Source organism: Ascaphus truei, chromosome 3, assembly GCF_040206685.1.
Source record: "Ascaphus truei isolate aAscTru1 chromosome 3, aAscTru1.hap1, whole genome shotgun sequence".
Classification (NCBI taxonomy): Eukaryota; Metazoa; Chordata; class Amphibia; order Anura; family Ascaphidae; genus Ascaphus; species Ascaphus truei.
Genome location: NC_134485.1, coordinates 361600444 through 361672532, shown reverse-complemented (window position 1 = coordinate 361672532; position 72089 = coordinate 361600444). Strand labels below are relative to the sequence as shown.

Below are 72089 nucleotides of genomic sequence, written 5' to 3'. Positions count from 1 at the left end.
CTATTTAGGGTTAGCCCTTCCCCCCAGGAAGTGGCTAAGCATAATCCAAGTCTGTTTGGATGTAACTGTGCTTGCTACAAGCACGCCTGTCTGGCCATTCTGTTCCTGTGCTGAAGCACTGGATCCCCAGTGCTAAACTTCTAGTTCCAGTGGCCTGCTGCTTATTCCCCTTGCAGAGGCCTTCATTCTGTCCTACCCCAGTCCTCCTTTCAGGGGCCCTTTTCCTATGCTGAAGCTGCTCCGCTCCAAGTTCCTGTTTCCCTGCCACGCTGAAGCGGCATCACTGAACTTTTCCTGCCTTCCCGTGCTGAAACGTTGGATTCCCAGCACTGTGGCTTCTAGTTCCTGCTTCCTCCAACTGGATATTGTTCCTGTGCTGAAGTCCCTGTACTGAAGCTTCATGTTCCTGTGACTCCTATCTTTTCCCTGTCATGCTGAAGCATCTTCGCTGAAGTTTTCCCGTTGCCGAATTTTGCTTGTACCTCGACCCTGCTCCTGTGCCGCCTGCCTTGACCCCAGCATGGATAACGTTAAAGCTGCTTTCTCCAACCCTGATCCAGCTATGTCTGACCACGGAATCTGCACTCCGGACCTGTCTCCATGGCCTAAGGTCGATGCATATACATCCCCACCTCAGCCCCGTGGTCCGGTCCCGGTTTGTGGAAAGCACGATCGTTACAGTATCCCCTTTTTTGTTCTATGGAGGTGTGCAGCATTCCTCTATTTGTATTCCTTTCTTTATACAATACATGTTAAAACATTATAAGATGATGAATGCTGGGAAGCATTTTTACTGTTTTTACAATTAGTTGTGTATATTTGTGTCACGATATGCTCACCACAAACTAGACGGGACCGCGAGATCAAGGTGGGGATTTGATATAACACCAACCCACAGCCGCGAGGGCGCGTCTTGATTGTAGATTGGTCGGGGCAGCCGGGTCGGGGTTGGAGAGGTACGGATCGTTGCAGGTACTTGGCCAAGGTCGGGGTTGGAGAGGTCCGGATCGTAATGGGTAAGCTGAGGTCGGTGAGCCAGGGGTGCGGAGTCCAAGAGAAAAGCCGGGTCAGTACACAGGAGGTAATTAAAGCAGAGCAGGGTAAGGTAGCGAGAGACTGAAACAAGGCAAGGCACAAGAGAGGTGAACACAGGTAACTGGAACTATGCTCAGCTACTGAGTGAATGGAGAACATGAATAAATAGGAGGGGCTCACCAATGGTAAGCTGGGAGCTAAGAGGCAGGAACCAGAAGGAGTCAGTGGCAGGAGAGGTTTCAGGTGTTAGAAGCACTTATGATTTTGTTGTGGCGGGCATGTGCCCGTGAGCAGAGACGAGCACGTAGCTGCACGTGAGCGGAGCGCGCCCGCGCAAGGAGGAGACATCCGTCGGGGTGGGTTCGCGCATGTGAGCGGAGAGAGCGGCGTCTGCCTGGCTGCGCCGACCGCAACGAAGTGCAGGAGGGGCTTCGGATTCCCCAGGGGTGAGTGTACCTCGCGCCGGTGGTGGTGCGGACTGCTGGGACCTTGTGAGGATTCGCCGTTCTTGTACTTCTGTCCCCTTAACCCTTACTCGCCCCTTTGCTCCCCATGGCACTCAAGAATGGCAACATAGCAGGGGCACTTACACGCGGCGCGCAGTTACTGGGTGGGTTCCCTCGGTTCCTGGATACAGGGCGCGGGCACGTTCCTCCGGCCGTGACGCATGCGCGGTGCTCGTTCTCTCCCCGGTCTGCAGTCTCCATCCCAAGATCCTGCCCCCGCTCTGATGTCCGGACTACCTCGCGCAGTTGTACTCAGCGCTCCGCCTCAGTACCGCTGGGTCCCGCCTCTGGTCTCCGCCCCCACACTGGCAATGGCGTCATAGCGCGCTATGATGGCGCGACCAGGTCGCCAACTTAATACGTGGGTTGCGCACGGCACGGGAACACACTCTGAAACGGTCAAAATTGGCTGGACAATAGGAAGCACCTGCATGATCCAGCAGCCTATCAGGACTCGCAGTTCCACTTCCTGTTTGCCTCCCATTGGTGGGAGGTCCTTTAAATACACTCTCAGAACTCTCCTTCCTTGCCGAGCATAACTCCTGTTTGTGTGACGCTGAACCTCACTGCTTAGAGCCTTCCTGCCTTCTTGCTGCTTGACCCTGCCTGGAACCTACTTTGTGACTTTTTCCTACGCTGACCCTGGATTGGATACAACGAATCTACTCTCTCCTGCACTAACCCTGGCTTTGGACTACGACGACTCTACCTTCTCCAACCCCGACTCTGGCTACGTACCCCAACGATCCGCTACTCTACACCCCTGGACCTGGCAAGAATCACATTAACGCTGTCTTCTATAACCCTGATCCGGCCTGCACAACTATCCTACTCTCTCGCGCCTCGTTTGTGGTGAGCTACGCGTTACAGACCTGCGGGGAGCACGCCAAGGGCGACGTGACTCCCCAGCCCTCACAATTTGTCTATGTGCAAATCTTAAGTACTGGTAAAGATGGACAAACTGTTTTTGCGAATTTCGATCCTGAGTGGATCGGCTGTTTTTTTGGTCCACGGATTTCAGTGGAACAATGTCAAAAAGGGCGATTCACGTTTTGTGGATTTTTAATTATAATTACCAATACACTCAGAGGATTTTGCAACTCGTGGACAGATTTGTAGAATCCAACCTGCGAATTGGAGTCTACAAATCCATCCGCTAGTTGTGTCCAATGGTGGATTTTGATGAATCCGCACGGATTGAAGCTGCCCAAATCCATTGCGGATTTTACACCGCAAGACGGATTTTGGGGGTAACATCAGCAAAAATCCAGGAAACGGATTTGGGCTTTTTCGCCCATCTCTATGTACTGGTAAAATAAATCTTTAAAAATAATTTGTAAGAAACCCATATATTGATATAGAATGTGTGCAGTTAAAACATTAAGTAAGAGAGAAACAGAGGTTCATATTTACTCGGCTTTATTCCATTTTATATAAAATTGCATACTTTTTAACATTTAGAGAAACAATTACGAAATAATGAACATAAAAAAAAATAAACTACAGGTAAGTAATACAACATGCAGAATCTGCGAAAATTTAAAAAAAAAAAACTATAATTTCCCTGTTTGTTTTTTATTCAAGAATTTTCATATTACTTGAATATTGTTAGCTTTAAATACTCCAAAAAAAATCAGCACTGGTTGTTACAAACACCCTCAGCACTGAAAAGGTTAAAGGAATGTCACCCTGGAGCTATAGCAGTACATTGCAGTAAATGTGCCAGAGCCTAGTGTGGGCCATTTCGAAGGTCACTTTGGATTGTAACACTAATTATTACTCATGGCTAAAGGTCATGCTCACGGGCCACCGATGTCCTTTAGCTTTATTTTCTATTTCAAGATAATGTCTTTTTCTAATTATCTGACAATTCAGTTCCGTGCCCCTGTGTGTAGACGTTCACCTTCATGTGATTTAAATATAATTGACTGGCAGGCATCCAATGCTGAAGATACAAATAAATAAACCAAAGCTCCTCGGTAATCACCAAATCAAAGCTGTGCTGTAAGTGATATGTACTGTATAAAAAGTTTCCTCTTTGCTGCTAATTACCAGAGGAAGAATGAGAGCAATGTCTGGAGAATACACCAGGAGAACAGCCTTGGAAGCCAATCACACATTAGCCCCTCCAGTACCAGAGGGGACTAAGAACATCAAGCAATGTGTGTTTATAAATTGTTTAAAATCTTCAAAAATAATAATAATTGCAAAGTGGTTGAAGAACAAAGTACAGTATATTGGAGATACCATAAAATGAAATAACCAATTGATGTAACTGCATGGGGGTTATTTTCAAGCATGGAAGATATGCATCTTCACACTAATTATTCATTTTATGATTACACTTTACACCTCTGTCAAGTGTATGAAGCTTGTTAATTAAAAATCTGCCATCCAGATACACTTACGTACACCAAACCCTACAACTTTTTTTAAGATAGAAAAACAGCAGAAGGATAACAGCCTGTGTTGCAGAAATTGATGCATCCATAATCTGTGAAGCCGAACTTGTCACTAACAGCTCCAGCTTTTGCCTCCTAAGGCATGTTCTATAGTGCCATGTGCGTGCTACGCCGTGCGTGCTACGCCATGCGCGCGCGCAGAATTTTAGTTGGCTGACGTCAGTCAGCCTTTATATACAAGGGCCGCGTGCGCGCACGGCAGGGAGAGGGGAGCCGACAGACAGCGGCGAAGATGAGGGAAATCATTTTTTCGCGCGCTGCCTGCACTCAAGTGTGTGTGTGTGTGTGTGTGTGTGTGTGTGTGTGTGTGTGTGTGTGTGTGTGTGTGTGTGTGTGTGTGTGTGTGTGTGTGTGTGTGTGTGTGTGTGTGTGTGTGTGTGTGTGTGTGTGTGTCAATGATTGCAGAACGGAAAAAAAAAAATATTTATTAAACTTTTTTTTTCTTTAAAAAATATTATCTAGGACTTCCTTTCACTCACACAACCGCTGCACACACATATACGCACACATACACACACATACACATACCTGCAGCTCCCGGCTCTATAGACAGGAAAAGCATGCGGCACGTGCACGCGCGTTCGCATAGGCATGTGCAGCCGCACGGCCGCATGCTGTATATAACAGCCCTAAATCACTCACTGAAGCAAGCAGCCCAAAATAGATGCAAAGAGCCTTGATATACTTAATCTATGACAAGCATGTACAAAATGTTTTCCTTCACCTCTCCAGTTAAGAAGCCTGTGACTCAATGCTTTGACTGGTTTTAAAACCATGTAAAATCAGACTTTCTGTAACATAGGGGATAACTAACAAATCTGGACTGGTTGACCATCATTAGTTTCTAATGATATCATTGTATCTATTATTTCAAAGTATAATATACGACTCTATGGGCCAGATACATCAAACTCTGTTAAAGTGGAGTTAATATCCCACTCCGATTTTATGAGAGTTGTTACCACAATTTTAAGTTGATATGCATCAAAATTGCAGTAATAATTTAGCGGGTGCGATATTCGTCCAAAATCGCAAAACGGGAATTAACGCAGCCATTAATAATACGTATCATGATCATATTTCTATCATAAGCTTCTGTAATTACTATTATTATTTTTTTTTTTTGTAACTTAGATTTTATTGCATTTTTCCAAACAAGTGATACAGAATACAGTATATATTACATTCATTTTTAGTGTTAATCTCCGCTATAGACAGTACCGTATGTCAGCTTGTGAGACATATCCCGGTTTTTCGGGCCCTACTCGACCGGATTGTTTTGGGTAGACTAGCAATAAAGATAATAACATAATTCATATAGTACGATTGATTCAAATTGACAAACACAAAATCATTAAAAAAAAAAAGAGAAAGAAAAAAAAAAAAGGAGGTGGGTAGGAAGGGAGTAAAGGGGTGGCGCGGCCGGAACAGGAGCATCGACTCGTGCTAGGTCTCTTCACCGCTCCTAGTAAGGTTCTTTGTGGGTTGCGTCCTCTCCAGTTTAACACCTCTGTAGGCGTTCTGTCTATTTGTCTGTGTAGTCGTCGTGAGCTGAGTTTCCACTCCTAAAGTAGAACGCACCTGCATCTATCACAGCCAGATTGTGTTCCTCTCAACCCCGGGGATATCCGTCTGCGCCAGCCAAGGCGTCCATACTTTGAGATAATTGGTGCCAGTGTCGTTAACTAGACTCGTCAACTTTTCCATCTGGCAGATAAACCACAATCAATTTCGAATCTTTGGGATACTTGGAATTTCGGGGCGTTTCCATAGTGCTGCTATCTCGCTCCGTGTGGCTATTGCAAAATGTGCTATTAGTTTATTGTTTGCTTTGGACAGGCCCGTTAAGAGGAATAGCCATGGGTCTGGGGGAATAGTGAGGTCGAAGACTCTCTGTATCCAATGTCTAATTTCTTCCCATAGTGGGGCAAGAACACAGCATATGTAACAGATCGGCCGATCCTCCGCACTGCCGGGGGCATAGTGAGGAGGATCCAGGCACGAACTTGGCTAATTTCATTGGGGTGAGGTACCACCGCATTAGGACCTTATATGCGTTCTCCTTTAGTGCGGTACATATGGAGCTTTTTGCCGTGGCCAGATATATAGCGTTCCACTCGTCATCTTCTAATGTCTCTCCCAGGTCTCTTTCCCATTGGGTTCTAAATGACGGTGGCTGCTGTCTAAAGCTCGCAGAATCAACTACTTCCTTGTACAATTGTGATGTGAGTCCCTTTGTGTCGGTCTCTGCCAGACAGAGCTTTTCGAATGATGTCAGGGGGGGTATGGGGCAAATTTGTTATAAAATGCTCGAAGCTGGGGGTACCTAAAAAATTCTGAGTGGGGTATATCTTTTTCTTCTCTGACGTGATCAAACGTTTTAATCTTGCTATTGTAACCCTCCAGATCTTTAATTCGTATATAACCTTTTTGTTTTCAAATTGATGCATCTCCCTCCAGAAGGCCAGGAGCGAACTTGGGATTGTTCCAAATTGGGGACATCGAAGAATTACTCGTTGTGAGAGAGTATTTAGTCTTATTAGCCTCCCAGATAGACAACGAGTTGGTCATTGAGGAAAGCGGCATGTCAGCAGATCGTCGTGCTGTTTTAGGTAGCCAAATCAAGTTGCGTATTTTTAAAGGAGCGCAGGCAGCACTCTCTAATTCCACCCACCGTTTTAAATGTGGACTGGATTGCCATTGAACAATTTGGCTTAATTGAGCCGCTTTGTAATATGAGAGCAGGCAGGGTACCGCTAGGCCCCCTGCTAGGACAGATCTTTTCATATTTAATTTGTTGACTCTCGGTTTTTTCCCTCCCCAGATAAATTTAGAGATTGCAGACTGAAGTGAGAGCAAATCCTTCAGTCTGAGTGGCACTGGTAACGTCTGGAAAAGGTATAGGATACGGGGGAGTAGGTTCATTTTGACGCTATGTATCCTACCTATCCAGGATATTCGTATAGAGGACCATTTATGGAGGTCAGCTATCAACGTCCGAATTAGGTTGGGGTAATTTGCATTGTAGATGTCTTTGGTGTTCTTGGCTATGTGGACTCCTAGATATTTTATGTATTTCTGTTGCCAGTGGAAGTTAAAATTCAGTTGCAATAACTTCTCTACGTGTCTAGGGAGATTGATGTTGAGGGCTTCAGATTTAGCTTGATTTATTTTAAATCCCGAAATGCTCGAGAATCTGTCCAATAAATCCAATAGGTTTGGCAAGGAGGTGAGGGGCGTTGAGATAATTAGTAGGATATCATCTGCGTACAGGGCCGCTTTATGTGTTTGAGAATATATGTTTAACCCTGAGATGTCCGGGTTGCCTCTAATTTGCGCCGCCAGTGGTTCTATACATAGAGCGAACAGGAGAGGGGATAATGGGCATCCCTGTCTCGTGCCACTCTTAATTTGAAAGGGGAGAGATGGAAAGCCCTGGTGTATTACCCTGGCGGTAGGTCCTGAGTACAGCGAGAGAATCGCTCTACTCACCTGATCCCCAAAGCCAAATGCCGCAAGCGTCTCCTTCAGGTAAGGCCAGTCTATCCTATCAAAAGCTTTATCTGCATCCAGACTTAACAGCATACTTTGTGTGTTATTTTTAGTGGCCAATTCTACCAGATCAATAAATCACCGGGTATTGTCCGCTGCCTGTCTGCCTTTAATGAATCAGACCTGATCTGGCTGTATAAGTCTGGGTAGGATTAGACATAATCTATTGGCCAATAGTTTAGCGTATATTTTAATATCAGTATTGATTAGGGATATGGGCCTATAACTTTTGCAGTCCAGTGGATCTTTACCTGGTTTATGGATTAATGATATAGACGCCTGTAACATCTCTCTGGGGATGGGGGCTCCTGCTAATATTGCATTGAACACGTGGAGCAACCTTGGGGCTAGTACTTTGGCAAATTTCTTATAGTATAGCCCCGAGAAGCCATCTGGCCCTGGGGCTTTTGAGGGTTTGAGTTCCTTAATGGCTTGTGACACCTCCTCTATAGTGAAATCAGCGCCCATGGCCTCTCTTTCTGCCTCTGTCAATCTCCCTAGTTTTAAGCTGGCTAAGAAATCTCTCAGCTTCTCGCTCGTTTTAGCGTTATGTGCCACTTTCTCTCCATTATATAGTGTTTCATAGAACGAACCAAATTCTTCTACTATTTTCTTAGGATTGGCCGTGGGGGTGCCTGATTTTAAGCGTATAGCTTGGATATTAAACTTCACTTGTCTGTCTCTTAACGCTCGAGCCAGCATAGTATCCGGCCTGTTCGCTTTTTCGTAAAATTTCCTCTTAGACCAACTCAGCGCGTTATCTGCCCTGGAGGTCAACAACATGTTTAGTTCAATTTTGGTATCTTTCAATTCTTGTAGGGTTTGCAGGTCAGGGTTACTCTTATGGAGTGATGTAAGGGAATGTAATCTCGATTGAAGCTTCATAATTTTTGAGTCCCTTTCCCGTTTTCTCCTAGCTGTGGTGCTAATTAGTATGCCCCTCAGCGTCGCTTTGTGAGCCTCCCATAATACAAACTGGGAATTTACAGAGCCTGTGTTTATGTGGAAGAATTGAACTATTTCTTCCTTTATTGTCTCATAAATCTCAGGAATTTTTAGGATTGATTCGTTGAGCTTCCAGTTCGCTCCTGGTCTGCCTGTTCGGATGTGCTCGCACCTTAGCTCTATCGGTGCATGGTCAGACCATGAAATATCATGGATCCCAGCTCGGGAGACCAGAGGAACCAGTTGGCAAGAGACAAAAAAATAATCAATTCTGCTGTAGGAGCCGTGTGGGTGGGAATAGAACGTATAGTCCCTATCAGTCGGGTGTAGTTCTCTCCATATGTCAGTCAGTTGGTTGTCTGTGAGGCCCTTGCGTAAAGAGGTCCCCACTTTTTTATGTACTGTGCCCGTATTCCCTGATCTGTCTAGATTTGGTTGCATGACCATGTTGATATCCCCTGCGAGTATTACGCCGCCCCTTGCGACGGTGCGTAGAGTCCGAAAAAAGTCTTCAAAGAAGACTGCGCCCTGCTCGCAGGGGGCATAGATTGTGGCTATTGTGATGCATTGCTCCCGTATCGTGCCCAGTAGTATAACAAAGCGTCCCTCTGTGTCTTTTTTAATAGTTTGGGCTACAAATGGGATTTTATTATGGAACAAGATGGCCACTCCACCTTTTTAAACCGGTGCGGAGGAAAGGTAGAACTGGGCAAAGTCTTTGTCTAGGAATTTAGGCGCGTTGGTCTTGCTAAAATGAGTCTCCTGTAACATTAGGACATCTGCGTGTTTTCGTTTATAGTCAGTGAAAGCTATTTTTCTCTTGGTTGGGCTATTAAAGCCCTTAACGTTATGTGATATAAGGGTTAACGCCATCACTTAATGTGTGAGAAGTGTAACAAGCTAATGTTTGATGACTCACCCTGTCCACTTTGTCCCTTGTTCAACTGGCGGACGTTTTTGGTGTTACCATCCGGCAAAGTTCTTGTGTTCCGTCTAGGTCGGCATCCTCCCCGGCCGGGTGGGGAAAGGATTGGGAGGGGTAGGGAGGGAGGAGACAGTACAAGGGAAAACACATAAGGGTAAAGCAAAATTGGAAACATAAGTTAAACCGCTTTGTAATAATGAAAAAAAATAAAAGAAAAACCAGAGCTCCCCTCGGGGTCCCCCGAGTGGGAGTCTGACGCCCAATGGGCAGGTCGGTATGCCTGACCTTCCAAAATGGCCGGCTTTCCCTTCCCGGGACCGACCCCCCTGGGACTTGTTTGAGGTCCTGATTCGTCAGGGACCTATATGAGGAACACATGTACGACATCGTGGGTGAATCCCACCGGCGCAAAACTGATAACTAACTTAACCTTAAACTGTAGCGTGATTTTTAACTTTATAACGTCTTACAGCAGTACCTAAGTTATAGTGAGTGCATATCCATATATATACATGCATATACCCAGCATTTGAATGAACCCAATTATTTAATGATTTAATGAACATATTTAACATATTTAACCCATTAACCCTTGTGACATAGTCCAAAGATGTTAGGCAGCTTTCTGCCCCATTTTAGAGCAGAAAGTGCAGGAATAGCTAAAAATGATCCGTTCCACATCTTCCCATTAACTCAGGCAGCTGGATGGAAAATCCAGACCACAGATTGCAATGGCTCTAGTTCTCCCTCACCTGCTCTTCTAATCACATGCACAGGTATTTAGAGCAGAGAGGTTTTGCATTTCACTCTCTATCCTTAGAGCCTGGAGGCTGGGGGTATCGCTGCTCCCCTGTTTCCAGTATACAGGGTTGATGGCCCTTTCGGTTGGTAAATATATAATGAGGTTCATATTCTACAGTAGAAAAACCCAGGGAGATAATAGAAATTGTTTGGTTTTGTGAATATATATATCATATCCTGGGTTGTAAGAATGTGTGCTAGACACTTATTTTACAAAATAGTTCCCTAATAGAGAGCAACAAAATATGTTTGCCAAGTATAGTCTCTTATGACGAAACCTATTGTCCATAATTGCCGTGGAAAAAGTTCATATTCGTGTCATGTGAATACTTAATGTTGTACTGAGGAGTTAGCTCAAGTATTTCAGGTAGGACGCTCACCCCAGTGAGGTCCATGGCCGCTCACCCCAGTAGGTGTGAGCTGGGGAGGGGGATATGTGACATAGTCCAAATATGTTAGGCAGCTTTCTGCCCCATTTTAGAGCAGAAAGTGCAGGAATAGCTAAAAATGATCCGTTCCACATCTTCCCATTAACTCAGGCAGCTGGATGGAAAATCCAGACCACAGATTGCAATGGCTCTAGTTCTCCCTCACCTGCTCTTCTAATCACATGCACAGGTATTTAGAGCAGAGAGGTTTTGCATTTCACTCTCTCTCCTTAGAGCCTGGAGGCTGGGGGTATCGCTGCTCCCCTGTTTCCAGTGTCGGGGTTGACGGCCCCTCCACGTATCACAGTACCAGAGGATTTGCCTGGACACCTCAAACAGATAAGACAAAACAAATGGTTACTGCTGTTGCTAAAAGACTGTGCTGTATCTTGTGACCCTAAATGAGAGAGCATTGTTTTAAGCTGGGGAACCAGTTTAGTTGGCCAGCAGCTGTTAGAGAGACTGATTCTGATGTGTAGTTAGATCCCTGAAAGGGATAGGTTTTTGCTTATATGATTTTGGTTTTATTTCTTGAAATAACAGTGTGGGAAATATTGTAACACTGAAATATGTGAACTGCTGAATGAAAGTATCTGAGTACCTCTAACCTTCACATGTTAAAGCTGCAGTACCTTACTTGGATGAAAATAAAGCAGGCAGAAGCCTGAGTTAAGCAGCATAATACTTTGCATGATCCTGTTTGTTGTATAATTAACCCTAGAAGACTGTGTCGGGAAGAACCCAGACAGACGTCAGCACTACAAAAGAGGGGCGTTTGTCACACCCTATATAACATATGAACCATAAATAACATATATAACCTATAACATATACAACAGATGCAATAGATATTCTATACCATCTAACATAACATACAGAGCCTCATTGAAACTTTATTGGGAAGGGCTCCGCGTCAGATGGTGACAAATGAATTGAATCTTTCTTTACCCCCTCTTTCGCCACCCCCCCCCCCCACTTCCTCACCCCACCCCCCTTCTTTATATCCTCCCCCCCTATTATTATTATAAACATTAGCACTATTCAAATTCCTTAATAACCCCTTTATTTACCTTAGTGGCTAACCACCCTAAAAAAATAATAGTGTTACTTACCCCAGCCTGGATGAAGGCCTTCTTCCTCATCATCAGGGGTACCCATTGTAAAAGCTAATCAGGGGACGATGCCCAACAATGAGAAAAAAACAAAAAACTAATTCATGCCCAATGACCTTGGCTGGCTGGGATCTTTGAGGGGCTTTGTGCAGGTATATCTGCGGAGCCCTGGCTCTTACCTTCTCTGCCAGCATTATATGGAGGCATCACCTTGAGCCATCACCTCCCGGCATCTCATCTCCTCCCGGCATCTCCCAATGCATGGTCCCATCATTATGGCTGCACAACGTCAAAGGGTGACACAATGCCACGACAATGGGACGTCACGTGACATCACGGCACCATGAGATTTCACATTGTCGTACCAACGCATTGCCACAGGGCGTCCTGCTGTCATGGCAATCAGTTTATTTGCCGTGGGGCTGAGCAAGGGGTCTCTGTAACAGCGGGGCTCAGTGCACAGGCACCAACGGCACCATCATCACGCTGGCCCTGCCGATGATCAATAAAATGAATAAAAGCATTTTTAAAAATCCTTTCTCGACACAACACCCCTGACCCCCAAAAAACACTCAGGTAAAATAAATCCCAGCCCGATGGCCTTCTTCCAATCCGGATCCATTGTGGATAAAGGGTGATGGATCCTCAACTTGACTCAAAGCAGTGGATCCTCCGTTGATAGAGGAGCAGTCTCCAGTGAGTAGTTCTTTCTTTTCTTCTTCTCCCAGGTGTTTCTTATAGGAAGAAGACCTATCTGATGAAAGAGGCCTTATATCAAGCAACTGGATTGGTTGATGTACCATCTAATGTATTCCCTTTTTTGGGTGTTGTGCCGTCACCTAACAGGGGGGTGACTGTGATTCCGCCCTGTTAAGGTGATGTCAAAGGACCCAAAAAAGGAAAGGTATCAGATGGTACATCAAGCAATCCAGTTGCTTGATGTGCCATGTGATGTCCTCAATGTTGGTTGAGAGGACATTGTCAACAAAACTTATGGCTGATTACATGGTACATTCACCAATAGGATTGGGGATGTACCATGTGACTGTGAAATGTGACGTCACATGCCTTATATAAGGCCGTATTATGCCTGTTTTCTATCGGATCAAATACTTTTAAAGGATTCAACAAAAATTGCTTTATTTTTGGCAGTGCAACATTGATGTATTGCACGATAAAAATAAGGCACTTTTTTGGGGCGCTAATGCCACATTTTTAGGTTACCGCGTCTTGATATAGCCAGCTCTATGTATCTAGTTTTGCCTTGATTACGTGTTGGAAGTTGGTTATTGGTCAGTTTTGGAAACATTTCTAAGGCTGTGTTTATAGTGGAGAGTGGCTGTGCTCTCCAGCGCTGATGCTTGCTGATGCTCACCTCTCGCTTACCAAGCGGCTGCTTTTCATGTTCTTGCCCATCAGACAGAGCATGTGCTCTAGTAGGCGGAGCTTGTGGGCGGAGGCGGGTCAGGAGGCGTACCTGACAGATGTCATTGTGCAGTGACGTCTCAACAGGGTGTGACGTCACAGAGCAGTGACCACGAGGAACCAGTGAGGCACAAAGAAAGTGAGGCAAAGAGCCAGGCAGCTAGCCTAGTTGTGGCATTAATATTCATCGTGTGTGTGTGTATATATATATATATATATATATATATATATATATATATATATATATATATATATATATATATGTAACGGTGTTTCCCTCGGGTCCTTCTGATCCTGACCCCTTATGTGAGAAACTGCCCCAGTTACATGTCAGTATAGTGTGGTGCACCTGCTGGCTCACAGGACTCCTGAGTCTCCCGCTTGTTGATAGTGGGGATTTGACCATGACAGGCGTATGAAGTAGTGCAGAGTTCTACTCACAGTCGGTACAGCGCCTCCATCCCTTCCAGATCCCCACGATAGCAGGGAGGAGTTTCTGGAAGAGAACTCCTAGGTGCACCTTCTCCCTGAGTAACTCCATTCACAGGCAAGAAGGGTATCTTTCTCATGGGCATCTTTATTAGCACGTTACATGGCAGACTGCCCATCATAGCGGCCGACACTTAGCCACACATTATCAGGTTGTCCATCTCTCGGAAGGTTCCTTCTCTTCTCTAATCAAGTTGTCTTTCCACCTCTCCCCTAAGGGAGACCACCAGCTGTGCCAGAGCCCTGGACACAGTGTGTAATCAGCTTGTCACTTTGCCGAGTGCCTCTCTGGCAGACAGACTTGAACTGCTGCAGACACTTCACTCAGACATAACAGAACTGGATGAACACACTCTAACTTTTGAGAGTGCTGTGCAATATATAGGCTCCAGAAAGACCCACCTCTGTGTCACTAACAGTGGACAAAGAGCATGCTGTCACTTCCTTTGCTACATATGACACATCACAGGGTTTGAGGGCAAACCTCCATGATGACTACTGCCAACCCGCCTTCTTACCAGGGATTACTGCCAGAAAGAGAGAGATATGTAACACCAATTTTATACTTGGCTACAATCTCCCCCTGGTGGAATCCAACGACCCCGCTTGGACCTAAATTTGTGGAACCTTCCATCAGAAGCAACTGCAAGACATAAACATTATACATTAATATAGGAATCCATCTTCCCGTCATGAACATAATCCCATTAGACCAATTTGGCCACAGCAGTACACTTGAACTACTCCATAGGAGAATTTAAAGCCTTAATAGTAATGCCTGGGATCAGGCTTTTTAACCTCCCTCCCATTAGCATCATGCACTGAAATACTGTAACATCTAGGCTGCCCATTCTCTGGCCTGTACTCCATTTTATGCATGTATATATTGCGCCCAACACTCCATACCCTCATAAGATAGCAGATTCTCTTCTCTATCCTGTGCTCCACATGGCTCGATTTGGACTTAAGGTAATCTTCTATAGTTTCTCGCAACCATGTGTCCTTATTATCCTCTATCTCCTGCATAAGAGGTTCAGGTACATAAGGATATTCTAGGCCATGGGACCGTTTGTATCGTGCAACTATGGCCCTCTCAGCCCGGCTGATTCTTATTAACTTTTTCTTTCCTGCCCTGCCTGGCCGTACCCACGATATTGGCTCTTCAGGGGCAATCACATCGTATAAAATAGAGGACCCCCTGGGAGTGACTAGGCCCCTCTGGATGTCATGCCACCGCCTAACTACTACTTCATGGCGTTCCTCCTTAGAGTATTCACCCACGTCCCACCAGTGGTCAACTACATCTCGTCTTATCAGTATGAATCGCGTACGATCCAGCCAGGCCTCGTACCCCGCAAACATGGGAGCCCACCACTTGGTACTCTGCTCCTCAGCCTGCTCTCTCACTGATACAGCTATTTCACTTTCCTCTGGCTCTCCCCCAGAAGAGACACCTGATGTCCCCGTGGACCTAGAGCCGACCCTATACATTTAGGCCTACCCCGCGCATTAGTATTACAATCAGTAGAACTCATTCTTGAAGACATCCCAGATGGAATCATTTCCCTCCCCGATCCCTCATCGCAGGTAAAACATTCCCCCCAATCCAGAGCTGACCCAGTCCGTTCCTCAGATGTGTCCTGGGACTCCCCAGACCACCCTTGGCTAGATAGGGACCCGGTTGACGAGGTGACAGGGGCAGGGGTTTGGGCAATGGCCGGGGGCAGAGGGAAAAGGGACGTGGGCTGGCGATGCGGTACTACGATCCGCAATTTGGCAATGACCCGGCCGGTGCCAGTGCCGGACAAATCAGTCTCACCCATCATCTGCTTCCCCAGACTCTGCAGGGTCTGCCGGTACCCTCCCATCTCTTCTTCTGAAAGCCCGGTGCGGCACTGTAGTCGCGGTGATGCTGGTCGCTTCCAGCCGGCTCCGCTGTGTCCGCCGGAAGTGACGTCATCAATCTCGCAGTGCCATCTTGGGTGGGGTCCCCCACCGGAACTTCTTCCTTCACTGCGACGTCCAGCGCCGGATGTGATGGTTCGCTCTGCAGCTCCGCTTGGGCATTGGCAGGGCTTTTCTTCTCCGCCGCCTCCATCGGAGCCTGTGGAAGGTAAGAGGTTGTCTCACCACTCCGCTGGCTTGCGAAGAGGTCCTCTTCCCCTTTACAATGGGAGTCGCCACAGCCGTGGGACTCATCCACTGCTCCGGCTGCACCAGCGCAGGTTGTCGCGGTACATCTGGGCTCACCCCCTCCACATCACAGGGAAGTGGCTTGACTTGCTTTTCAGTACCGCTCTACTGGCCCACCAGTAGGCGCATCACCACCGATGTCGGGCTTGCTTGCTCTTTGTCCGACGAGGCAGACTCGGATGCCGGCAAGGGTACTTCCGCAGGGGACCGACAGCGAGGTTCCGGGTTCTCGCTGCGGTTGCAGGCCCCAATCTCACTCTTTCCAGGTGCCACCATCATCAGGGATCCCCATTCTCCGGGATAGGCCTTCTCCTGCTTCACTCTGGGCAAGGCTCCAGCCATCAGCTTGGCTGTCTCTCCTCCCGCATCCGCGGCATGCCCCAACACAAACGACTCCACCGCCCATAGGTAGTGTATACCACACTGCGGGCATCGCGCCGTGGTACTGGCTTCTCTGCCAGGTAACCTGCATTGCATGCACAGGCACTGCAAAGATTCTTTTCCACCCGCCTGTACTACCAGGAAGCCTCCTGGGAATAGGTAAGGGTGTACAGCAATGTCCATTGCACTCTTAGTCACACTGGTTAAGGGAGACACTCGGCACAGAAGTCTCTCCTGTTCACCAGCTCCTCGCAACTGAGGGACAGAAAGCGCACCTATAGCTCCTCCCTCAGTCAGCTCTGTTCACCATTGGCAGATACAAGGACCCCTCCCCCTGGTGGATATCAGAGGAGGGTCCCACAGATTCACATGTTGACTCAGAGTCGGCTATGAGCCTGTCACAGTCCAGGAGGGCACGGCCACAGCTTTCACACCACTTCCCCAACAGGGTGGGGTTCTCTCTTTCGCGCCTCTCCCGGCCAACTGCTTGCAACAGCACGGTTTGCAAAATTTTCTTCTTCATACTGCCCACGCGGTCTCCCAGGGAAGCGGGAGCCGCCATTTTGGATTACACGGCCATTCACATTAACAGCAGGGGTTACTTGGTTAGTGATCACCGTCTGGCAATCAGATATTCCATTGTTTTCACACTCAATAGCAATGTCCTCAACACTTTCCCCCAGGGTGGCACCCTGGGCTCCTAGGCAGGACAAAAAGGCGCAGCCACTGCTTTAGCGCCACTCCACAGTAGACTAACAAAAGTCCCTTCTGTATGTGGTGCCTCCGTGGTACACACTCCACGTGCGCTCTCTCCATCAGGCGCGGGCCGCCACCTTGGACTCTCCACACCGCGCAGAACATCATTGCTTGCGGTCGCCATTTTCACTTGTGTCTTGCAATTGCACATGGTGCTCCTCTCTGCTGGACAGTCGCCATTTTGATGCAATAATGAATGCCAGTGCACCTCTCCTCTACATGTATCTCATGTGTGTCTTACTCATGTATGCTCTACCTCAGGCTAGGCTAACTTTCTCACTGTATGCTGTCACGATCCTCCAGTATGTGCTCTGTGGTAAGTAGTCTGGTTACTGGCTAGAGTACTCTGGCGTTTCCATGCAGTACTAGGGCGTCAACCTACTCTTGGCTACCTCTAGCGCAGACCCTCAGGAATTCCTGACCCATGTTAACCAGGCTATCCCCTCAGGCATCCTACGACTAGCGGCCTCAAGGTGACTAGAACAGCTATAGCCCTGTCTCCAGACCCACTTTACTCCATTCAAGGCCCTTGGGTGTACTTTGCGAGCGGGCAGTCATGCTCCTGACTACCCCTAGGTCCCGTCCCATTCCACAGCACTTCCTGGCAGCATACATCTCCTGTTTCCCAGTTAGCCCAGCAAAAGCCTGTCCTGATTATCTCAGCAGGGCCTCCAAAATGTAACAGTGTTTCCCTCAGGTCCTTCTGATCCTGACCCCTTATGTGAGAAACTGCCCCAGTTACATGTCAGTGTAGTGTGGTGCACCTGCTGGCTCACAGGACATCTGAGCCTCCCGCTTGTTGATAGTGGGGATTTCCCTATGACAGGTGTATGAGGTAGTGCAGAGTTCTACTCACAGTCGGTACAGCGCCTCCATCCCTTCCAGATCCTCACGATAGCAGGGAGGAGTTTCTGGAAGGGAACTTCTAGGTGCATATTCTCCCTGAGTAACTCCATTCACAGGCAAGAAGGGCATCTTTCTCATGGGCATCTTTATTAGCACGTTACATGGCAGACTGCCCATCATAGCGGCCGACACAGCCACACATTATCAGGTTGTCCATCTCCAGGAAGGTTCCTTCTGTTCTCTAATCAAGTTGTCTTTCCACCTCTCCCCTAAGGGAGACCACCAGCTGTGCCAGAGCCCTGGACACAGTGTGTAATCAGCTTGTCACTTTGCCACGTGCCTCTCTGGTAGACAGACTTGAACTGCTGCAGACACTTCACTCAGACATAACAGAACTGGATGAACACACTTTAACTTTTGAGAGTGCTGTGCAATATATAGGCTCCAGAAAGACCCACCTCTGTGTCACTAACAGTGGACACAGAGCATGCTGTCACTTCCTTTGCTACATATGACACATCACAGGGTTTGAGGGCAAACCTCCATGATGACTACTGGCAACCCTGCCTTCTTACCAGGGACTACTGCCAGAAAGAGAGAGAGATGTAACACCAATTTTACACATCGCTACATATAAAATGCCATTGTCAAGAAAGACCAAGAAGCAGCTATGCTCATCTTTATCACAAACATATTGTGTCCTGTTTTTATGTGTGTGTGGCGTAGTGACGATTGAGTGCAATTCGGTCACTCTGCTTGTTTGTGTGTGTTGGTGTCTGTGTCAGCCATGTGGCCTCATCCTATGTCCCTGAAGTTTCTATATAAAAAGAACATGTACATTGAACAACAAAACAGTACAATGTTCTTAAACAGAATATAAATTTTATTTTAAAGTGCAACGCAAAACTGGGTAAAAAATAAACAGTACAAACAAACCCCCCCCAGCTTGTTCCCCCGATGGGTCCGTTTGCCCCCCACCCCACAGCAGTTCGTTTGCCCCCCCCACCCCACAGCAGCAGCAGCCAGTTTGCCCCCCCACCCCCCAGCAGTAGCAGCAGCCCGTTTGCCCCCACCCCCAGCAGCAGCAGCCCGTTTACCCCCCCACCCCACAGCAGTCCGTTTGACCCCCCACCCCACAGCAGCAGCCCGTTTGCCCCCCCACCCCACAGCAGTCCATTTGCTCCCCCACCCCACAGCAGTCCGTTTGCCCCCCAGCAGCAGAAGCAGCCCGTTTGCCCCCCCCCCACCCCACAGCAGCCCATTTGCCCCTCCACCCCACAGCAGCAGCAGCCCTTTTGCCCACCCCCCAGCAGCCCGTTTGCCCCCCCACCCCTCAGCAGCAACAGCCCATTCCCCCCCTCCACCCCCAAGCAGCAGCAGCCCGTTTGCCCCCCCACCCCCACCCCACAGCAGTTCGTTTGTCCCAATAGAGTACCAATGGATCATAAATCCATAACATTTGTTTGCAAGGAGGGCACAGAAAATGGTGCAGAATTATTTTGTAAGAAAACTTTTATTTATTTTTACAGTTTCTTTTTGACAATTTGTTAGTAGTACTTTATGCAAATTGTGAAAATAACAAATCTACTTAGAACCTCAGTTTCTTATCTTTATCTCTAGTAAAATCACAAATATATCAGAATGATAAAAAAAAGATTAAAAAAAACATATTTTTCACTGAACATTGCAGGATCAGTAAAATAAAACCTTCACAGAACACCACGTGTATCAGTGCAAATGTAGTTCAGTCTGTGATAAGTCTTAAAGTCTCATGTGGATAGTCACGAATATATATCGAAAGTCCCAGGATGGTCGATTAAAAAAAAATGAGAAGGTAAACGACGAAGTTTCAGGCCTGTCTGGTCTTTTCCCAACCCCAGTAACATAATACGGAGAAAAACAAAAGTCCCACCCTGACAGTGTAATGCCCGTTGCGTATAGTCCTGCCAACATGCATTCACGTTTTACAACTCCAAGTAAGGATTGGACTTTTGTTTGCAAATTGTTATTCAGCCACAGAGGATTTTTTTAATTTAAGAAATACACAATGGATTAAAGAATAATTTTGCGCTGCACCAATCAAGGGTGGAAGAATGTAAGAGGATGTGGTGACGCACAATTGAGAGTAGTTCTGTTTTGATGTGAGATACCAAGGCAAACTATTTTGATCTCCCTGCACTGGAAACAAAATGTGTACAGCAAGACACCAAAACACACATTGAGGATATGATTGTTGTGGGCATGATCCCTCTAAAATAAGCATTTTGCCACTAAGAGAAGAAAGACATAACATATCATTTGACATAGCTTGAGGAGCAGAAGCATCACTTTATTTCATGTCTGAGGTGCCAGCAGGTGTGTTGCATACACAACATGTGTTGAAGATGTTTCAAGTTTCTAGTGATTACTTTGAAGACAATCTGCAAGGAAGTTTATCCTGGTATTTGTATCAGAAAGACTTTGTATCAAATATCAAATACCAAACTATTATACATTAAGTTGCCAAATAATAGGGCACCCAAGAATTTAATGAGTAACAACAATGAATGTGCCTTCCTGCTAGAAAGATAATATTCTGCAAAACAACGTTTTTCTAAAATTGGAAAACTCCTGCCAGAAAGACAGAGATGCTTGTGTTTATAGACACAAAACTTTAAATTTATTTATGTAGGCAAGCTAATGTATAATGCATGTTTTATAGCATTAAGCTTTATGGCAAAAGTGAGCATAAACAGTAATCATTTATCCAATCCCACAGGCAGCTTTCAAGTCACTACATTTAAAAAAGCAGAAGGCAACTGATAATTGTGTTATGCCCAAAAGCATCAACATAAGTTTTTCCACATGATAAAGCACTAGGGTTTTATATGGCATTTCTAAGGCAGCTGGATTTGTAAACAGAACTGATGGTTCTTGATACACTCCAATTGTCTAACCATAGTTCTACTGGCATTAATTTCCCATTAACTCTCAAAGGCCAATACTGATTGGGATGAAAACCACATTAGCATATTGGCCGCAGTGTAGACATACCAGAAGGTGCATCAATATTGATCATGAATGAGATTTGTATCCAGGAAACTTGTTATATGCCTTAAGCAAAAGCAGCATTATTTTCATATTGTTATATAGCATTGCATAAAGAAAAATTAAGCAGGACCTAAATGGATTTATAACACAAATAGTTTAACTCGTGCTTATTTACTAGTCTTCAGTGTTTAAGTGCCTGATGATAATGGAAATGTTTATAGTTTTCATAACATAGTTTTGTTGCAGGTTGTGTTACCATTTAGGGGACCAACATCAGAGTTCCTCAAATATTAAATTATAGTGAACGTGGGCATTTAGTTCAAAATATTCTCATTCTCTCTCTCTCTCTCTCTCTCTCTGTATGCAAACACTGTTATAGTTTTCCCAATATAAATGATCTGACTTCTTATTCCATTAGTTATTTCATTTTGATCTCTAAAGCAGAGGCACAGCTGTCCACACAGCATCACAGGGTGCTTCTTTGCATAGGATGTTCATTTAAGACTCAGAAGTGAGAGCCGCTTCATCATGGTCACAGAGACAATTCTGCAAACAACTTGGAAGGGTGATGTTTTCCCTAGGCCTCCAAGGGGAGCATTACAGTGACAAGTGCTTTAAAGCAGCATTTCATTCAAAATCCTATACAGATGTAGTAAGACTTGAGGACCTATGCTAGTAGCCTTCATGAAAAAAATCGGCGGGCCATTTAAATCGCCATTTGTTTTAGCGTTACTATCACGGTATTCAGAAAGCCTCGATTACCTGTGATAGTAAAATTCCCAAAACAGGCGAGTAGCCAGTGGCGTGATGATCTCCTGTCATGGGAGACCAGGTTTCTTAACACCTTTTTATTACCGGGATGGTAAAATAAATGATCATTTATTTCACGAAAAGACAGACACACAATGTAACACAATTTACAAGGTTAACACACTTACTGGGAATGGGGATAAAGAATAAATCCGTTTCTGGAATGAAATTCGCCAAGATTACCTTTTAAGAGCACTTTCCAATGACCGGTAGTTACTCACAAAAGTCCTGGAACTGTTTTTGGCATGCAATGCCAGACGCGACCGCTACGTTCTCAAAAGCGGGACTTAGAAACTTTTCTGGGTTCAAAATCTTTGAAGCTGGCTCGTGTCTATTCAGTCCAGAGCATCTTTGAATTTGCCACTGTTGGTTTGGCGCTTGGAATCTCTGTTACTGATTGGCTGCAAGCTTTCTTAAGGCTTTCATTCACTAACCTGGGCAGCTTATCAGAGCTTGGGAATTCGCCTGCTAGCCAATCACCGATTTGCCAGGTTGTAAAGAAGGGAGGGCACCTTTTCTCAGGTTATAAAGGGGCATGTGCCAACCTGGCACCTCTGCCTCTTTGCATACCGAGCCCACCCGCTGCCCAGGCTCCACAGAGTCTGGGTTCTAGCAAATGGTTGCCGGATAGCCTTGTGCTAGCCTAGGATGTGGGTACTCAAGCAGAATAGCAGTACCCCTCCTGTTCTAACATCTTGGCATCCCTGAGGCTTTCAAGTACAGACTCCGCACAGACACAGAAGCACCAAGCTTGGTTGCCATCTGGGCTGGCCGGAATCCATGACTAAGAAAATCCTTCAGTTCATATACAGGTTATCAATATATATATATACACATTAAACTATAACCATTTAATAAAAAATATTGTGTCCTGTTTTCTGTGTGATAAAAGGTATGAGTTTCTATTCTGGTGTCAGGGATGGAATGAGTGTATATATTCCCTACATTCACTAGCCTCATTCTTGGCACACATTAGAAAAATCACTTAAAACTTTTAGACACTGTGATCATGCTCAGCTTTATAACTTAGCAGGAGCATCCCCTGAACCCCTACACTAGGTTCAGTGTACCTGGGTATATATCTGTGTATCTCTGCCATATTGGGAAACCCCTGCTATACCAGGGAATCCGTGAATAGCTGCAGATATAGTTTAACCCTTCATACCCATTTACCTTGTCTGGATAATGCTGCAGTAGGGATCCTGGCGGTGAGTCGGAAGTCGGAGTTCAGAGTCGGAGTTGGCGGAATCTCACTCAATTCCCGGATACAACTTTTGGGGTGTCCCATAACTTTGGAACCCTGATACATAGACACATTCTGTAAAGACTTTCTCCGACAAACCCACCCTGAAACTTACAGCCTAGAAATCTCCCGATCCCAGCACCCCAGTAAAGGCAAAAGACAGAAATCTTTAATGTCGCAAAATTAGTATACTGTCCCAGTAATACATTTTCGACATCTGGGTCCCAGAGCTGACACTAAGACCCTAACACACAGTCAGGGTTAACCAAGTGGGCTTAACCTTTATTGATGAGCCTGGTTTACCCCTTCACCATCACATCGCCTCTCTGAAAAGGCTTTACCCAGTGATTTCTTTCATCTGCAGAGAGAGCTGCTCAGAGAGACCCAACTAACCCTGCACACATCTCGCCCCAAATTAATATTTTTTTTTTAATAAAAAAATGTAATACTAGTGTAGATGAGCAGGTGGTCTCCGGAGTAGACGTGATCTGTGTGTTTGGAGTGGTGCTCAAAAAGTGCTGGTACTGTATTTAAAGGAAGGGAGCATGAACTGGGTAATCCACAAATAAATGATTAGTACTGAGCCTTAAGAGGGCATAAGGTACCCTGAAGGTTGGGGTGGGTTGCCCAAAGACAGCCCCCCCTTCCTCATTGGGTTAGCCCCAGGTATAGTACTCACTGTAGTTTTCTTCTTCCTTCCCCAGTCTCCCATCCAGAGCGTGCAGCTGTAGTAGAATATGTATCCAAAGCCAGGGTGTGCAGCGCACACCAGTAATGAAAGAGCAGGTCTTGCAAAAAATGAGTCCTTTATTGACAATTCATAGTGATTTTTTTTTTTTTTGCTGCTGTCCCACATCACTATGAATTGTCAATAAAGGACTCATTTTTTGCAAGACCTGCTCTTTCATTACTGCTGTGCGCTGCACACCCTGGCTTTGGTCTCCGGAGTAGAACCACATTGATTTCAGGTCCGGGACCCCTGCTTCCCGAGATACAGGCCCCGTTATTATGACGCTGATCTTCAAGGTGAATGGTGTTGGATTGCGGGTGATGACGTTGCGTTACGAGAGATTGCAGATACAACGGGATTCGGAGGTTGAAGAGTTCTAAAGGTAAGTAAAATATTGAATGTATGTAAATGTCTTTTTTCAGTTTTTTTCATTGTATTTATTTATTTTTATATCTGTGATTGTCCATTGACTGATAATGTATTAATTTGTGCCCAGGGTACAGATAAAAACAGTTATAGCCAATGCATTTTTTGGCAAATGCACGTTTTGAATTGATTGTAATTTTTTCTATTTGTTTTTATTGTTTGGATTCAATTGCTTAGACTTTGGATGGCTTGATTTTAGTACATTTTAAGATTTGTTAGCATTTTAAATTAATTATTTGTTTTGTTAAATAACAATAACACCCGAGGACCCCATGACACCCACGGGGACCACCTGAGGACCCCCTGACACTGCAGGGACCACCTGAGGACACCTGCGGCCTCTGGTAATAATCCTGTGGGGGTAGAGAAGTGGGTATTTGTGCTTATTGTGGGTAGCGGGGGTGGGTGAAGGGGGTATTTGGCCTTTGGTAGGTAATGGGAGGGGTTAACTCCTTCATTACCTTAGCTGTTAGCCGGTAAGGTAATGAAGTTGCCTGTTAATGCATTTTTATTGCATGGGATTCATGCGGGGGGTTTCCAGTGCTGATATTAATGGATATCAGCTCCGGAGACCCCCGGCATCACTCCAATGTAGGAAAAATGCATTTTTTGAGGGAGTTGGGAGAAACTCGCCATTCTAGAGCCGCGATTAGCCTCGATAACCTAATCGCAGCTACTAGAATTGCACGAGTTTCAGAACCTGCCGATAAGTGGCTCACCCGGCGATTCATTCTTTTATCACCCACTTATCGAGGCTTACTGAATAGCAGTAGGCATTTTGACCGATAAGTGCTCAATAAGTGGCTTATGAACATTTACAGCATAGGCCCCTTAGGGTTTTTTGGTGCCAAACTGCACCGCAGCCGCTTGCAATCATGGTCTCAAAAACAGTATGCGACCCAGAAGGATTAACTCTGCGGGGTCTCTGCTTCTGAATGGGACCTGCAGCAATAATCCTCCTGGGCCAACAAGACACGGATGCTAACCAATTTAGATGAACTGAGAAGCTATCCCGTGTGCTGTACCAAGCAGAAAATTATGAATTCAGCCCCCTTGATTACGTAGATGACGAATATGGTCCTAAAAAAAAGAATATTATAAGCCAAAACCAAAACCACTAATCCAAGGTATAAAAAATGAGTAATGGTATTAGTACATAATAACCACTAGTATGGGTACTATCCTCTTGAAGACAGGTGGTAGATGGTACAAGCCCACCTACAATCAGTCTCATTGGCAGGTTCCCCTGAATAATAAGCAATACTCTCTTTTTCACGTATTAATTATGACAATTTGAATCAAGGTGAACGTTTAGCTTTGAAATCTTTACAAACTAATTACTCATTGGTCATAAAGAGTGCGGACAAGGGTGGTGCTGTGGTGGTACAGAGCAGAGACAGTTATGTTAAAGAGGCTTTACGCCAACTTGATGATGGCTTGTCCTACCTTGTGTTACCCGCCGATCCCACTCCGCACTTTTTAGAAGCCCTTATTGAACTGGTTGACTCAGGTGTCATTATGGAAGTTCTTTCCAGTGATGAGGTTAAATATATTGTTCCTTCACAGCCTATTATTCCTGTCTTCCACCATCTCCCAAAGATCCATAAGACATTGGTCGACCCTCCTGGTCGGCCAATTGTCTCTAGTATTGGATCTTTGGGAGATGGTCTGTCAAGATATGTCAATAATTTTCTTCAACCCTTTGTTAGGAAATTACCCTCCTTTATATTGGATTCTGGTGATCTTCTTAGTCAAATTAAATGTGTCACTTGGGATAATCATTATCTGTGGGTAGCACTTGATGTTACATCTCTTTATTCAGTTATACAACATGATCATGGAATGGCAGCTGTTCGCCAATTTATTGAGATACCAGAAATTTCAATCTTTCAGTCGGCATTTATTTTGTACGCTATTTTCTTTCTTCTCACACTTAATTTTTTCACCATTGATTACAAGTTTTATTTACAGTTAATTGGCACTGCTATGGGCACGAGCTTTGCTCCGTCTTATCCAAATCTCTTTATGGGGTGGTGGGAAGCACTATTTATATTTTCTAGCACTAACACATTTCGTAATAATATTGTTTTTTATAAAAGATTTGTGGATGACTTAATTATTATTTGGAAAGGGGATGTCACTATACTTCACGCTTTTGTTTCTCACCTTAATAATAATAAATATAATCTTAGATTCACACTCAATTTTCATTCACATGACATTGAATTTCTGGATCTACAATTGTTTGTGGACATTGATAAATTGATTCAAACGGATGTATATAGGAAATTAAATTCAATAAATACTTTTCTTAGGGTGGACAGCTGCCATCCATCTCATGTGATTAGAGCTATTCCTAAAGGACAGTTCCTCAGACTGAGAAGGAACTGCTCTACACCTAGTGGTTTTCTTTCTCAGTCTGAGGATCTTGGTAAACGGTTCTCAGATAGAGGTTATTCTCAATCCAACATTAAGGTTGCTTTTGATATTGCCCTCAATACAGAGAGGGCGCCATTGTTGCCCACTCAGGATATGGGTGATTCTCGCCTTGGTACTCATACAGAGAAATATGTGAACAAGCACGGTACAAATAGATCTGCAAAATCCAATAATAAATGTCCATTATTTATCTTAAGGTTTAATAAACAAAGTGGGAAAATTAAATCCATTATTTCCAAACATTGGAACGTTTTATCTATTGACCCTGTGCTTAAAAAGTATACTGATTCTGGTCCTGCATTTGTGTATCGTAGGGCGAGAACCATCGGTTCGTATGTTTCTCCAAGTGACCTAACTACTTCTAGGATGGATAAATCTTTTATCATCAGGGGTTCTTTCAAATGTGGTTCCTGTAGCATTTGTAAACATATGAAGCCAGCCAAAAGTTTTTTCAGGATAATTTGCCGCAGTCACATGATGACGACAATAGTCATATTAAGGAATTTTATATTAATAATTTCATAAATTGTAAAAGTCAATTTGTTGTACATCTCATAACATGTGGCTGCGGCAAAAGATATGTGGGAAGAACGATTAGAGCTCTTAAAGTCAGGATATTAGAGCATTTAAGACTTATAAGATTGAAAGACACTAATCATCCTGTTTCTAAGCACTTCTCCGAATGTGGTCAGGGAGGTACCAGGAATTTCTCCTTCCTGGGCATTGAATTAATTAATAATAGGCCTAGAGGAGGTGATCGTATCAATTTATTGAACCGTAGGGAGGCGTATTGGATTTTTATTCTCCAAACGCGCTTCCCTATGGGTTTGAATATTGATTGGCAATTAGCCCATTTTCTGTAAGATAAATATTATTCTTTCATTTTTTCATTTTCTCTATAGTTATTAAAAATTTGGTTTATCAATTTATTATTATTTGGTTATATTATACACTTGATTCCCCTTCTTTTTGCTTATATTATATTCCTTTGTGTTCACTTTACATATATATATTTATGGGTATTATCCTTTATTTTATGTGTATTATTATTATTATTATTATTCCCCTGTTATTTCACTCCAAATCAGTTTTGTTTTCGTTCCTTATTTCAATTATTGGTTGTTTTATTTTTAATTATTCTAATCCTTTTGTATTATACATTTTAATATATTTTGTGGTTATATGCATTTTTAAACATATTTTTTTCAGATCGCTTTTTGATTAGTTGAAGAGATTCAGTGGTCTGCTCATTGTTTTTGTCCTTTGATATGTATTTTTGTCCCATGATGGTTGCCGTATTATTGCCCTTACTTGTATTGCTTCAATTCCCTGCAGGGAATATTTTGCCCTCAGACGGCGCCGTGTCGTTCTGCGCATGCGCGGTGACGCGCATTGCATCATGACGTCATTGTTTGTCTGTTTTGGGTATGTATTTGCCAGCTTATAATACTATCAGAATCACTGTGTTATCCTATGCATTGCCTTTACTAATAATACACCACACTGCCTACATGGACAGTTTTGCCCTTAGACGGTGCCGGATTGTTCTGCGCATGCGCGATGACGCGCATTGCGTCATGACGTCATCGTGCTTCCGTTTTTGGCGTGAATCTGCTTGCAGGTAAGAGGGTATTTAATGGATGTTATTACACTATGTTTTATCCTTGAAAAAGAACGCTGTGACGTTCGAAACGCGTTGGATGGGTCTTTTGTCACATTAAAGTGCCCTTTTATTCTATTTTTGATTCTGGGTCCTTCCTGCTCCGTTTTTGCTTGTGTGCTTTGTCTCTCCATTTATTCCTGTTCACACCTGAGCTGAACTAGGAGACAGAGCAGAGATTCCTGAGTCGCACAATTGGGGAGACTGACCAGAGGAACTGCTGTCTTGAGCTGCAGAAGGACTGGACTGTATGCTGATAGCAAGACAAGGGGACCAGAGCTCAAAACCTGGACAGACATTGCTGTAGCACACAAAGGTGCTTACCCAGGAGAGCAGAGAGGACTTCCCCTACAGCTTCAGGAGAACAGATAAGACTTTCTTTTGGAACTATAAATGTAATATATCTGTATATATGTTTATATTTTGGGGCAGTTAAATAGCTTAGCTAACCAACCCGGTCAGAGAGGGCTGAGCTACATGTGTAGATAGTCTCCAAAGCAGAGATAGATTTTTTGTTTGGCTTATTTTCATATATTTTTGCTGTGTTTAAAGCGACAGGCACATAAAGCCTTGTTTTAATTTCACCTTAAAACAGTCTCCATTGTGTACCTCTGCACATGTCCTCCTACACTCAATCTCCAGCAACACACACTTTCCCCCTAACTTGGGGTGAGCAAAGGCCCTGTGCCGGTTCGGGGACTCCCCGGCTCCCTCAACAGTTCTCCCCTCTCCTGTCGGGTGGGATTTGGATCCCGGTGCTGACAGGAAAAAGGAGTACGGAGAACAGAGCCCGCGAAGGCACAAATCCAATGAAACCGCCTTGCCCCAAGGCCAGTCCTGCTTGCACTTAGCATTAAATTAACCCAGGCATAAACATTCTGAAAATCCAATAATGAGATATACTTTTAAAATACCAACACAACCTCCACACTGTGGAAATAGTTTGCACAGGATAAGACTTACTAATGTGATAAGAGAAGAGGGAAATACAGGCACTCTGTAAACACAATGAGAAAGTTCTTAGCAGCCAGTGCTCTGTAGCATGAAGGGTATCCTAATCCCAATGTCAGTAGTAAAAATAAGGAGTGATACTTAAGCAGCGAACACCAAAAGGCTTACTTTGATCTAGAGCCAGCCAAAGCTAACGTCTATGCAAAGTTCAAATTGGAGATCCTCGCCCGCCAAATATAAACAATTGCCAGCATATTTTTCTAATTGTGTGTCAATTACACTTGTCATATTAAGTACAAAAATCGGACTGTCAATGCAAAAATTAGAATAACCTCAAAATTATTACTAATTGTTAGGAGCCAGGGTCTGATTGCATGCCATTTTACTGAAATAACAGAAACAGACCAAGCTTTTGCACATTGCATGGAAAAACCCTGCCACCTACTGCTGAAAAGCTATCTCTGTGACTGTTCTGCTCATGGTGAACTATCTCTATTCAAATCCATTGTAAATAAGTTATTATTTCCTAAATATGCCACCAAATATGTTATCTGCAATATTACCTAACATTGCAAATATATTTACTATAAATACAATAAGATTACAAGAAGATGTACACAGCCTTAACATATATTCTGCATTTCTAGAAGTATTTATGATTTTCCTGCTACAAGTGATTGTACTTTTTTTTGTTTAACGTAAACATTTATAAGAAAGTTCCTTGAATAGAAGAACTGGAAAAAAAAAGGGGGGTGGGTGGGGGGGACTCCGAATACGTTGATTTCTTGGTGACCTTTATAAGTAATTTTACCTGCACATGCCTCACAAACCAAAAACTGGGATTGTCAGATATTTAGGACAGGGACTTATACTACATTCAAAATGGTATATACAGTACAAATGAATTATCATTTCAAATAAATAAAAAGGCTGAACATGTGCTCACCTCCATTCTTAAGCTTAGAGGCACGCACGTGACTTTTAAAACAACAATTAATGGCACCGCAGAATGATATGGACCTCTGGTGGCCCAACTCTTTAGTGCTTAATGTTCTACAGTAGTTCCTTAAATACTGTAAGTATTGGGAAGAACCAAGTATGTATACTATTCTTTGAGAGAGATTCTCTGTCTAGACCAGGGCTGCTCAGCTGCAGTCCTCAGTTGGTTACTCCCTCTCCTGGGCTCTGTCCTTACTAAAGACGATGTTAGGGAGATGCACATCTCCTCAGGTAACAAATCTGAAGAACTAGTTAAAACCTATGTGAGAGTTGGAAAGTTATTAGAACACAGCATTCATAATTAACCTGGGCAAGACAACATTCTTTAAAGAGTTTTAAATAAACTTTAATACTGTAATTAAAGAGCTGTTAACCATAATCAGGATATGAGCCAGGTAACTAATTTATCCAATCGAATCCCAATTTCGAAAACATTATTAAGCAGTGACTCAAGAAAGTATACTGTAGGTCACTCAGCATAATCTCTGTAGGTATAATGGTTCAATTAGAGGTAAAATTATGACGCTTTGGCCAAAGGGTTTAACTAAATAACCAAGAAAATATTATTATTGAAGTATTTAAACGTTATACTTATTACTGTACCATATATGTATTGTCAATTGGATGTAGCATTGGGCAACCCTGTCTTTTGTTGTATACATTTGCCATGCTCAGTAGCACTCCTTTTGACATAAATATATATATGATGTGGTGGCTGTTGGAGTTTGAGCTAACGGGGAATGTCTGTGTTAATTTAATTCTAACTGGCAACAGTTGTTTGGGGGTAAGTGGCCCCTCCTCACAGATCTCACCCCTCCCCACCTTTTTAACTTGGGAGGTTCTAGCATTTTGCTGAATGGACAGGACTCACTGTGGTTGTTTTCCCTCATACAGAAGTAAAAGGAAAGGTTCACTGTTTAGTGTTAGGACTTGCAAATTTGGTTATTCCTTGACGTTGGTATGCAGGTTGGTATGACGCTTTGGCCAAAGGGTTTAACAAAATAACCAAGAAAATATTATTATTGAAGTATTTAAACTTTATACATATTACCATATAATGTATGTTTTGTCAATTGGATGTAGCATTGGGTTCCCCTGTCTTTTGTTGTATCCAAGGGACAGTTCCTCAGACTGAGGAGAAATTGTTCTACCAATGAGGACTTTCTCACTCAGTCTGGGGAATTTAAAGAACGCTTCCTTTGTAAGAGGTTACAATCATGAGCTTCTTGAACAGACATTGGAGGAAGTTAAAAACATAGATAGGAAATCACTTCTTTCAAAAATAGAAACCAGAATGGTGGACAGAAAGGTTCATAAGATGAAAAAAACATTGTTAAGGCCTTAGACCGTAGAGAAGCCTACTAGATTTTCACCTTGAGGACTCGTTATCCAGAAGGAATAAATATAGAATGGAACATCAGTCATATTTTGAAGTGATTTAAATATATTCATAGATTTTTTTGTGATTAACCTGGGCAAGACAACATTATTTAACGAGTTTTTTCTTCTATGGGCTGAGAGTATACAGTATATACACATTGTATGTCTAAACCTATTGTCAACTAGAGGGTTAAGTTATGCGTTTATATGGAGTGATTAACACTGTTTCATGCCAGTATTAATGTTGGTCATGATTAGAATGATTCATGCATGGATCTTTGTATTTATTTAACATTTATACTTAATTGTATATTCTGGGTGTGGATGGATTAAGACTACTTCAATTAATGACTTATGTCTCAAGGGACTAATTGGATATATACTTTTCCAGTGTTTCAAATATTTATATATATCATTTTTTGTATGCTCATGTTTTAATGACGAGAATTTCACTTAAATGGTTGTATATTGTTAAGCTTAACCACACACACACACACACACACATATATAGTTGTGTGAAAAAGAATGTACACCCTCTTTTAATTCTATGGTTTTACATATCAGGACATAATAACAATCATCTGTTCCTTAGCAGGTCTTAAAATTATGTAAATACAACCTCAGATGAACAACAACACATGACATATTACACCATATCATGATTTATTTAACAAAAATAAAGCCAAAATGGAGAATCTGTGTGTGAAAAACTAAGTACACCCTTACTGCTTCCATAGGAATTAAGATGCTAAGTAGCAGACAGGTGCTGCTAATCAAAAGCCCTTGTTTAATTGATCATCGGGAAATGTTACCACCTCTATAAAAGCCGAAGTTTGGGCAGTTTGCTGGTCTGGAGCATGCAGGTGTGTGTTAACATAATGCTAAGGAGGAAAGACATCAGCAATGATCTTAGAGAAGCAATTGTTGCTGCACATCAATCTGGGAAGGGTTATAAGGCCATTTCCAAACAATTTAAAGTCCATCATTCTACAGTGAGAAATATTATTCAAAAGTGGAAAACATTCAAGACACTTGCCAATTTTCCCAGGAGTGGACGTCCCAGCAAATTCACCCCAAGGTCAGACTGTGCAATGCTCAGAGAAATTGCAAAAAACCCAAGACTTACATCTCAGACTTTACAGGCCTCAGTTAGCATGTTAAATGTTAAAGTTCATGACTGTACAATTAGAAAGAGACTGAACAAGTATGGTTTGTGTGGAAGGGTTGCCAGGAGAAAGTCTCTTCTCTCTAAAAAGAACATGGCAGCACGGCTTAGGTTTGCAAAGTTGCATCTGAACAAACCACAAGACTTCTGGAACAATGTCCTTTAGACAGACGAGACCAAAGTGGAGATGTTTGGCCATAATGCACAGTGCCACGTTTGGTGAACACCAAACATAGCATATCAGCACAAACACCTGATACCAACTGTCAAGCACGGTGATGGAGGGGTGATGATTTGGGCTTGTTTTGCAGCCACAAGACCTGGGAACCTTGCAGTCATTGAGTCGTCCATGAACTCCTCTGTATACCAACGTATTCTAGAGTATTCTAGAGTCAAATGTGAGGCCATCTGTCCGACAGCTAAAGCTTGGCCGAAATTGGGTCATGATCCCAAGCACATCAGCAAATCTACAACAGAATGGCTGAAAAATAAAAGAATCAAGGTGTTGCAATGGCCCAGTCAAAGTCCAGACCTCAACCCGATTGAAATGCTGTGGCGGGATCTTAAGAGAGCTGTGCATAACCAAATGCCCACAAACCTCAATGAACTGAAAATTCCTCTACAACGATGTGAGAGACTGAAAGTCATACAGAAAACAATTACTTCAAGTTATTGCTACTAAAGGTGGTTCTACAAGCTATTGTATCATAAGGTATACTTAGTCTTTCCCAGATGGCTTCTCCATTTTGGCTTTTTGTTAAATAAATCATGACACGGTGTAATATGTCATGTATTGTTGTTCATCTGAGGTTGTATTTACCTAAAAGACCTGCTAAGGAACAGATGATTGTTATTATGTCCTGATATGTAAAACCATAGCATTCAAAGAGGGGATAGATAGATAGATAGATAGATAGATAGATAGATAGATAGATAGATAGATAGATAGATAGATAGATAGATAGATAGATAGATAGATACTTTTTATGGAACAGAGATTCGAGTAGTCTTGACAATTTTGTGGGGCTGTTTATCATTCCACCACTTTGTCCAATTTTCTTTATATTCCTTTTTTCTGATTTTTTTGACATGCATGTTATACAATGTTTTATTATATAGTTATGAGTTATGATTTATAATCTAGTAATATGTAGATTTATACATACAGTATATGAATAGATGGAATAGTTGTGGATTTGAGATTGGATAGTTTGTTATGAATCAATTGGGAAATCTAGACAATTAATATTCAAAGATCAATTGATAATCTATTAATATTCTTTTTCATTATTATATATGTACAGTGATTGGATTCCAATTGAGTAGAGCCATTTGTGTCTGAGGAGGGGGTTGTTTATGTTTTAATTTAAGTTTATATGCTACTAGTTATATGTTTAGTAATATTTTATGTGTTTTTTCTTTTTTCTATTTTATACGTGTTAGTATTTGGATATAGCAGTCCAGAGAGAGGTTGTATTTGTGTCCCGGCTGGTTGATTGGTCTCCGTAGTTACGGGTGACGTCAGAGGGGGTTCCCTCACGTATGTGCACGTTGCCTGCGTGCAGCTGATTCGGCATCCAGGTGGTGCATTCTCGGCTGTGGCGGGCAGCACAGGTGCACGGGGCACCATGATGTCTTCGCGCGTGCGCACCTGTGGCTTGTGCATGCACCGTCTGTGGTTGTGTCGCTGCATGGGGCATGATGTCGTCATAGTTTCGGCACGAGATCTCCAATCAGCTGTGATTTAAAAGACTGCTTGGCATCCTATGTAGGGACTCCTTGGTAGAGTGCATATATGCACGAAACGCGTAGGAGTGTTGCACGTCTGTTTTTTTAATGAATTGATTTTTTATTTCATTGACCTTGCTCTCTGTTTGCTGTGCACTGTACAATCTTTTTGGATATTCCTAATAAAGTTGAAGCCTGACTGGTTACCCCTGAAAACTGTGGGTCCCTGGTAGCTAAAAAGCACCATAAGTCTGGGACACTGCGTATGTGACATAAATATTTCCTGTATTGTAATAAACGTGGGATTTCGGAAGTGGGAGTTTCAAGAGGGATATTTGGGTAAAAATGCATCCAGAACTTGTGAGGGGGTGGGGGAACAAAGTTACCAGTAGTCCCATAATTCTACCTGACAAGCAGGCAGGCTCTGCGGGTACGCAAAGTGAATTACACCGGGGCTACAAAGTTTCTCCCAGAATCCTGTTTTTTTCGTCCCAAGTATCCCAGTCCCATTTTCCCCATATGTATTATGCTCCCATAAGTTTAATATGGTTTATAAGTGTATATTCCTCTCTATACAGACAGTCCTGGCAATCTAAACAGGAGCCGGGATGTCTGCATAGAGATTGGGGATCAAAGAGGAGAAGGAAAGTCGAGAGGTGTTGAACAGTTTGGTGAGCAGGGAAGGGCGGAGTACTAGGTCCGGAGAACAAGGGCTCCCCGAGGGGGAAGACACTTAGTCTGCCGGACCTGGTGGAGCCTGCCCAGCGGGATGCAATGGGCTGGCTGGAGGAAGCTGCTGCTCGTAGGCACTGTTCCCATTGGTCAGTTCACATTTCCCACTCGCCTGGCTTTTCGAGCCAGCTTGCCACACTCCCTCCTCCGACTTAGACAGCCAAACGATCCCCTATTCTGATTGGCTGGTAGAGCTAGGATCCGTCCTCTATTCGCCAGTCTCCTTTCCATGTTAAACATACAGTAGGACAGCGAGATCTATGTAAGGAGACAGCACGATCAGAGAACCAGACGATCTTGAGGCCTGGGTCGGTGAGGCGCTGGCAACCGGCTTCGTTTTGAGCCGAAAAAGCCTGCCAAGCTGAGACCAAGTTTTAAAGTCGCGGCCAAGTTCTGAGCAGAGAACGAAGCGGGGAAAGCACTACAGCTCTCCCGAAAAAAGTACCGTGTGTTCCTGGACATGAGTCGGACAGGGTAAGCCTTCCTGAAGCGGGCACCCTGCACCTATTCAAGGCTAGATATTCAACCCAGAGCCCCAGTTACGGTGTTTTACCTGTATTTTGTGTATCATTTGTATGTCTCTGGGTTTTACCCGAATAAACCTCATTTTATTACACTACCTTGTTCTGCCTAGTGAATTGATCCCGAAAAGTAAAAAGTATTAAAAGCACTGGTATCCCTTGACAGCCATGGACATGTGACATGATGGACATAGCATCAGCATATAACCAAGGCTGTGGAAGAGGTGGGACTTAGGAGAGAGGAGCCTTTAAGAGGGTTGGCGGGGCACCTGTGAGGGAGATCTACACAAGTCTGGGTGACATCAGGCTCGATCGAGTGTGAACCAGGGCCAGTCTGTGTTCTGCTAAGATAGAGCAGGCATTGACTGGAGGCAGAGCAGGATATCATGCCGAGAGGATCAGCAGATAATTACCAGGAAGCAGCATGGAGGACTGAACACCATCGGAGGAGACCCTCAACTGCCACAAATAAAAACAGTATCGAAATACTTTGCGAAGAACAGGTCTGCTACACTCAGTTGCATTAACGAGCTCCAACAATGTGCTAGCACCATCACAAAGGCCTAGATACCCAGGATTGGGTGGCCGCATCCTCACTAACACTGACATACACCTGCATCGCATTTAAAGGGAATGTTATGTTTATGTGCTATAATATGAATGTAGTTATCATTTGTTAAGGGTCACAAGGTTCCCAAGTATCAATAATTATATATAAACTTGGTTATATTACTGCCCTTGCAGTTGTCTCCCGCTCTCTGATCTCACGCCACGTGTGGCATATCATCCACAGATAAGGACTGCGACCCCCCACCTCAGCAACTGGTATGAGTCTGGGGGTTAGGAATTAGAGGGGTTACATTGGAGACACTGCTGAGATTTTTAGGTATTTGTGGTAATTGGTATGATACACACAATACTTTCCCCTAATTATACAGTCCGACATGGGCACGTTTAATGAATTACCCAGCAGTGAGTTTTGACTGAGCAAAGCCATAGAAGTTGCTGGAACGCTCGCCCTAAGGCGCCCGTGCCAAAACATCAATGATGGTGATGTGTGTGGCTATTTTAAGTGAGTGGTGCGCCGGGACAGCCTGGATTGTAATAAAGCACTAATCTTAACAGTCCCAGATAAGGCCGATGATGTGAATTTTAATGCAGTACTAAGAGTGGCCTCTTAGTGGGGACAGGCCCACATACATGGAAAAATGTTGTGTTACAATACTAAGACTGCATATATCCTATATATGTGTGATGAAGATATCAATATTGCTAGAATGCCTAACTGTATTGCGGGGAGGGATCATGTGGGATATCACTGTTGGTTGTAACACTGCAGCTAACTCTAGCAATGTTGAAAATCACACTATAGTAAACAAGGCCCAAGAGTTCCTAGCTAAAGAGGGAACCATCATGGAAGAATTTCGTAATAATACTTACCCTGAGGTACCTATTTCCTCTATGGGAAAGGCCCCAGCTTCCCCCAAAATGCTCATTACTGCCATGGGACAGTTAGTAAAGAAATCCATGCAATCCCAATGGGGAGATAAATATTATAGGAGATTACGGATCTTCTCAGGTGAAAGCCGACCCCCTCAAGTGAAGATAATTTTGAAAGTTGGATAGAACAGGCCACACACATGGTGCAGAAATGGTGGGGACCGGACAAAGATAAGAAAGTACAGATTGCAGAAGCCTAAAGGGGACCGCATTAGCATAAACTATTTCACTACAGATAATTGATCCTGGACTGCCTGCAGTTACAGTTCCCCTGTCTCCCTCACTTGGGATTCCTTCTGGAGCACCTGCAACCTTATCCATCCCATTTCTGCTGCGGGTTTCTGCTCCCCATTCTTATAGCGTGATAAATTCAACCTGGTAAGTTGATATCCCTGCTTTTCACCTACGTCTGGGCATACGGGGAGGGGGAGGGGGTATATTTAATTAGTTCCTCTATTTCCTGTCTTCTTCTTGAACATAATCTGTTGCAGACAGCTAAACATAACACCAACCAAATACTCATAATGAATAAACATGTCAGTGTCAGTTAACCCCACTCAAATCAAATCTCTGTTGTTTCAACAGAATTGTAAGTTTCTGGGTGAATCTAGCCAACTACGCCAAATGTAATGCAATGATTCTGGATTCAGCCAATATCTTGCACACATTGAGTCAGCAAACAGTCTTAAAGATGTAATAAAAAAGGGGTTTTACATAGCTTTGGTTATGTTCTCAGTTACAGCTTGCACAGCTAAACAGCATACAAAAGGAAAACACTCCAAACACCCGGGAAAGCCCCAACCCGGGAAAGCCCCAATAAGTCTAGTCTGATCCCAAGAGAGCAATGGGAATTCTTGGCCAGGGCACCTGCATGGTCCATGGGGAAGCTTCTGGCACTATCCACAGCCTTTTGTTAGGCTTCCTCCAATCAGTGCTAAGTGTTGTAGCAAAATGCATACTTAAACTGATGAGTCACACTTCCTTTGTAGTAAACAACTCTATATATGGTAATAAACATGGGACAGCGAGAGAGCTCTTCTTACCCAAGGCACATGCCATGGTACAATTAAGCTGATGAGTGGTACTTTCCCATACAGTCACACTTCCTTTGCAGTAAACAACTCTATATGTGGCAGCAAACATGTGACAGAGAGAGTTTTGCTTACACAATGTACGTTATGGCATATTTAAGCTATTGGAAACTATAAAGGCAGGGAATCATTAAGGAAGGTGCAGAGAGGATACTAACTGAGAGCAAGAGGAAACAGCAGAGGATGATCCCAGTCAGGGCAGGAGCTGCAGAATTCCCAGTGGAGGTGTAGATAAACTGCAGACCAGGCATGTCAGGATGAACCTGACATACACTCTCTTTTGGTTTTAGCAGGGTACTATTGGTGTTTCATAATAAACTCTCCCCAAATACGCATAATACCCCCCCCCCCCAAATACATATTTCCCCTACACTTGTCAGGGTGATTTCTTTGGCCGGAGTGGATCCCAGTGGCAGGAACAGCAGAGAGTGTGGTCGGGGGTAGGCGGCAGATAGCATGGTCAGGGTCACAAGCAGAGGTTGGAGGCAGATGGCAGATAGCGTTATCGGGGTCACAAGCAGAGGTCGGAGGCAGGCAGCAGATAGTGTGGTCAGGGTCACAAGCAAAGGTCAGCAACGAGAATACAGCAACAGGACTGGGACTCGGGAACAGGGCAAAAGTAAATAGCAAAAGCAGCAGGAGCAGTGAATACAGGAACCTAGCAGGTGCTGGAAGAACCAGTATAAACAGGCAAGGGAGGAACAGTAAAGGGAAGTTTAGATAAGTCTGGCTGGAGGCATGGGACAGGTTCAAAGGTGTCAGGTTTCAGAGTCTGGAAGCAAGAGCAGCAGCAGTCGCGGTGGATGTTCATGGGTACTGCAGGCTTGAACCTGACATTACTCCCCCCTGCCATGAGCATTCTCCAGACGATCTTTCCTAGTTTGTCCGGATATCTCTGGTGGAGAGCCCTGACCAGTCATGGAGCTTGTACGAAACTTTTGGGTTCCCAGGACCTCTCCTCTGGGCCATAGCCCCCCCCCCCCCCCCCCCCCAGTGGACCAGGTACTGGAGTCTTCCTTGGTGTAATCTGGAGTCCAAAATACTTTCTCCGTCCAGGAAATGGATTCTCCCGGAATCGCTTCAGAAGGGAAATGTGAAAAAACGGGTGTATTTTAATGGCCTCTGGGAGTTCTAATCTAAAGGATACTGAATTTATCATTGCAGAAATGCCGAATGGCCAATGTATTTTTGTCCCAATTTAATGGTTGGAACCTTTAATCGTAAATTTCTCGTTGAAAGACAGACCTTATCCCAACGTGAAAATCAGAGGAGGGTCTGCAGTGTTGGTCTGCTGCTTTTTTGTACCATACTTGAGCCTCCCGAAGTGTCCCTTTGAGGGTCTCCTGGACGTCTCGCAGAATCTCAAGTTTCTATGTAACTGCCAGAATGGGACCCGAAGATGGAAAACGAGGAATAAAGGTAGGATGAAATCCAAAATTTGTGAAGAATGGACTCTGTGTCGAATAATGTGAGTTGTTGTACGAAAACTCAGCTACTGTAGAGGTAGAAATTCAATCCAGTCATCCTGGAGATGGCAAACAAAACAGCGTAAGTATTGTTCCAATGTCTGGTTCTTTCGGTCTGGCCATTTGATAGTGGATGATAGCCAGACGATAAATTTAAACGGATTCCTAGAGAGGAAGAGAAAGTTCTCCAAAATATTGAAGTGACTTGCACCTACAGTATATCAGATTTGATCTCATCTGGAGCCCCGTTAAGCCGGAATACCTCTTTCAAGATCAATTTGGCTGTCTGGTCTGCTGAAGGGAGATTCTGTGCAGCAATGAAATGAGCAATTTTTGTAAATCGATCGACTACTGCAAGAATGGTATTATGTCCACTTGATCTGGGTAGGTCAACAATAAAATCCATTGATATGGACCCCCACGGACGAGTATGTATCGGAAGAGGCTGCAGCAAAGCCACAGGGGATGCTCGATGAGTCTTGGTCCTAGCACAGGTCTCACAGGAGAGGACATAGTCTTTAACATCCTGTGCTAATTTAGGTCACCAAAAAGAGCGGGACAACAGTTCCTGTGTCTTGAGGACACCTGGGTGACCAGCGGTTGGGAGTTGTGCACTAATTGGAGCACTTCTAATCTTACCCCCTTAGGGATGAACAGACGGTCCTTACAGTTCCACAGACCATCACATAGAAATAGTTCAGCTTCCGGTGGAGGTTTATTAAGAAAAGAGTCGTTTGAGTAGTCTACCTTAAATCATGCGAGGAGGTCGGCGGAAAACGTAATGCTCAGAACATTTTTCTTTGGTAGAATAGTTTCTTCTTGCTCTTTATCTGAACTAGAATTAGGCAATAACTGTGACAAGATGTGGAACTGAAATCTTGCAAAGAGTAGAGTCCACCTGGCTTGTCTCTTTGCGGATCAAATTAATTCTAAGTTCCTGTGATCCATAAAGACGATAACCAGGTGATTGTCTCTCTCAAGTAAATGTCTCCTCTCTGAGAATGCAGCATTTATAGCCAAAATGTCCTTGTTTATGAGTCATAATGTCTTTCAGCTGTTGACATTTGGTACGAATAGAAAGCGCTTGAATGAAGGAACATCTTGGGTCCAATTGCTGGTTCACTTCGTTGACTCATTCAGAAAGCGGAAACCAGCACACACCGTCAGGAAATAGTTTATTTTACTGTGGGAGCTGGAAACTCAAATTCACCACACTTTCATGGCCAATTTGCCACTTGTGGCGATTGGCGATAGGGTTGCCCACCTCGGCTCTATATATTGAATGATTTAATACGGTTGAGAAAACTATATCTACAGAAATTAAGAATATTTTATTTTGTTTAAAATGCCCATTTTTTTCTGTTTTCTTCTCAGTGTAGAGAGATTAGTTCTAAAATTGTACAGAAAGTACAGCCTATTATTTGCAGTGGTGTTTGGCAATAAGCCCAGACAATTGGCTATACGCCCAGATTATTGCCAGGGTCTTTAGGCAATGTCAGAAATTAGTCGTTTATTAGAAAGCTCACAGACAGTATCTGTAGAATTTTTGAAAGAACCACACAGTTTTTCTATGTGGAAATAATTATTTATTTTAAGGATGATTTGACATCTTTTATATTATATATGTCCCCAATTAAAGTTCTGTTAGGACACTACTCATAGACCAGTGGTTCCGTGAGCACCCCTCAGGGGTTCTGCGGCTGCCGGGGGGGTGGGGGAGGGAGAGCTGGGACAACTCTCCCATGCTGTTCCAGGTCAGACAGCGGGGCGACATTCCCACACAGCAGTGACCCGGCATCAGCAACAAGAGCAGCCACCCGGTCACTGCTATACTTCATCTCTCTGCCTGTTCCTGTCCCGCGCCGCTGACAAGAGGGGGAGAGAGGAATTTGAGAGGGCAGGCGCTCACATTCACAGAGGAGGGTAGGTGGGATTGGTGTGTGTGTGTAAGTGGGAGTGTGTGTGTGTGTATAAGTGGGAGTGTGTATAAGTTGGAGAGTGAGCGCGTATAGGTGGGAGAGTGTGTGGAAGTCTGTGTGTGTGTATACGTGGGAGAGTGTGTGTACTGTATGTGTCTGTGTATAAGTGGGAGTGTGTGTGTGTATAAGTTTTTAGAGAGATGGGGCAACAGAAGGGGGGGAGAAAGACAGAGGGTGACGGGGGAGGGGGAGAGACGGGGATGATAGAGATGGGGGGGGGCAAGGGTTGAGGTTCCCCAGAATTTCAGAATCGAATTCTGGAGTTCTCTAACCAAAATAAGGTTGAAAACCACTGCTATAGACACGTAAACTAGTATAATGGGTTAAAATGTTGCGGACATTGTTGGCTATTGTCAAAGGACAGATTCCTCTATTGGCAGCTATCCAATGCCAGGACACTGCTGAGGGGAGTGAAATATGTTCTTATGTTAAAAAAAATACAAAGGTTCTATGAAAAATAGTTGGAAAGGTAATTTAATATTATGAAGGGAGTAGCGATTATAAATTAGTTATTTTTGGTGGGGGGATGATTAATTAAGATTAGTGAAATAAGGTATGGTTAGGCAAATTGAGACGGTATTATTCCAATGTTTAGGAAATATATCAATACTATCGATACTGTAAAAAGTTTTTACCACAGAATTCAAGCTATTAAATAGACAGTCATTCTCAACCATAGTGTGTGTGTTTGTATACACACACACAAACACACACACACACACACACACACTTGTGTGAAAAAGAAAGTACACCCTCTTTGAATTCTATGGTTTTACATATCAGGACATAATAACAATTATCTGTTCCTTAGCAGGTCTTAAAATTAGGTAAATACAACCTCAGATGAACAACAACACATGACATATTACACCGTGTCATGATTTATTGAACAAAAATAAAGCCAAAATGGAGAAGCCATGTGTGAAAAACTAAGTATACCCTTACTGCTTCCATAGGAATTAAGATGCCAAGTAGCAGACAGGTGCTGCTAATTAAATGCCCTTGATTAATTGATCATCAGCAAGTGTGACCACCTCTATAAAAGCCGAAATTTTAGCAGTTTGCTGGTCTGGAGCATTCAGGTGTGTGTTAGCACAATGCCAAGGAGGAAAGACATCAGCAATAATCTTAGAGAAGCAATTGTTGCTACCAATCAATCTGGGGAGGGTCATAAGGCCATTTCCATTTCTGCTAAGGAACAGTTGATTGTTATTATGTCCTGATATGTAAAACCATAGAATTCAAAGAGGGTGTACTTTCTTTGTCACACAACTGTATCTCTTGGTGAGCAGGTGATCCGGGCAGCCCTATTGGCTGTGTCTGCCCAGGTAATCGGCAGCCCCTAGGGCTGCTGGGAACTGTAGTTCCCTTGCGGAGCCTCTCTGTGATGGCCGTCCTCGTACTGTACTGCGCATGCTTGAGATGTCTCAAAATGGCAGTGCCCTGCATGTTCGGGCCGCCGCGGATCACCGGGGCTCCATATACCTTCACGCGGCCTTCACTTCTGGTCCCCCTTCATCTACACCGAATCCGCCCGCTTGCGCAGCGGCACCCAACGCCTGCAGGTCCGCCGTGCCTCCCAGGACAAACCACTGTAAAGAGAGTAAAGGCTGCACTCCACCAATAAAATAATAATGCATACAATTTACCGGTGCTGCTGGTTCAAGGAAGTACCTGCCATGAAATCCAAAGTACACTTAGGAAAAAGAAGGGATCCAGCGCTCCCCGGATTTCTGAATAAAGAAAATTTATTGTGCCACACAACGTTTCCACCTACAGGTCTTTATCAAGTGACTAGGCATACACAAATGAGGATCTACCCAGTATATATATATCCTCTAAAATTACCAATAAACAGGTGAAAAAGAAATGAAAATTACCCCCAGCTGACCCCAATCTGCCTCCCATGATCAGTCCTATGTTCATACAGTGCCCAAACAGTTCGTGGTAGTCTGCTTCCGGTTCCTTGATCTTCTTCCGGTTTTGCGTTCCAGTGACGTCATTATCCTCTTCTGCGCATGCGCCGTCCATGCTTGCGTTCCAGCGTTGTCTCCCTCTCTCCGTCGGTCAGGTCTGACGTCTGCCAACACGTTCTGATTGGCTCTCTCCTCCTCGTCATCCTGTGGGTGGTGTTTACTCATCTTGTGAGTCACACGTCTTCCCTCTTTCTGCGCCGTGGTTTTGGGAGATTCTTCTGTGTCCTCCGTCGTCATGGTGATCTTGCTCCGATCCTTAATATGTTAATCTCTTGTTGTAGTGGGCATTCTTCTATGGCTAGTAGTGAAATGTCTATCCTTTAATACACATAGAAAAAATCATAGTATGTGATCATGGGTGGCATTATGTAGTGTGAACAAGTGCAAAAAGTGATATTAAGTGCAAAAAACAACATTTAATAAAAACTTTTGGAGTGCTTGCCAATCTGTTCTGTTACTTACTCACATTAAAGGCTTTTCACCAACAGCAGCCATGCCACCTAAGAAACATTTTATCTCCTATTAAGAAAGCAGTTAAATGATATATAGTCATTAAGCTCTTTTGGATGTACTGTATCTAAAGTGTATGTCCAGTATGACTCACGCTGTAATAAAAGTGTATTAATATCAATGCCTGTGACTACAAAGAAAATAGTGTATACGTATGGACTAAACAAGATAAACGCACCAGGTTCACAAACAAAGGAAAGGCAAAAAAGATTCAAAAAAGAGGAGAAGATCTTTCCAGTGACCAAGAGGCCAGTTCATCTGTTGATGAGACACCGGGACAGACACCAGGACCATCCAATTCTTCTTCTTTTTTAGGCGGAGGAAGAGGGACGGGAACAAAGGCAAAGGAAAAAAGACAAGGAGGGGGAGACACAAACCCACGGACACCACCCATCTTGAGACCCCGGCAATAAGTAGTGTGCATAGCCTTGTTATTAATCTTTCTGACTACTCACTGTCCAATACAGAATTAGAAGTTCTGTCTAGAGGTCCCTAATTTGTACCCACCACTACAGCTAATAGATTTGATTTAGAGGTGGAACTTTATAAGATGGAAAGAAAACTTAATCTCAAATCTTTTTTCCTTAACAGGACACCGGCCATGCAACAGCAGCAGTCACTAGCAGCCATACCAGGTTTGACTAAAGAAACGGTATGTAAGCTAAAATCTAATTTTGTACCACCTGTTAAGAATTCAGCAGTACAAGCTTATATGAACTTGGTAAAACATGATGTTAATGCATATTTTAAGAAAAGGCATCATATACATTACAACCTTAACATTAGTCAAAAAAAGTGTTTAAAACAATTGGCCGACAACACAAAAATTATCTTAAAAAGAGCAGACAAAGGAGGGGCACTAGTTTTTTAAAACTATGCACAGTACAGGAGAGAAGCCCATAGACAATTAGCAGATACTAACTGTTATATTAAATTAACACACGACCCAACAAACTCATATCAAGAAGAAATAAAACAAATTTTACAACTATGTTTGGGTAACACATGGCTTACTGAAAAAGAGATTGAATTTTTAACAATGGAGCACCCACGCCGTCCAGCACTATATCTTTTACCAAAGATACATAAGAGTCTACACAACCCCCCAGGTAGACCGATCATATCGGCTACAAATTCCATCAACCACCCATTGTCGATATTTGTAGATACATTTTTATAGCCATTAGTGTTTAAGATCATATATCAGAGACACATTTGATTTTCTGAACAAAATAAGATTTATTGAGCTCAATGATAGAGACATATTTCTGGTGACCATGGATGTCACCAGTCTCTATACGATCATCCCTCACACAGAAGGCTTAAATGTGGTCAGAGAAAAATTAGAAAGGCATCACAAAAAAGGCCCACCAACTGACTATATCATGCTCCTGTTACATTTTATTTTACACAAGAATTATTTCAAATTTGAGACAAATTTTTATTTGCAAACAACAGGTACCGCCATGGGTAGCAATGTATCACCGTCATATGCGAATTTATACATGACCCATTTTGAGGAACAATACATCTATGGCACACAATTTTTTAGTAAGATGCTCTTTTATTGTCGCTATATAGACGACCTCTTTTTCATCTGGGAGGGAACTGAAAACGAACTAATTGAGTTTTTCACATACTTGGCAGAACTATCTACGCCAGTTAAGTTTACTAAAAATTGGAGTAAATCACAGATATCATACTTAGATGTTTAATCATGTATAAGGGACATGAAGTGCATACAGACCTATTCCGGAAACTCACTGATAGGAATTCCACACTACATGGGTCTAGTTTTCATCCAGACTCATTAAAAAGAATGTTACCCTACTCACAAAAAATAAGGGCGGGAAAAATAGTTGACAGACCCTCACACTTCGCCAGAACCATAAAGGAGATAAAAACAAGGTTCATAGAAAGAGGACATACAGCTTCCATAGTGGAAAAATCATTGGAAAAAGAACCACTAGAGAAAAACAAGCCAGTTGAAAATGAGGAAAAAATTATCTTTGTCAGTAAATACACAACTGCAAGTAGATTTGTAAAACAAACCATACAAAAACATTGGAAAATTCTTCAAGCAGATCTGACATTAGGCCAAATATGTAAAGAAACACCTAGATTTGCCTATCAAAGAGGAGAAAATATCAAGGATATTCTTATCAAAGCAGACAAACAGGAACATTACGTGGGTACACCCTTTCTTAGTGACCCAAAACCAGGCTGCTATAAGTGTTTTAATTGCTCGGTATGCAATAGCCTAATGACAGGCAATGTATTTTGTCACCCAAGAAGTGGTGCAAAATTCAAAATTAATAAACGCATCACCTGTACTACCACTCAGGTAATATATATCATCAAATACCCTTGTGGTCTCTTATATGTGGGTAAAACTAATAGGAGTCTGAAAACCAGATTCATTGAACATAAAAGAAGGACTAATAATAAATCAGAGAACACTGTTTTTATTGATCATTGTATAGAGTACAAACACCCAGTTTCTTCCCTCCGTTTAATGGGGATAGAGCACATAAAAAGAAAAGCCACAGCCATTGATATTAATACACTTTTATTACAGCGTGAGTCATACTGGACATACACTTTAGATACAGTACAACCAAAAGGGCTTAATGACTATATATCATTTAACTGCTTTCTTAATAGGAGATAAAATGTTTCTTAGGTGACATGGCTGCTGTTGGTGAAAAGCCTTTAATGTGAGTAAGTAACAGAACAGATTGGCAAACACTCCAAAAGTTTTTATTAAATGTTGTTTTTTGCACTTGTTCACACTACATAATGCCACCCCTGATCACATACTATTATTTTTTCTATGTGTATTAATGGATAGACATTTCACTACTAGCCATAGAAAAATGCCCACTACAAACAAGAGATTAACATATGAAGGATCGCAGCAAGATCACCATGACGACGGAGGACACAGAAGAATCTCCCAAAACCACGGCGCAAAAAGAGGGAAGATGAGTAAACACCACCCACAGGATGACGAGGAGAGAGCCAATCGGAACGTGTTGGCAGACGTCAGACCTGACCGACGGAGAGAGGGAGACAACGCTGGAACGCAAGCATGGACGGCGCATGCGCAGAAGAGGATAATGACGTCACTGGAACGCAAAACCGGAAGAAGATCAAGGAACCGGAAGCAGACTACCACGAACTGTTTGGGCACTGTATGAACATAGGACTGATCATGGGAGGCGGATTGGGGTCAGCTGGGTGTAATTTTCACTTGTTTTTCACCTGTTTATTGGTAATTTTAGAGGATATATATATATATACTGGGTAGATCCTCATTTGTGTATGCCTAGTCACTTGATAAAGACCTGTAGGTGGAAACGTAGTGTGGCACAATAAATTTTCTTTATTCAGAAATCCGTGGAGCGCTGGATCCCTTCTTTTTCCCAGGACAAACCAGCAGCTCCACCGCACATGGCGGAGGTAAGCGGGACCAAGAGGGGGTGGGGCGAGGGGGAAGCCCAAAGGGAGACCTGGCCACATTTACATTAAATAATACACTATGGTGGTTGCGCTTTTTTGTTTTGTTTTTTAGTTTCTTATCACCTGATACAGAGATCCAGCTGAGCCTTCCTAAAGAAGCAGCACCTGAATTGAAAAACATTGGACTTTGTGTGTTTTCCACTTGGTTTTTCTTGCTATATATCCTTGTTATAATTTCCTTAGTGTGACATTTACACATAGTATCAATGTCCTAATTTTGAGCACTTTGTTTTAGCACAATCCAGTTATTACCTATCCCTTTTGTATGTATTTGGAGGTGGGATTTTTTTGGTATGTATTTGGGGGGTTGGCAGGTTTTTTGTATTGAGGGGTGCAAGGTTTTTCGGTATGTATTTTGTGGGGGGGATTGTGTATGTGGGGCCAGGGGGGAATGAGTGTGAGGAGGGGGGATTGTGAGTGAGTTGGATAATTCATTGATGAAGGGGGGGGGGGAGAGCGAGAGAAGAGAGGGGGATGTAAGAGAGGGGGTGAGTAAGAGAGGGGGTAAGGCTGATATTATAGTGCGCGTGATGGCGCTCGCGTGATGTGAACAATAGTCCGATTCCCTATGAGGCCACCCATAGTGCACGCGATCGCGCAACAGTTTTTAAAAAAAGACAAACTATTTTGTATTTCTGCGCGGTGGACACGTCACGTGAGCGAGTCAGCCAACGAGGGCGAACCAGCCTGGTGACGCTTCCGCCACGCCTCCCCAATCGCTGGAAACTGAGTTCACCCATCGCTCAGGTGAGAGGCACGCGCATGACCCCATTATAATTTCAGCCTAAGGCTGTAGCCAGGGTGCAAACGAGCGGGCTGGCGCTCGAGCACCGTGATGTCAGGTGCTCAGGCGATTCCTGGCCAACTAGTTGCGCGTGCATGGGGACGTGTTGGGGGGCATGGCTATGTCACATAGCTGGTTCGCCTTCATTGGGAGAACCGCTCACGTGACGCACCAGCAAGTGGGCAAATCAAATTGATTTTTCTAGCTAAGCAGCTGAGCGCCATGCACTCATGGATGCGAGCACACATGCTGGTCAAACACATTGTCGGAATGTGTTTGATCGCGCTGAGTGCTCGCTCTCAGCCTTGATGAGCCCTAAGAGTAAGGGGATAGAAGAGGGGAGAGAAATACATGGGAAGAGGGGGGGAAATAAAGAGGGCTTGCAACGTGTAAAATTGGGGGCTCGCAAGACCGCCGTGACACGGGGGGGAGGGGGTGGTTGTAACTCTAGCCCTGGGCCCCGTAAAATCTGTCTACGGCTCTGGCTGGAGGAGAGACCTGGGGAGTAGTGAAGCTGTAAGATCTGCAGTGTGCTAATAAAGTGTTCCAGTGTTTTACTATACCTTCCTGGATGGAACTGCAATCTATCAGGGGATGGGTAAAGAAGTTCTCCTGTAGAGATTGTCCCCCACATCCCTGGGGCCTGCAAGAGATGGAGGCGCTGTCACCACCGTGAGTACAAATCGGTTATTACCCCAGAAGCCTGTTCTGACCTCCTCTACACCGCAGGAGACTCAGATCTACTGTGAGCCAGCAGGTATGCACCACATCTCACCGTGTAACAGTAAAATCTCCCATAGGGGCGGGGGGGAGGGCGGACATGTGATTTTATATATATATAGATATATATATTTACAGTGTTCGACAAACCTATACATTTGCACGCCCCGGGCGAGTGAATTTAACATCGTGGCAAGCTCCTATAGGCCCAAGCAGCACACGTGTGGGATTAGGTGGCGAGTAGATTTTTTTGTTGGGCGAGTAGATTTTTTGGTGATTTGTCGACCACTGTGTGTGTGTGTGTGTACTGTATGTAATATATATATATATATACACATATATATACACACACACACATACTAGGTGATATACCTGGCGTTGCCCGCGATGTAAATCCGTAACAGGTAGAATTATTTATAAATAGGGGAACAATAGGTTGACTATTTGGTGGAAAGGCTGTATAATGATGTTGAAAAGAAACATGGAAGAAAATCTAATACGATGTTGTTAAAAATGGTTTATTGTAAACACACCACAGTACAATATATATTTTGGTGACATAAGTGATGTAAAAATGTGAGGTGTGTGTCCCGCTAGGGTGTGAGCGAGTGTGAGGCGGCGAGTGGGTGTTCAGTACGGGTGGCGGATGGGTAGTGAGTGCTGGCTTTGGGTGGGGCTCCCGCTAGGGTGTGAGCGGGTGTGAGGCGGCGGGTGTCTGGTGAGTGCGTGCGGCGGCTGGTCAGTGATGTCGGTGCGTAGGGGTGTGAGTGCGGCGGGTGGGTGTGAGGCGGGAGGTGCCATGTGGGTGGCAAAACAGAGGTGGGGGGGGCAAAACAGAGGTGGGGGGCAGGCAAAAAAGAGGTGGGGGCAGGCAAAAAAGAGGTGGGGGCGGGCAAAAAAGAGGTGGGGGCGGGCAAAACAGAGGTGGGGGCGGGCAAAACAGAGGTGGGGGCGGGCAAAACAGAGATGGGGGCGGGCAAAAAGAGGTGGGGCGGGCAAAAGAGAGGTGGGGCGGGCAAAACAGAGGTGGGGCGGGCAAAACAGAGGTGGGGGGGCAAAACAGAGGGGGGGCAAAACAGAGGTGGGGGGCAAAACAGAGGTGGGGGGGCAAAACAGAGGTGGGGGGGCCAAACAGAGGTGGGGGGGGGCCAAAACAGGGGTGGGGGGGCCAAAACAGGGGTGGGGGGGGCAAAACAGAGGTGGGGGGGCCAAAACAGGGGTGGGGGGGGCAAAACAGAGGTGGGGGGGGCAAAACAGAGGTGGGGGGGGCAAAACAGAGGTGGGGGGGGCAAAACAGAGGTGGGGGGGCAAAACAGAAGTGGGGGGCAAAACAGAGGTGGGGGGCAAAACAGAGGTGGGGGGGCAAAACAGAGGTGGGGGGGCAAAACAGAGGTGGGGGGGCAAAACAGAGGTGGGGGGGCAAAACAGAGGTGGGGGGGCAAAACAGAGGTGGGGGGGGCAAAACAGAGGGGGGGGCAAAACAGAGGTGGGGGGCAAAACAGAGGTGGGGGGCAAAACAGAGGTGGGGGGGCAAAACAGAGGTGGTGGGCAAAACAGAGGTGGGGGGGCAAAACAGAGGTGGGGGGCAAAACAGAGGTGGGGGGCAAAACAGAGGTGGGGGGCCAAAACAGAGGTGGGGGGGCAAAACAGAGGTGGGGGCAAAACAGAGGTGGGGGGCAAAACAGAGTGGGGGGGGGCAAAACAGAGATGTGGGGGCAAAACAGATGTGTGGGGGCAAAACAGATGTGGGGGGGCAAAACAGAGGTGGAGGGGCAAAACAGAGGTGGGGGGGCAAAACAGAGGTTAGGGGGGCGGGGGGGCAAAACAGAGGTGGGGGGGGCAAAACAGAGGTGGGGGGGCAAAACAGAGGTGGTGGGGGCGGCAAAACAGAGGTGGTGGGGGCGGCAAAACAGAGGTGGTGGGGGCGGCAAAACAGAGGTGGTGGGGGCGGCAAAACAGAGGTGGTGGGGGCGGCAAAACAGAGGTGGTGGGGGCGGCAAAACAGAGGTGGTGGGGGCGGCAAAACAGAGGAGGTGGGGGCGGCAAAACAGAGGAGGTGGGGGCGGCAAAACAGAGGTGGGGGCGGCAAATGGAGGGGGGGGGAAATACTCAGACGTCTCAGTTAAGCCCCCCTCCCAGCAGCAGCAGCCGGCGCCACCACCACCACCACCAGGGAGCATTTCCTCACCTCAGGCAGAGGCAGCAGCAGCAGCAGCAGCGTGGCCTGGGGTTGGGGACCCCTGGGTTAGAGCGCACCGGCCAATGAGAGCCGTGGGAGGGCAGGACACACTGGGGAGGGCGGGACACAGGCCAATGAGAGCCGTGGGAGGGCGGTGGACGGACCGACGGACCAATCAAATTGTCTACAGACACTCACAACCAAGATTTTCAGTTTTATATATATAGATCAGTCCCACTAACACAATGTCCCCAAAGTATGGAGGGGCCCTTGGGCACCCAACCACCCTGATGTCTCCCAAGTGTGGTACAGCACTGCTCACTAGAGTGTGTGTTGGTGCATGTGATGCGTTGAGGTACCTGCCGGGTGGTCCCACACCCGGGCGCTCTGTAAAGATAGGATCGACAGATCCAGCGATGTCAGCAATGAGTCCTCCTCCGCGGTGGGTGGTATCCAGCTGGAGGGTCCCACACTGATGAGAGTCTTTAACAACAGCAGGTGTCTGGTTCCAGACCACCTGAGGACAGGAAACAGCCGCGTCCTGTCTGTGTCCCTATGCACTGGTTCTACAGGAGCAGTGTCCCTATCTATGGGACTGTCCCTGCAGCAACCACAAGCTACACAGGGGAGTCGGGGCCTAATAGAGGGTATCTGGCCTAGTGCCAATGGGAATGCCACGTGACGTAATCGCATCACGGGGACGCCCCATTGCTATGGCAATGGGACGCTACATGACATCATGACGTTACGCGGCACCGCGTTGTCATGGCAACGTGGGTCCATGTGACGCTGCGCAGCCATATTGCCGGGGGAACATGCAATGCTGGAGCATGCTGGGAGATGCCACCCGCCACTCGGACAAGTGAGGGGGAGATCTGGGGGAGATGTGATGGGGACTGGGGAAGATCTGGGGGAGATGTGATGGGGACTGGGGTAGATCTGGGAGAGATGTGATGGGGACTGGGGGAGATGTGAGGGGGAGAACTCGTTGCTAAAATGTTTGAATCCCACCACTGCCTATTTACTTATGCCCAGTGTTAGGATGGGGGGGGGGATCCTGTAAGTAGAGCTTGTTTGAGAATACCCTGCATACCCCCTTCCAGCTATGTGTGTGTGTATATTAATACAAAAATGGCACAGATTATAAAGTGACGTTAATGACAACTCAGGAAGGAGCCAGCGTTCCAGAGCACTTGACCAACGAATGGAGATGGTGGGGTTGGAGATGTCACTGACACGCATGCGTCCATTGAGCATTTCGCATTGTATCAACCGAACGTCCGCACGTACGGGCGCGCGCCCGTTGCCTCAGTGCGCGCTCGCTCATCTATTCGTAGTAAACAAGAGGTTGGCGGGCATTGTGTCTCGCGCCGCTGAGTTGCCGTTGTCTTGGTTACCACCGGTCTTTAACCCAAATGCAGGAACCAGCGGGTTCTTCTCGGGATGAGGACGACGACGAAGAAGACGAGGAGGAGGAAGAAGAAGAGGAGGATGAGGATGATGGCGGCGGGAGGCTGGTGTTGGTGCCGCAGAGCGAAACAGAAGGAGATCGCCAGGGACTGCAGTATGCCCAGTATCAGGCCGAGGCGGACGCCGGGATGCTCTTCTACAACCTGATAACCGCGGAGCAGGAGGACGAGAGCAGCGACCTGCTGGATACCTCGGACCCGCGGGACAGCACCGCAAGCCAGGAAGAACTGGAGGACGACGATAATAACTCGGGCGACAACGACAGAGTGGTGACCAAAATCTGCACCTACCCGAGCTGCCACGAGACCACCAGCCAGGTGGCCAAGCAGAGGAAGCCCTGGATGTGCAAGAAGCACCGTAACAAGATGTACAAAGACAAGTACAAGAAGAAAAAGAACGACCAGGCCATGACCTGCACCAACAAACTGGAGGTCAGAGGGGGAGGTGGGGGGTGAACCAACACTTGCTTAGGGGGTAACATGACCTGTTATTTATATTATCTGTTAATTATTTGATTACCACATGTATTACTACTGTGAAGCGCTATGTACCTTAATGGCGCTATATAAATAAAGACATACAATACAATACAATGAGCCCATTGGTTATCTCATAATCAGGCTAGAGTTGGGAGAGGCGAAGTTTACAGTCATTAGATGGAGAGATCCACACACAACAACATACTGCCATGACACAGGGAAATGGGTCGCTGGCTACTGTTTCGCAGGCAGTGTGTGTCACCGGTTTTGTCTCATTGTACACGTTAGTTTTCTTTTATTGGAAACCTGTCAAATTTTTACATGTTCTGCAGAGAAAGTTGTAAGACATATTTCTAATCAAACCATTCAGTCACAATAATAGAGTGCATTGCTAGAGCTCTTTATTGTGGGAAATATAACTGCCCAGAAGAGAGAGGTAGAGGGGTCCTCCTAGCCCACAGCTGACTGACGGACAGTTCAGGACATGACAATAGCTCTGTAACAATAAAATAAGAAATGCATAAACCCACCTAAAGTTTTACTTCAGCTATTTTCGTGCCAGTCAAATAGGTTTATTTGCGACCGTCTCATGGCTGCAAAACTGGGCAACCCCAGTGCAGAAGAAACTGGTTTTAAAGCGGTCCCTTTTTTTCCTCTCTATATGGTGCTGTTTTGCAAGTGGGAAACTTTATTAAATAGACCCCTATTGCTCAAATTGTCATGCTACATTCACTTCTAACGTGAAAGGCAGACCATCAGTGTTGTAGTTTGCTATCCCATTATGTTCTTCATCATGAATCTTTTCTGGTCCATTTAGGATAACCCAGAGTGTTCAATCTCTCTTACAAAACAAAGGACTGGATCGATTGGTGAGCGTCCTGCACGGCCTAGTTTGCTGGAACAAGTGTTAAACCAGAAAAGACTGGTAAGTATTCTATCACTAACGGTGCAATAACCTTAAAAAAAAGTCTGTAAAAATCCGGGCGTATGGCCAAAAGCCAAGTCACTGAAGAAAATAAAAGTATTCCATTTATGAGCAGAGAAGAGAGCAATGGGAGTTCTACAATCCAGAAAACTAGAAATAGAATAATCACGAAAGTGTAATCTGCACATGCCTAATTCACCACTTTGTGCCATGCTCACAAAGGCTCAGATCCACAAAAGGGTGCTAAGTTTTCACACTCATTCATATGAATGGGAGTAAAGGTGTGCTCAAGCTTGGCATTCTTTTATGGATCTGGGCCAAAGAAGGTTATTCCTCAAGCTCCATTACTTGTTAATGCACCGGTACTGGCATTAACTCCCATTCAAGTCAATGTTGGTTAATGCCTGTTTAGTGCATTAACCATTAATGGAGCCTGATGAATCTGGGGGTAAGAAATATATATATCAAGAAACAGCACTCAATATTAGATGCAAAGAGAACCTGTATTTAAAAATACATTGCACACTTAATCCAATGTTTCTGTCCAGGAAGGACCTTCCTCAGCGGGGTGCATCTAATATTGAGTGCTGTTTCTTGATTTCTCTTTGTGGGGAAACAATTGTTTACTTGTGTTTATGGAACACGCACCAAACCGTATGTATTATTGTTGTAGTGCCAGTTGTGTGTGTATATGTGTATATATATATATATATATATATATATATATATATATATATATATATATATATATATATATATATATATATATATATATATATCTTTCTCTTTTTTATATATCTATATCTCTCAAAATACACAAGGCGCAAATCGGAGACAACAGGTGGTTAAATGTCTAACACCTGTGGGATAAATACGTAGAATATCCTTATAAGAATCCAGGTCGAGATATGAAAATGTAGCTGAAATAAACAGGCATGTAAAGATAAAATAATTTCTGTGACTGCAGCAGAGAGGCTCGTGATGTCAGGAACTCCTCTCAGGTTACACACTGTGTTCACAATCACTGAAGTTCCCTTGGTTGAAAGTGAACTACACAGTCCCAATAGCCTTGAATAAGGCTTTGCAGCACAGGCAGGAGAATAAAATGTCCTTACTTCAGACGGACAGGCAGATCTGTTCAGAGACCCTCACCCTACCGGTTTCATCTGTGAAAGACTTCATCTGGGGCATGTCATTTATTTATTTTTTATTTATAAAAATGTTTAACCAGGAAGTAATACATTGAGAGTTACCTCTCGTTTCCAAGTATGTCCTGGGCACAGAGTTGCATAAAATACATGGTTACATTCAAGAACAGGGGTTATACAGTCAAATCACGGACAGATAGAGTTGGAAAAATGGGTACAGGGGATAATAGGCTTGTGAGTTTTAGAGCTTTTTCACACAGGTGAGTGGGCCCACAACACACTGTGTATCCCAGTCATATTTGTGATTATTTATGCACTTTAGTTATTGACCCCTGAAGCACCTTTGAGGAGTCCCCACCACTTTTTATATTTTTCTCCCCTGTTTTTATTAATATCAATAACTTTGTTACATATTTTGTTATACCTGTGTGCTCCGCAAGGGATTCTTCTTTGTTGCTTATGTGTGTGTGTGTATCATACACCTGAACCCCGTTATAGCGTGAACGACGTATAACGCGGTTTGAACATGGCTACCAAAGCAGATCTCCTACGTTTCTGATTGTGTGCTCTTGCTCCCTCCTCTGGCTTCGCTCCGGCGTCAAATGACTCCCAGACACTGTTGGAAGTTATTATACACAATTAATTTGATGGTGTAAATGCTGCCCTTTTACAAGGGCCAACAGAATCGTGTCTTGTAACCCTGTAGTCAATAATATTGAAAGCAATAATCAAGCTAGTTAATGTTTTATTCCATTTTAGAACACTGACTGAATATTTGGAGTCTTAATTTATGTTTCTCAGAAGTTACAGCCAGGAAACACAGTCCGACAAAATGTTGTGTGAATACCTATTGCTGCATAAATGAGGGTAACACCTCTAATTATTTATTTCTTAAGTCTAAATCTCAAATTATTTTTCAGATTTAGAATCTATCTTTCTAGTACTAAAGGATTATTTAAAACTACATGACTTAAAACAACTTGTGAGTAGACTAAATAAATTGTAATCTCAAAAGTGTAATGGCTATATTAATATAATTAATAATTCTTGTTCATGAATTGGCAGAGACAGATATAATATTATATATTATTAATATAATTAATAATTCTTGTTCATGAATTTGGCCAATTCTTGTTCATGAATTGGCCAAATTACACGATGGGTAAATGTCGAATTAGAAACACCGAACACTCTTTTTATAAATTAGCCGTCCTGGTGGAATATATGGGAAGTCTTAATGTACTGTCAATTCAGAACCTATAATTGTCAAGATCTTCCTGCTGTAATATTAATGCTATAAAGACAACCAGTAAATATGTCCATTGCTTGCATTAGGATTTCTTTGTTTGATAAACTTGGTGCTGTTTAAGTGTTATCACATCAGTTTTACAGGAAGAGGTAAAAAATGTAAATACCTTGCGTTTAGACCTGATTCAACTGTACTTTTATTTTCTGAGAAATTAAAATTCTACCAGGCCTAGCTAACCCAAACCTAGAGCTGCTTCTGTGAACTCTTTGCAAGCACTCTACAAATGTAGAGTTGTCAACTAGCAGAAATGTAATTCCCAGAGGAGTTCTCTGTCCACTGGTATTTGGCGGGGGCCAGAGGATATTTGTGAATGAGTCCACAGTTGTAATTATGGGGTGCCATAAAATGACTTGTAGGTATCTATTCTGTAAGAGTAGGTTTTGGGTATTCAGGTACCTATTAAGGCTGAGGACCCGCTGCGAACGGGCGCGCGCGGGCCACCAGCCCCTTACCTCCTGCCTGTCTGTCCCCGCTGCCTCCTTCCGACGAGGCTCACTACGCGCTGTGACGCGTCAGCCGCCAGGGGATGCAAGAGGATTGCGATCCGGAGCGGTGACGCGTCACGTGGTGCGCTGGTGAGCCTATCAGCGCCGGGGGCTGGAGTGAGCTTCCCCCACCTCCAAAAGATGGAGGGGGGGAGTGTGTGTGTGTTTTGTGTGGGGAGGGGGGGGGCGGACGAACGTACCCTCCGCTCAAACCACGCCCCCCGCTCCCTCTCCCTACAGACCGCAGGTAGCGGTCAATTGCCTCTCAGCGTGCCGCCTGCATGCAGTGCGGGTGCGCTGACTGAGCAGCGGGGCCTCAGCCTAAGTATGGTGAGAAGCAGGGTAATGCCCACTTCCATTCAAGTGATTATGGGTGAGAATAAGCATTAGATATTTTAAGCACCTGTACAAGGTCCAGGCTAATGCACAATACAAAGTAGTTACTTTATCGCTAAGTGTGCTATACACCGCCTCCCACCGTGTTGAATAGTTCATATTTATAATGCTGTGAAGCCATTGAAAGAGCGTGAGCTGTAATATTCCTGAACAATGTGGAAGCAGCATCACAGCATACTGGGTCAGTGATGATTTCTAGAGGTTGATGTATATTTTGGCATCCTCATTTTCTATAGGGATTCTAAAATGTTCATGTTGTTGGTGTTTGAGTACCCATGTTCAAAAGTAACTATGGCACTCCCTAATTAAAATGTAAAAACAATCCACAATGGTATTAGATGGACTTATTATAAAAAGTAAGAGATAAAACCAGAAATAATGATCAATATACTGGCCCCTCTGTTGGAATGCTGCTTGACCAGGAAAGGATCATCCCTTGATCCTCATAAGGCAGTAAGAATGAAGTTTGTGGTCAGTGCAAGTTGAAACGATACATATATGAAAAACAGCAGTTAGTTTTATAATATAAAAATCAGATGCTAGAAGAGTTGTAGTAAACAATGTATGGGATATATATAGAGCTATAAATATAATTCTACTCACACGGCCAAGTGTGAGTCAAATTCTCATCATAGGTTTCTTTAGACAATGAAGGTCTCGCCTCCGTATGATGTGTATGATACACTGTCAGCTTAGAGTAGTGGACCCAAGTCTCTCCCGTGACCCGTATTAGGTGACAGTCACACGCAATGTGTAAAGTTAATTTTTTTTAATATAACTCAAAAACAGAAGTTCCTGTCGGTACGTGCACTACTTTAATCCACATCAGCCACCATAGCCCAGTGAGTTCCTTGCTACCGGTCCCACTGACGGACACGGAAGCGGGAGCCAACTGCAGCGGAGGACTCGGAGAGGCAACGCGGCGCTGTAGCTGTTTTTTTACTCATGTAAGTTGCTTATACTTCTGTTTTTGAGTTAAATTAAAACATTTTAACTTTACACATTGCGTGTGACTGTCATCGTAATACGGGTCACGGGAGAGACATGGGTCCACTACTCTAAGCTGACAGTGTATCATACACATCTTACGGAGGAGAGACATTCATTGTCTAAAAATACCTATGATGAGAATTTGACTCACACTCGGCCGTGTGAGTAGAATTATATTTATAGATCTATATATATATATATCCCATACATTGTTTACTACAACTCATCTAGCATCTGATTTTTATATTATAAAACGAACTGCTGTTTTTCATATATGTATCGTTTCAACTTGCGCTGACCACAAACTCCGTTTGAGTACCCATATCATGCTTTTTTCATTAAAATGTGTGCATTGTTATTGGGGTAAAAGAACGTTTATTGTTTTTTAATTGTCCCCTGAACATTAGATAATTTACGAAAGGAAAAAGTCAGGAAACCTTTTAACAAGAAAGTTTTTATTTTTGCGCAAAACTCTCTTTTAGAACATAAATAGTACCAGATAATGGACTTCCAAACACCATGTTGCATGACTTGCATTTTGAGTTTTACTAGCATGTTTGCTGTTTTTAAAGGTTACGTCTATGATATATATTTTATAATAACAGATTTTTGTTTGATATGCAGGCAAAATATTGCATGTTGGATATGTTTGAGCATTTTGCACTGTTTGTATGTCGTTTTTAACGATTTATGATGTGTAATGACTAATAAATATGTTTTTGTTTTTATGTTTTTTCACAAGTCATTATTAAGAAGTCCAGACGTTGTCCAGTTTCTTCAGACTCAGCAACAGCTCCTAAGTCGCCAAGCTTTTGAGCAAAGACAGTCTTTACAGGGGGCACCCCTCTGATCGAGTTCATCTGTAGAAAAAACAGTTTTATTTCATGCTAAAGTAAATGATGAAGAGATTTATACACAGAACAATTACGGACTTCATACTTCACATCTGATCTGATCTGTAGTATTGTCTTATAAATGTGTTACTGTTTGTTCATGTTGAATTTTTGTGGCACTGAATCACTTGAATGGGCACAGCCTTGAAATTAAATGTAAAGTACGCCAAGATATTACATTAAATGTTGCTTAAGTTTGTGAGAGTCAAATAAGCGGCCTTTAACCACGGTCGGGCTTCTTTCCTGAAATGGCAGAAGTATGGTACCAGCAATTCTACAGTATAGATATTGCTGAGGCCTTTGTGTTCCGGCTCTCTACGGGCCAGTGGTAAACTGATTACCTGGGAGCAGATTTTACACACACAGTTCTCAAATACACTTTTAGAGCTCCTAAGGACATTGTCCGAAACAGCTATTCCATTGAAGTTAGTGGGCTTTTTTGACCGATACGTGTGATCGGCTGCTTTGGAACATATAAGGTCCTAAGACTATTACCTGTGCATTGTAGTACAGTACTTTATTTGAAAAGGTAAACTGATCAATAGCATGTAGAAAACTACATTTGAGAAGGTTTTAAAGGAAAGGATACAATGCAGAAATATTGAGTAAGTCATCTTATTACTACGTAACTTAAGGGCTTATCCTTTCTATTTACACATTCTTCTTAGTAAGCGGACACTTTGACTATAGTAATTTGAATGCAGTGCTTTCTAAAAGGATATAGTTATCCCACCCTTGCTCATATTTACTGCATGCAGCACATCATTATTTTTGTAGGACTACCTGTGACCTCTTGTAAGTACATAATTGGTAAAAAATATCTTTCTGTAGAGCTACATATGGCCAGATACTGAAAATTGTAGAATACATGGCATTGCTGCTTTCATGTTAAGCCGATTTATGTGTATAGCTGAACAAATAATCTAGCAGTTATTATTTTATATTGTGTATGTTGGTTAATGATGCAAGCTAGAGGAATCAAACAACATGTATTGTGTGTTGCCATGCAATAATATTTCAATTACAATTTTAGATTTGATGATTCCTTAGTGCATACAAATATGCACTGCTCTTATCTAGCTGTTCATGTACTCATCCACTGGTTCAGCCTGAAAATGTTTGCGGACTTTAAAAGCAGGTCTTCTCATCATATGTTTTCTTATGTAGTATATGGTATATCCAATATGTGTATTAAAAAAAAAAACTGTTTAAATTTAGCTGGTATATTGCATCATCTAGAACTTGCCAACTAAATTAACCATATACACTCAAATAGATTTAATAAAGATGCAACCAGGCCAATTTGAGACCAAATGACTGATTTGAGCTATCACTGAAATTGACAATTCCTTAATTAAGAATGTGTTGCATTAATTTGTATATTTTATGAAGTATTATGACTACTCACACAAATATTAATAGCTGTACATAAGATATTTTATCTGATAAGTTTACATTTTATGTTTTACATGTTTTCAACATAAAATTAAAATACAAAATTCTATAAAACACACAGTTTTGGTTTCTTCTTTGTTTCTCTGGAAACTGATATATGAACATTGGCATGCATAGGATAATATCGGAGGGAATATTGCTAATGCCATAAATCTGTTCATGAAATGAACATTCAGATATCTGAACTTTACAGAACAAACACACGTGGCACTATGAAATACTTACTTTGTGAGAACATGAATGGTTGATCTGGAAAATGTGGTGATACGTTTGATAAATCATGCTAGCTAATACATTGTTTTAAATTATTGCATATCTGTGAGTAAGTTTACTGGCCATGCACGTTAACCCAGACTGCTGAAAAAGCAATGTAAGGCCTCAGCCATAGTGCATGTGACCGCGCGCGGCACAAACAAATTCATTACATGCACCAGTCCGGCCATATTGCGCGCGATGCGATGGGCGACGACGTGGCTAGATTTTGAGAAGACAAATCTGTGATTTTACACACGAAGGGCCGCTTCACTTGAGAAATTTTAGACCAATGAGTGCGAACCTCGGATGTGACATCATGGCCAAGCCTCTCCGTCGCGTGTGTCAACAGAGGCCACAGATGGCTCAGGCGCGTGCACATATTTAAGTGTGGTCGCGTGCACTAAAGCTGAGGCCTAAATAATGTGGCAGGCATAAACTTATAGGGATACATGTTAAAATGGATCAGAAGTAAAAAGTGACATGCTGTGAGTACTCATTTGCATGTCATTACCCAGAATCCCTGGGTGCAGTGAAAGCGTAGGCCAAGATAATGGGGAAAGGTAGGTTTGTGGACTTGTCTGAGACATGTATATGCTCATAAGTGGAATTTTATTTGATGGATATTGCTTATGTAACTTCTCACAAATAAGAAAGTAAGTTTGTCAAATAGATCTAGGGTCATGGGTGGCATTTGCAGTCAGAGGAGGAGTTGACAGGGACTGAAAGTGAGTCTTGGGGTGATGGCATTGTTGCTTCTACCCTACCTCAGCTTCTGGTATGCTGATTTTGAGGAAAGCACAGACGGGAAAAGTTCAGGAGGAGGGCCTCTAGTGAGGTTGTAGTGGTCATCATGGCTCAGATGGTGAGAATAATATTTGGAGATTAGAAGGAAACAGCTAGTAGGGAAAACCAGCAGCAACCCCTGTTAGGCGTTCTACATGCTGGGTGTGGTGATTTTAGTTTGCCATCCCAGAGAACTGTGCAGGTTCAGCAGTGGCTCACTATAACATTATGTAGTGTCATCGTGCATATGGGGAAGTAAGGCGTCCACCCTGCATGGCCTGCTTCTACATCACAAGGAAACCTGGTTATGCCACTTCCTGCAGTCTTCTTGGAGTCAGGCCAATACTCCTGTACCTCCATTTTTCACCCTTATAGATTGTAACTCCTTGGGGCAGGGCCCTCTTTACTTACTAAATAAAAGGAAACTTATCAAAATGTGGCGCTCTAAATTATCAGATAATACACAGTGATACTGGTGCAAAAAATATATATGCAAAAAATACAGTGATACTTATACAAATGTTTAGGAAGATGCAGCTGTAACCCGGTAGAGATTGCTCGGTCAATCCTCGTGATGTGAAGTATGATGAAGTGTCCGGGAAGCGCAATATGTGAAAAGAAATATAAATCGTAATAGTGCAATATTGTTATGATTATGATCAGAATAAGATGTCTTGGCTCAATATTTAATACTCACAAACGTGAGAAGATATAAGGCACATAAAGGTATCTTTCAGGATGTTGTTTTCACTCAGTGGACAGGAGATGCAGAACTCAATGTTCACCCAAATATGTGGACTAACTCAATGTTCACCCAAATATGTGGACTCCCGAGGACCTTAATAAAAAATACAACTGGACATAGTGCAGACCGTCTGTACAATTTATAATTGGTAAGTAGAAAAGGGAGTTACACTCACATGGTATCAGTTAAAAACAAGCATTTAGATCTCTCTGGATCTCGCTAGCCGAATGGATGATGTCTCCTATCCCCTCTCTCGTGGCGTGCGTTCCAGCGGTGCGTTCCACTCAACCGGAAGTGATGTCATCCGCTACGTCCACTACGTCCACTTCCTGGGGTTTCGGCCGGCTCAGGAGAAAAACGTCACTCTACGCGTTTCACCACACTGATGAAACCTATGTGGTGAAACGCGTAGAGTGACGTTTTTCTCCTGAGCCGGCCGAAACCCCAGGAAGTGGACGTAGCGGATGACATCACTTCCGGTTGAGTGGAACGCACCGCTGGAACGCACGCCACGAGAGAGGGGATAGGAGACATCATCCATTCGGCTAGCGAGATCCAGAGAGATCTAAATGCTTGTTTTTAACTGATACCATGTGAGTGTAACTCCCTTTTCTACTTACCAATTATAAATTGTACAGACGGTCTGCACTATGTCCAGTTGTATTTTTTATTAAGGTCCTCGGGAGTCCACATATTTGGGTGAACATTGAGTTCTGCATCTCCTGTCCACTGAGTGAAAACAACATCCTGAAAGATACCTTTATGTGCCTTATATCTTCTCACGTTTGTGAGTATTAAATATTGAGCCAAGACATCTTATTCTGATCATAATCATAACAATATTGCACTATTACGATTTATATTTCTTTTCACATATTGCGCTTCCCGGACACTTCATCATCCCTCTTTACTTACTGTAACATTGTTTTTCATCCTGGAACTGTATTGTACTTTGCAATATGTTGGCGAGTTATAGCTTATAATTATCAACTAGCAACTGTAGGGCTAGAGTCATTCAGACAGGCAGTCATCCTAAGTGCTGCTGTCAATTATCTACATATTTCCCATCACCACCACCAGTAGTACTACTGTCACAGCAGGGACGGATGTGAGAATACGTAGATCGGCAGAACAAGCAGGAACCAAAATTGAAAACAGTATGTCATACTTCTGGGCATCGTTTAAGATCCAGTACCTCTTCTGCAGGGTCACTGAGTGGGGGTGAGAGAGTGGCTGAGGTAAGACCGCATTCTGACGTATCCTCTTTATTAATGAGAATAGTGGCTGCTGCCCATTTTAATATAAAAGTAATCAATCCTTTAATTATACTCAACACTTTTATGCTGCTGCTGAGGCTGATTGTGTGATAAAAACCATTTTGTTTTATAACTATTGAAGACATTTGAAAGACCACTTAACAATCGAACGGGTATGAATATAGAAGAGCTGATAGTTGTGGAAAGAATGTGGTATACCACACCCCACTTGATCACTTCATGATTGATTCTGCGCCCAGCAGTTATATCTGCGTATCCTATAGAGGCAGGGTTTATCCTGATTAAGAAGGGGTAATATTTGAGGCTATGGGTAAAATCTCCAGTTGCCCTACACAGGGGCAGGTAAACTTTTGAAGGCATTAAACTGGTGTACTATTAATAATAGGAGCATTAGTGCTTATAGGGTGACCATGATTGCCTGCTGCTCACAGAGCACAGAGATTGACTATCTTTATCATCACCTCAACTGCTGTTATTACCACCACTAACAGTTGTACTAACAGCAAGGATCACATAATCACGTCCAATACCATCAGAGTCTCTTCTCTCCCTTGCTTGTACAGTTTGGGCACCATACACTACCAACACCACTCTGAGTAGCGGGCTACCTCCCACCACCTTCTCATGGTCTTGTTGTATAAGAGCTGGAGCCAGTTAATCATCCATCCATCTTTTTATTATAGATCACTGTAACTATTGTATTATTTGTGTTTGTTTTCTGTTTTTTTGTTTTTTTCTCATCCTGTTTCCTGACTTAAATGAGCACTAACAACATTATATCACTTAATCACTTTTGGCTATTATTAGCCTGTAATTGTTAGTTTATTATTATTTTCATTTAAGATATTACAGTTTATTCACATTGTCACACATATTATTATTGTTTTGTGTAGACTAATATATAATTTATTATGGACGACCAATACACATCCATTTTCTCTAAAACAGGCCCATCGAACTCAGATTAGCTTGGGGGGCAATTCTTAAATCCAACTGCAAGACTTGGAGTCGCACAGGAAAAAATAAAATACATAGTCACGAATCTACCTGTACACTTTTTTCTTGATCTTTTCTTATTAAAAATATAGCATAGGAAGGAGTGAACCACTGCTCAACCTTAATAATCAAATCACAAAGGTAGATAGTAAGTGGTGCATGGGAAGTGGAAACACTATATATAGGGATGGTCCAGAACGACCACAGAAAAGAAATCCCATAGATTTGCACTCTACTTAATAATATCTCTGAGTTGATGGAAACAAATTTCCAAACCGTATGGGATACCAGAAGGTTTAAAACACAAAACAAAAAATAATTTATTATTAAATTATTGAATAAACTCTTCTAATTGAAAAACCACACAAAGAAAAAATAGATTTTTTTGTATTTACTTATATATATAAAATCATCTTAAAAAGTTCTCTAAAGAAAGTAGCGACGGAGTATGCCAACATGAATTTGTGATAGCTATCTTATTCAAACGTATGCCTATAATATGTACACATTCAAAAAGCCCAATAAATGATTTGGTCACACAAATTCAGTGCTCTTAAATATGCGTCTATATATAACACAACTAGATGGCTTAGATGTCAGCACGAGCAGGCTGAAATATGCCTCCCGTGCACCGTCTTAACAACCAAAATGTACAGGCTAAATAAGCCTAAAACATCTCCAAAGAGTCACCACACACTATGCAGTTATATTCCCACAATATACTCCTCAAGATGGAATTGATTGATCTACTTAGGTATGCATAGTTAGTATAGTGCGCATATACACACGGAAGCCCATTCGTTCATACAACCAGTCAGCTGCAGGGTTTCCGGCATTGCCTCATGCTCCGTCTCATACTCCGAAACAGCAACCGGCTGACGTCATTAGTCTGCGCGTCGCCTGACACCCAACGATCGTTTCACGCCTCTTGGCGCCAGACCTTATCAAAATCAGAAAAATATGAAGGACCAAAATAGAATGGAGTTTGGTCACATTAGGATTCAAGACTTCCCTTCCTTATTTTTAGGGAGAAGGAGGCCTTTTCAACCAAGAAAGAAGGTAAAAACAAATACCCGGTACATTATTAGTGAATTAGAATATAATTTTCTGTTGAAAAAATACACTACGGTACTAGTTTTGTATTTTATTCCAAAAATACACGTAAATGTTGATGCCTCATCAGGGGGACCGATTATTTCTGGAATTGACTCTATTACGTAAAATCTTTCACAGTATATAGATGTTTTATCTCCAGGAATATGTAGCCAAATTACCCCCCTATTTGAAAGATATTATGCAGGTCATTAACTTTTTGGACAAAGGAAGTGGGAGGAAGGGTTCATAGTCATAACGTGTGACGTTATGACACCTTATACCAGTATTATCCCCCAACAAGGCTGTGAGACTATTAGAAAAGTTTTCGAAAAAGATCCTGCAATCACTACTAAGGGAGGGGGCGTGTTTGAGGTGCAGGGACGGTGATGTGAGGTGCAGGGGAGAGAGATGTGAGGTGCAGGAGGGGAGAGTGATGTGAGGTGCAGGGGGGGAGAGTGATGTGAGGTGGTGCAGGGGGGGAAGTGTTGTGAGGTGTAGGGGGGAGGTGCAGGGGGGAGAGTGATGTGAGATGCAGGGGGAGAGTGATGTGAAATGCAGGTGGGGAGAGTGATGTGAGATGCAGGTGGGGAGAGTGATGTGAGATGCAGAGGGAGAGGGATGTGAGATGCAGGGGGTAGAGGGATGTGAGATGCAGGGGGAAAGAGGGATGTGAGGTGCAGGGGGGGAGAGTGATGTGAGATGCAGGGGGGAGAGTGATGTGAGATGCAGGGGGGAGAGTGATGTGTGGGGCTGTGAAGGGGGGGGGAACGGAGATGGGCATGGGGGGAACGGAGCTGTGACCGGTGGGGGACCACAGCTGTGAACGAGGGGTGGGGGACAGAGCTGTGAAGGGGGGGAACGGAGCTGTGAATGGGGGGGGGAATGGAGCTGTGAATGGGAACGGAGGTGTGAATGTGGGGGGGAACCCAGCTGTGAAGGGGGGGAATTGGAGATGTGCAGGTGGGGGGGAACGGAATTTTGACCGGCCGGGGACCGCAGCTGTGAACGAGGGGGGGGAGGGAACGGAGCTGTGAAGGGGCAACAGAGCTGTGAAGGGGGGAACGGAGCTGTGAAGGGGGGAAACAGAGCTTTGAAGGGGGGAAACGAGCTGTGAATGGGGGTGGGGGGAACGGAGCTGTAAAGAGGAACGGAGGTGTGAATGTGGGGGGGGGGAATCAGAGATGTGAATGGGGGGGGACCAGAGCTATGAACGGGGGTGGGGGGAATGGAGCTGTGAACGGGGTGGGGGGAATGGAGCTGTACACGGGGGAGGAGAGCGGAGACAGAGGGGGAGCAGGAAAATTAAATCCCAGGCAACGCCGGGTATATCAGCTAGTAGACTATATTTTAAAACACAATTATTTTTGGTTTAATTATACATTTTTCTTGCAGACATGTGGCACAGACATGGAGACCAGGTTCGCGCCAAGCTATGCGAACCTCTTCATGGGAGTGTGGGATGAGGATCGCATCTTTACCAACAATCTGTTTGGCATGCGCCTGGTCCTCTGGCGCGAGCCTGGTCCTCTGGCGCAGGTATATTGACGACATTATTTTTATTTGGAAAGGTGGTGAAGACCTCTTAAAATAATTTTTAAATTATTTAAATTTTAATGATTTTAACCTTATCTTCACAAAGAATTTCAGTTTTTCTGAAATTCAGTTTTTAGATCTGATGTTGCATATAGATAATAGCCATACTCATTGTAAAACCTATTTTAATCCTGTCGATTGTAACAAATTATGTCCATAGTAATAGTTGCCACCATCACAATTAGCTTAAAAATATACCTTATGGCCAGATGAGGAGAATAATTATTTTTTTTACAGAGGATAGTATTTATTAGAAACAATCGGATTTACTAGAAAAAAGATTTTTTTAGAAAAAGAGTCAGAGTGAAAACACTTGAGGGGACAGATCTCTTACTGAAAAATGAGAATAAAATTAAAGATCAAAAATATTATAAAATCAAACCAATGTGAATTTATCCTTTTTATCACTCAATTTAATAATGAATCTTATCAAATTAAAGACATTCTTAAAAAACACTGGGGGATTCTACGGTAGGATCCTGTCTTGGGAAAATATTTATCAGAGTATCCTCAATTATTTTTTAACAAGGCTCCAAATTTAAAGGACAAATTGACCCCTAGTGCCTTTAAAGAACAAAAAAACAGAGAATAAATGTTTGAACCGGCTTATAGTAAAATCCAAAGGTGTTTTTATTTGCCATGATGGAAAGGCGTGCAAACATGGTATCAAACAAGATTGACCAATTCAATTCTAATTAGACGGGTATTATGTATCAAATATCACTTCATTTGAACTGTAGAAGCACGTATGTAGTTTATTTATAAGAATGTTCTTGCAGCCTACAATATATAGGCTAGACAATAAGACCACTTAAAACTAGAATTATTGAGCATATTAAAAATATCAGAATAGGTCTGGAAACAGCGTGCCGCTGCATTTTGTAATGTTACATAACTGATTCTAAAGACTTACAGTATAGAGGTATTGACTCAAGAATCTGTCCCAAAAATAAATATTTTGGATTTAGAAATATAATACTTCGAGTTCCCATGGATTGAATGTAGATATAGATCTTAAATCTTTTTTGTTATAAATATTTGCCTTTGAATCTTTTCTTTTGGATCCCTCTTCCTTTACTCATGATGTACAGGCATACCCCGCTTTAAGGACACTCACTTTAAGTACACTCGCGAGTAAGGGCATATCGCCCAATAGGCAAACAGCAGCTCACGCATGCGCCTGTCAGCACATCCTAAACAGCAATACCGGCTCCCTACCTGTACCGAAGCTGTGCGCAAGCGGGGAGACTATAGAGCCTGTTACAAATGTGTTATTTACATCAGTTATGCACGTATTTGACGATTGCAGTACAGTACATGCATCGATAAGTGGATAAAAGGAAGTGCTTCACTTTAAGTACATTTTCACTTTACATACATGCTCTGGTCCCATTGGTATGTTAATGCGGGGTGTGCCTGTACATTGTAATACTAGTTGAGGTGCCTTTAGAGTCTTATTAAACTATGTTTGATACAATTACATAAGGCCTTTTAAAAGGATTTGTATACATTTCTAAGTGTCGCTGTTGAAAGTTTTTTGATACTAGAGCGCTTTACAAAAACCGGATACAATTTTGTTTTAAATGATTCCTGTATGTTATCCCTGTTTTAATGAATGTTTGTTTTTAATGTTTAATCTGTCTGGATTTGTGTTTGTGTTTGTGTTTGTGTTTGTGTGTGTGTTAAGTTATGGTGGGTAAACAAAGTGACAAAAACCATCCATAGCAAAGCATATAGTAAATGGAAATATTACTGTATGCTCATTTGCATGTCTTACGCAGATCTGCAACCCCGCCTTTCACCATTATCACCCAGCACTTCCACTGCAGCAAGGGATTCTGGGAAATGACATGCAAATGAGCACACATTGCCACCTTTTGCTTCAAAACAATTAACATGATTCCCTATAGACTTAAGCTTGCTGAATGGTCACAACTTTGAGCACAGCCAGGGTTAAGATGCTCTTTTTCATTTCATTATATTTACATTCCCTAGCACCGTCAGTTTGTGACTATATACACTTATGTAGCTCATTTTGGTACTTATAATAACTGGTCTGTTACGGGCTTTCCTTCGTGCTTCATATATATATATATATCTTATTATATATTTGTGAAAGCACTGTATGCCTGTCTGCATCTTCCTGTGTCCCTAGGGGAAATCTCATTGGTCCCTTGGGCCGCCCGCCCCCACACCTCTCATTGGCCTGAGGCGGAGTGACAACACACACACACACACACACACTCTGTTGCTTGGCCTCACTCTCCCCTGTCAGTTGGACCGCAGCTCACCTTCCACACCCCCCCCCTCCTCTCCCGGTGCCCCTCCTCTCCCGGTGCCCCTCACTCTCTCCCCCCTCCCCACCTCACCCAAATCCCCATGCTCCACAACATCCCCAGCCGCACCATCACCCTCTACATGCGCCGCTCCCGGAGAGGGGAAGCGCGGCCCTCCTGCTCAGCAGCAAACTCCAGGCTCCTCCCCACTCGCTCACAACGAGGAAAAGCGCGGCGCGGCCCGGGCCTCCTGCACTCCCCCTCACGTGCGCCGGCTCCCGGAGAGGGGAAGCGCGGCTCTCCTGCTCAGCAGCAAACTCCAGGCTCCTCCCCCCTCGCTCACAACGAGGAACGGAGGGGAAGCATGGCGCGGCCCGGGCCTCCTGCACTCCCCCTCACGTGCGCCGGCTCCCGGACGGAGGGGAAGCGCGGCGCGGGCCTCCTCCTCACGTGCACCGGCTCCCAGACAGAGGGTAAGCGCGGCGCGGGCCTCCTGCCACTCTTGCCTCCCCCTCCGCCAGCTTCCCGAACTCACCTCCTGCCCCAGCCAGATGCCACGGGGTCAAGGTAAGTCACCCACCGTCTCCCACCCACGCACTGTCAGCAAGTCACCCACACACCCACCCAGTCACCCACACACCCACCCAGTCACTTTCACCCAGTCACCCACTTTCACCCAGTCACCCACTCACTCACCCCCCCACTCAGTCACCCACCCAGTCACCCACCCACTCACTCAGTCACCCACCTACTCACTCATTCAGTCACCCACCCACCCACTCACTTAGTCACCCACCCACTCACTTAGTCACCCACCCACTCACTTAGTCACCCACCCACTCACTTAGTCACCCACCCACTCACTCAGTCACCCACACACTCACTCAGTCACCCACACACCCACCCACCCAGTCACCCACACACCCACCCAGTCACCCACACACCCACCCACCCAGTCACCCACACACCCACCCACACATCCACCCAGTCACCCACACACCCACCCAGTCACCCAGTCACTTTCACCCAGTCACCCACTTTCACCCAGTCACCCACTTTCACCCAGTCACCCACTCACTCAGTCACCCACCCACTCAGTCACCCACCCACTCAGTCACCCACCCACTCACTCAGTCACCCACCCACTCAGTCACCCACCCACTCAGTCACCCACCCACTCAGTCACCCACCCATTCAGTCAGTCACCCAGTCACCCACACATTCAGTCAGTCACCCAGTCACCCACCCATTCAGTCACCCACCCATTCAGTCACCCACCCATTCAGTCACCCACCTATTCAGTCAGTCACCCAGTCACCCACCCATTCAGTCAGTCACCCAGTCACCCGGGGGAAGCCCAACCCTGTCGTCCGCCCCCCCAAAATTACATCCCGGGCAACGCCGGGTCTCTCAGCTAGTATAAAATAAAAAAATAAATAGATGATACCGTTCTGTGGCTAACGAAATGCTTTTATTTGTGCGAGCTTTCGAGATACACTGATCTCTTCTTCCGGCGATGTTACAATGAATGAAGCAAGCAAAAGCTATACTATAAACAGTGTCTATTGGAATGTTATCTGTGCTGGTCCTTCCCCCGGTGTGGATGTGTTTTATGGCTGGAGGTGTCAAAAGGTTCCTGAAAACAAGTGATGAAAGAGTGTGTATGTGTATCAGTGTGAATTAACATGAATGGAGAGCCCACAGTATATACAGTGCTTTACAAAAGGTGTGTGTGGAGTGGGAGCGGATATAAATGGTGTGGGTGGGTGTGGAAATGTGAGAGTTAGTAGCATAACTAAAAGTGTGTGTGGATACTATGTGGTCCCTATTGGTGTATTTTATATATATATATATATATATATATATATATATATATATATATATATATATATATATATATATATATATTATACACACACGTTTACAAATTTATAATTTTGTTTGAATGATTTGTTGGTGAATCTATCTTTTTAAGGTCCAATTGAGTTCCAATTCTATAGTGGGGAGTTTCTTAGCGTTATGGGTATGATTTCTTATAATTTTTTAGAATTTTTTAGTAAGTCAATATGAAATGTTATTTGTATGTTTAATATATTGTAACTAATTGTATTATGATTAGGTG

At 43.9% G+C, this 72089-nt stretch overlaps 1 protein-coding gene and 1 long non-coding RNA gene across 4 annotated transcripts; one reads left to right on the top strand and one right to left on the bottom strand.

The window, feature by feature from the left end:
- Positions 1–41364: 41364 nt before the first annotated feature.
- LOC142490173 (uncharacterized) lies at positions 41365–52638 on the bottom strand. The gene is made up of 4 exons (XR_012799996.1): positions 51757–52638; positions 49062–49141; positions 43192–43298; positions 41365–41592 (listed from the first exon to the last, which is right to left on the bottom strand). It is a non-coding gene; the product is annotated as an uncharacterized LOC142490173 (long non-coding RNA).
- Positions 52639–52701: 63 nt separating this feature from the next.
- On the top strand, positions 52702–61003 carry RFXAP (regulatory factor X associated protein). Of its 3 annotated transcripts, none has more exons than XR_012799995.1 (4): positions 52702–53298; positions 54164–54271; positions 56179–56286; positions 59342–61003. XR_012799995.1 is itself a non-coding variant. In XM_075592089.1 (3 exons), the coding sequence occupies exons 1-3, from the start codon at positions 52813–52815 to the stop codon at positions 59447–59449; spliced, it is 702 nt and encodes a 233-aa protein (XP_075448204.1). In that variant the 5' UTR covers positions 52703–52812; the 3' UTR covers positions 59450–61003. The 3 variants fall into 3 exon arrangements, 1 of the variants encoding a protein (XP_075448204.1); XR_012799994.1 differs by lacking the exon at positions 56179–56286 and adding an exon at positions 58399–58556 and having other exon boundaries at positions 59342–59435; XM_075592089.1 differs by lacking the exon at positions 56179–56286 and having other exon boundaries at positions 52703–53298.
- Positions 61004–72089: the final 11086 nt, after the last annotated feature.

What these genes read in the sequence shown, in the direction of transcription:
- RFXAP (XM_075592089.1), top strand. Translation starts at nt 52,813, where the DNA reads ATGCAGGAACCAGCGGGTTCTTCTCGGGATGAGGACGACGACGAAGAA. An exon ending in CCTGCACCAACAAACTGGAG is followed by an intron (nt 53,299 to 54,163) that starts GTCAGAGGGGGA and finishes TGGTCCATTTAG; the next exon opens with GATAACCCAGAGTGTTCAAT. An exon ending in TGTTAAACCAGAAAAGACTG is followed by an intron (nt 54,272 to 59,341) that starts GTAAGTATTCTA and finishes TTTTTTCACAAG; the next exon opens with TCATTATTAAGAAGTCCAGA.